Consider the following 72,089-nt stretch of genomic DNA (forward strand, 5'->3'; position numbering starts at 1 on the left):
AATTATCTGATTCAAGTGATTAGTGCAACCAGAATGGAATTAAAAGCTTTTTTTTTCCCCTCTCTTTACTTTCGAAATACTTACCAACACCATCTTTTCTGTAAGGAAAATTACATTTGATGGTGACATTAGTATGATTGAAAGTGAAAGAAGTGTTTAGAGTAGGCCAGTTCATTCACCTCGTAACTTTGGGCCTTCTATTTTATCTTATAGTATGATTGAAAGTGAAAGAAGTGATTAGTTCTTAGTTCTTTTTTTTGAAAACTTGGTATCCGGCCTTAGGACCGACTAATCCAAGGGGACCAATCCCACCGCCCACTTGCGGGGCCCCATTTAAAGCCAGAGTTTTTTTTTGCTCTGTATGGACTTAGCCCACCGAAATTGGCACCAGTGGGAATCGAACCTGAGACCTTGAGAGGAGCATACTCCAAGGGCCCAAGTCAACACCACTCGACCAACCCCAAGTGGTCGAGAGATGAGAAATTCATGCTTTTAATTATTGGTTGGGAGAAAGATGAGAACACACCATATTTTAATTAGTGGAGAGACTATGAGAATCTCGTGACATTTTTTATTAGTAGATACGTTAAAATGTGTAATTTTTTAGAAGAATTTTAAGATTATGCGTCAGTGTAAATTAATTTTACATTGACATTAAATAAGAATCATCTAATCTTCCATATTATTGCAAGCAGAGCGAAATGGGATGGTGTGATAGAATACATGATTGTTATTGGTTGATAGTATAAAATTATTTTACACCGTCAATGCATATTCCTTTTTCTCTTTTTAGAATTTATGTAATGTAATTTTTTTTTGAGAAAAAAGAATATGCACTGACAGTGTAAAATAATGTCAACTAATACCAATCATGTTTTCTGCCACACCACCCCACTAAACCCCGCTTTCTTAATATGACGTGGAAGAATGCTTCATTCTTATTGGTTGTCAGTGTAAAATTAATTTACACTGACTGTGCGTAGTCTTTAAACTCTTTTTTTTTTTAAGATGATTTTCAATGGTGTAATGTCAACAATTTCTTCTGTATAACTACAAAATTCCCTTCCTAAAGAAAAGATGATAATCAAGGTATTCGTTCTTTTAGAAAGGTAAGCACAACCAAATGACAGATGCAAGGGATAGGGAGAGCACGGAACCGAGAGAGAGAGAGCACCATTTCTTACCAAAGAGTACCGACATCGGAGAGTTTGCATTGAGCAACAACAATTTTCTAAAACGGACTGATTTAATAGTGGAGGAGTTAGAATGGCGAAACCAAAAACCTTTGGAACTACTGCACATCAGTGTTTCAAAATCCACAGGTGATCGACTTAGTAAAGACATCGCGACATCGATCTAATCAGTTGGTAATTAGTTGAATTGTACGACTATTAACATTGTTTATATTAACATGAAAGAAGAGAATACATGTTCTCCAAGACCTGACAATGCCCACAATAGAGTTACATCAATTGGAGGGAATTTATGGAAAACAAAAAGAAAGGGACTTATTAGTTTGTTATCTTGACAATATAAAATGGTATGAGTAGTTTACAAGAAGTCTTGGTGAGACTTGAGAGAGACTTAGCAGAATTGCAGTTGATTGAAAACTCAATCGTGTCCAGCTGCAATTAACTTTATATGAAATTTGAAAATCAGTACGGACTTCACGTTTTATACGTTTTCAAAATATTAGGAAATTATGCTTAAAAGGCTATAAAATAATTTGAATTTGACATGCATATGAAATCACAGCAATACCACAATTCAGTAGTTAATTAGTAAATTTACATTCTACAAATACTAGTTTTAACTTGTTTTTGTAAAGTGACTTTGCCATTATAACAACTTTGTTGCATTCATCTTCAACCCCAGTAAAACCAACAAACCACAGTGCATACTGCATTATGCATAGCCTTCTTTCTTCTAACAGCAAAATTCCTAAACTAAAGAGGACACAACACCTTAGAGGACAAACAAAAGAAATATTACAATGAAGAATTGTTTGTACATTTGGGTTGGTGGAGGAAAACCAAAGGCAGATTATAAGCATGCTTTGCCAAACAACCAGTACTTTTGTTGCCAGTCGACGGGTGTGGAATATTTGTTGGCCCCAGCTAGTTTTGATGAATTTTAGAACTGACCGCGACCACAAGTGTGTGCTCTGTAGTAGAACCCGCGCCTGCAGATTTGGCCCGAGGTGAGTAACCGTGAACCCTTCAAACAAGTTTCATCGGGCACTTCTGGTTTCACTGACAGCATATGCCAGTAACAAGGGGATTGAAAGACCATAACCCAGTAAATGGAGTACTGGGTTCATATCATAGGCTTTTACAAGAGCTCTGCAGTTCTGCAATGGAACAGTGAAGTATATATGATAAAATGAAAAAACAAGAAAATAATAGAAAAGGTTAAGGCAAAAGGACAACTGAAAAACTGCCTATTCTATTTGTCAAAAGATGCAACAAGTAATCCCCATCGTTCCTCTAAAAGAAAAGAAACTAGGTTCCTAGCTAATTTCAGACTGATAATAAAGGACTCCATTAAGCATATTTGATCCATTCTTTACACAACAAGAAAGAAATGAACAATCAGGATAAATTTCTATTAGAGTAAAGGAGAACCAAAGAAAGCTGTAAGCTAAACAGTTAAGATAAATTTAGAGTTAAATGGTCTATTTCCATATATGACTCATGATGCCGTTTGATCTATATAGCTAATCCCACCTAGCCAAAAAAAGGCTTTGATTTTTGCTGTATTTATTTAATTTTCTTAATGAACTAAACCTATAGATGCCTCTATTATAATGAATACACTATTTACCTACAATTTTGCATGGACCGAACTCTAAAGTATTAAAACATTACCATAAAATGCTTCCAACATATTGCCAAGCAAAACACACACAGAAGCTTCCGGATCCTTCGCTTGCCAAGGTGGGGATTAGATGTTGTGCTGCTATGGCTTCCATTTTTTAAAGGTCTTCTGGAGTTCAAATCAAGATCATCTTTTTTCTTCCCTGAAAATGCTAACACGCGTTCCCGGTAAATTGCTCTTTCAGCAGTAAGAGCACCAGTCACCAAAATTGCAGGCAAAACCACAAATAATATATGAGGAAGAACCAACACCAAAATATCCGGGGATCCAACAAACTCAAACTTCCCCTTTCCATTAGAAGTCTCTACAGCCCAACCCATATAGGTCATGTACACCATATTCGCCCCTTCAGTAAAAACTTGCCCAATAAACCAGGGGAACAATATAAGATAGAATAAGTATCCTATCCAACCAAACCATAATATATGAACCCTGCAGACCTCCTGGAGAATCCATAATACACCATTTACTATGCCTTTATTGGCGATAAAGTTCTTGTAAGTATACATATTCTTTTGAAAAACAAGGAGAGCTTTTGGAAGAAGAAGAAAGGAGAACATAAAGCACAAAGCAGACCATAATAATGGGTAATATAAGGAGGCCCATTGACATCCCATGACATAAAACTCTTTCCAGCTCCAAGAAAGCCTGAAGCTACGACCATTAATAGAAAATGGCCTTAATTCAGTCAAAGTGGATCTGCCCATGATGTCATTTGACTCAATTTGAAGCCAAAATCTATTAGGAGAAGTATCCTCAAAGGCTTTGAAATTCCACGGAGCAACATAGAGGTTCCCCCTAAAATTCTCACCAGCATGCTTGGTCATATGGGTTTCTATAACTAAAACAAGACTTCCATATCGTGAATCATAGACCCTTGCCACAACAGATTCAACTGGAGAAACAGAAAATACCAGAGCACGGATTGTCTCATAAGATGACGAGTCCACAGAATGACATTCATAGTTATGATGGCATGAAGATGTCTGCATGAAGCGAGAATCTAAAGGAAAAGTGGGCAATATAATTGCTTGTTCGGCCCCTGATTTGAAATCAAGATCAACATATGAAACATGACCTCTATCAATGGCTAAAACTCGAACGGCTCTACTCTTTCTCCAATCGCCTATCTCCCACTCCCAAAACTCTTGTGGAGGGGATTCTGAAGAGCAATTTACAGTGCTTTCAAAAGAATTTTGATGAACGTTAAACTGAAAAAATTTCTGCGGGGATAAAAAGTGATTGCTCAACTGATGGTGCCGCTTTAAGTTCTTGCCAAACCTAGAATGGAGATGCCCACACAGGTAGGCTGATATGGAATGCTTTAGGAAAACATCTTTCAAGGTTCTTCCAGAACTAGAGGGTGCAGAAAATGAGAGTGGAAAATGGCCAAAAGATATTTTGGTGACTGGTTTTTCCGACTGTGAATCCCAGTGTGAGAGTTCTGAGTCCAGATCCTTTAGTAATTGATCTGTCGGGTGCCCAAAAAGATTAGTTGGACCTCGTAAGCCAGTTGACATTGTGGTATCAATCCCAACAAAGAGATGTTTCCGCTCCTTAGTCTGTGTGATAGAATGCAGGTATGTGCAAATGAGAAAGGAGGTAACACAAGAAAATAATAATACCAAAATTCAAGCCTACGGTTATTGAGCTCCCCATTTTTTGGTCTTTTCAACACACACACACACACACACACACACACACACACACACACACACACATATATATGTATGCGCGCTTTCAAACTCAACTTTTCCAGCATTATCATTCAGAAGTTGAATAGTATCTTGACTGGCAAAAATGATTCAATGGTCAATCCTCAAAATGACAATTAGGAGAAATAATATTGCGAGGGTTCAAAATAATATATTGGTTGGTTCTTCAAGCATAAGTAATTTCAAACCAAAATCGCAAAAATCATATTCTGGTGTAAGAAAAGATGACAGCCCCTTCCCTCTATTGTATTAGAAATAATATGTAGTCTCTTGAGATTTGACTGCCCCAAGATAAGGCTTCACTATAAAATAAAAAGTGAGACGTTATAACCTCCCGGGCATTATTGAGAAAAGCAAAGAACCAGATTTCAACAAGCTCATAATTTATCGTGTACATGCATGCATTTTTTCACAATTTGAACTGTTGATTTCTCATCAATTATTATTAATTCCTTTACAAGTGAACCTCTCACTTTAAATGAGTCAAATCCAGTTTGTTACATGATCCATTTAAATTTCTGTTACAATTTGCTTATTGTAATGCTTTTAGAAAATATGCTAGCAACAAAATTTCATGTGAGTCACACTAAAAAAGATTGTAGACCCAGGATTTTCTAGTAGAACCTATATCAAATTCACCCAATAATATAGAATTTGTCAAAGGGATGCACCGAGTACGAGCTTAAATTGAGCTAGCTGATAATGTTATACATTGGTTTTGATTGGACATGGCCAAATGGACCAAGATTTTTTTTACCTTTGGTTGGTCTAGATTCATTAAGTAACACAAATTTAGTCTTCACTCTTGTGCTTCATTTTTTGTTTCGTATTGTCTTATAATCATTTTTACAATTCAACATGAAACAGAGGTGTTTTTTGTACTCTCTACTAGTCAGTCTTTCATGTTTTAGCAAATCAGATACACCTAAAGAGTAGGAGGTTGCTAGCATTGCTCTAGTTTAAAATTTGTTCTCAAGGGAATGTGACATATATGACAAATTTCATAGAATGAGAGCTAGTTAACACAGTAAAGGAAGGGTTGAGGTTGAGACTAACCTCAAGAGTGACACTACTGACACTCCCATTTCTGCCTAATTGCCCATTAATGCTGTATTTAGAAAAGAAATCAAAGGAACCGCCAATAACGGGAACACCAAAGCTATCATGGTTTCCTCTGAGGTCATAGAACAAACTCTTCTGAAGTCCACTTCTCTCAATAACATTATCCATCACATTCCGGTATTCCACCCATTCATCCTCATTCTGCTTCATTGTTAGCAAATCTTTGCTTTTACCATCTGTTAAACCAGTACCATCCACAAAATTACTACAACACATTACATACACATACATATCCCATAAGATTCAAATACCTGTACAATACTGAATCACCAATTGATTCCATCAAATTGTAGGATACTATTAATTAATTTGATCCATTAAAATAACAAAATTTAATTAATTGGATTGCATCATAGTTTTAGAAATGAAATAAATAAAAATGAAATGTGATACTGATACCTGTGAGGTCACCGGTGATGAGGACAAGGGAAGGATTGATGATGGAAAGAGAGGGAGCGACAAGGTCGTTGAAGTGTTGGGCTCTGTTTGGATGATGAACGCTGAAATGAAGATCGGAAAGCTGAACAACCCAAATCACTGAATCAGGATTTCCTTTTACATCAATCAGTCTTTCTCCATTGCAGCAGTAAATTCCGCACGCAATCACGATGGTAAAGACAAACAAATTCATCATTGTTCCTTCGTGCTTTTGTTTTCACTGCGATGTGATGTGATGTGATGTGATCAAGGCAATTCACATATTCTGTTCCTTAAATTTTCTTACATAAAAACAAACAATACATTTATTTCACACACGACACGACACGACACGAGCACTTCAAAAATGAAGCCAAAATTCATCCATTGTTTTTTATTAGGTTTTTTCTAATCAACTCTCTCATAAATCGAAGGCATATGTCTTACGCTGATGTGACACTAATAAAATTTATCCACATGTATTTAAGTCAAGTTTAATTAATTTTTTACCACAAATTAATTTTGACTACTTTTATTTTTAAATTAATTATATTTTAGGTATTATAATCTATGAATTTACATTTTGATCCTAATTGCTTCTAATTTGTTTGCTTCTTCTTCAAATTGTTTTACGGTCTCAAACACAACTTTCTTCTGCGCATAAATAAAAAATTGAAAATGAGCGAATTGATTCCGATTCAATTCTGGAACAAATAGAGAATAAAAAATAAGATCAATGTTACATAGACGAATCCGATTCTGGAACAAACGTAGCAGATGATGGAGAAGTGATTCCGGAAGAGGTGAATGGGCGTTTGAAGGTTGAAGGAAGAGCAAGAAGAAGCGGCAATTACAGAAGAGGAGAAACGGCGACGGCAATTGTAGAAGAGAAGAAGCGGCTACGACAAAGGAAGAATTTGGTTACCGATGATAAGAATGGAGAAAGAAGCAATGATGATCGTGTAAAAATTGGTGGCTGAAGCTTGTTGTGATGAAATTTGATGGTAAAGTGATGCGTTTACCCAAATAGCCTAAAATATAATTAAAGAAAATTAGTAACCTAAAATATAATTAATTGAAAATAAAAGTAGTCAAAATTACTTTGTTGTAAAATATTATTTATGTTTGACTTAGATACATGTGGATGAATTTCATTGGTGCCACATCATGCCACATCAACATAGGACATATGCCCTCAATTTATGTGAGGGTAGAGAAGTAGTCACATTTCATAACAAATACTAGATCTTTTAACTTTTCTAACTTTGATACACCCCTCTTTTAAGTGAAAGCCCGATTCAAGTCATCGATGAGCCCAATAGTGATGACGAGTCAGAAAGCCCGACACTTGGGAAGAGCACAAACTACTACTCATGTTTATCTTTTTGTCGTTATTTTACATTGCCGCAAATTACGCAAGTTTGTTATGCTACACTTGCATTATATAATCTGTACTTGAAACTCTTTTTTGATTATGATGAATGATAAGAAGATTCTATTTCTCTCTCAAATTCTTCTTTTTCTTCTTCCTAATTTCTCAAGGAGTTTACACTCACTATAAGAGTGCTTCTTTTCGATACCTCCATATTAAGCCGGTTGTATCAAAGTTACAAATAAAGAATAAATTTAAAGAGTTTTTCTTATAAAAAGGACCAATTTTTTCTTTTCTAAAGTATTCCTTATATATAGGACCGAAGAGAGTACTTAAAAAACTTAGAGGATATATATATGTTACAACCGTAAAACTTAAAGAACCTTTGAATGCATTTTGAAAAAAAATAAAATAATTGCTGGTTGATTTGGTTGCTTAATTGGACGAAAGAGTTCAAAATGAAATGCTAATCGTGGAGGGAGCAAAAATTTGTCTAGTATGTTTGTTGGTCTAAGATATCTTGTGAAGGGGAAGAGATCTATGCTGATTTATGGGTTTTTATTGAATTTCGTTAATTTTGATATGATCAATAATATATCAAATGATTTTTAATTTATTTAATTTTTTTTTATGAATGATCTATATGATATAAATTTTCAATCCAACAGTAAATTTTGTAAAATTCGTATTCGTTATAATATTATTTTTGACTTATGCATCATCCCCACTTTTTTTTTTGGTCGAAACATCATCCACCACTTGAACAACTCATGTTGGACATTCTCGATCAAATAACATAATTAAACCAAATTACATTTTCCCTACAAAATAGTTTGGTTTGGCCCATTGGACCTTAACACCGGAAGAAACAATGTTGATGTTTTCTCTTCCCCCTCCCATGAATCTTTTATACCCCAATATTTCAATTTTGCCCTTGCAGAAAAATTCGGTTCGCAGAAACCGAATTTTTTCTAGTGCAAATTCAGAGTAAATTTCGGTTTTTAGAAACCGAAATTTGTTTTCAAGGCAAAAAAAAACTTCAGTTTCTACGAACCGAAGTTTTTTCAAGGGCAAAATTAGAAATTCAGGGGGATAAAAGATTCATGGGGGTGGGGAGAGAAAATATCAACAATGTTTTCACCTCTCAACCCCATAAACCGCTTAGGTTAGAAGAAAATAATACTTGAACGTTCCTTCTGCCCCCAATCTTTCGAGCCTCGCACCCCTTGATTTTTCATAAATAACCCCCTCGAGTTTTAAAGCTCGAAGCATGTTTGTGGTCATGATTTTTAAAATTTGAATTGGGTTGGTGGCCTAGTGGTCAAACAGTCTTAACTTTTGAACAAGACCTCTTTATTGGCCTTTGTAGAGGCGATGTCTTTTATCTAACAAACCGATTGTCTTACTCTCGTATGAAAATATTATGCTTGATTCTAGGGGTGGACAGAACCCGAAGGCCCGGCCCAAACCGAAAGAAACCAGTCCAAAAAACCGAACCGGGTCGGGTGGAAGCTGGCCCGCGGGTTGACAGGTCAAAAAAGCGGGTTAATATGATCTGGGATGGTCGGGTTCGGGTGAAAAATTCTGATTCGCGGGTAACCGAACCGACCCGCTACTCTCAGTTTTTTTATTTTAATTAATATATATATTATTGTTAGTGTTATACGATGTCGTTTAGCATTTCACGAGACACTCATTCATTCTCTCTTCAACTCAAACCCTAGCGCAGCTGGAAAGAGAAGAGCGAAGAATCTGAAATCAACGCCGATCCACCACCGTCGTCGCACAACCACCATCTTCGAAGAAGGTATCATTCCCATCCTTTCATTCTTTGTGTTTTATTTATATATTCAATCGTTTTCTTCGCAAAAAGAGGTATGATTTCTTTTCTTTGCAAGAGAAATCTCTGTTGATTTCTTCAATCTTTTTCATTCTTCTCAAGCTTCTCTACAAAGTTTTAACTATTTTGGATTTGGTGAAGGAGTGGGTGATAATTAGGGATCCGGTATGAGCTTCGCTCAAATGACATCGGAATTTTCGTCGAAAGGATCGTCTCCCTCGTTGTTCCTAATGTTTCTGATTTGAATTTGGTTGTAAATGGTGGTGAAAAGTTGAAAGCTTAGGTTGATTGTTTTGTAAATTGAAAGAACCAAAATATGAAATAGCCTATAAAATAGGAAAACGTAATTGACTATGGCAAGAAGAAAACGTTTAACTATTTTCTAAACTACTTTTCCTATAAATTAGCCTATAAAATAGTTATTTATTAAAATAGTTACCATGTTAATTTGCTTTTTTTTAATTCATCAGATGCTTTTTTATTCCTCTGTTTACATGTATCTTGTTCATTATCATTAGTTGATTCTTAGTCATTTGATTAAGAAATTTTTAAAGAAAACACATTTAATTAGTTTCTTTTTTGTTTTGTTTTAGTTTTTATTGTAAGCATGTTTTGAAACATGTATTTTCTTTTCCCCCTATCTTATGGTCTCTTGGCAGGATTTTTGAGTTAGGATTTGTTATTCAAAGTTATTATTATTACTTTGTCTGTAATTTTTGTAGTTTTAGTTTTTGTAGTTTTTATTACTTTGTTTCCCTGAGAGTTTTGTTAACTTTGTTTCAATTTTATTTCAACTTGTTTTTGTTTTTCTTTTGTCTGCAGAGATGGAGCATGGTTGAAGGAGCATGTAGAGTAAGATCATTGTTTGTAAGTGTTAGTTTTTTCCTTTCAAGATAGTGTTTTAATGTTACTATTTTACTAATAATCTTGTTGATTTGGATTAGGGGTTTGTGAATTAAAAAAAATTCAAGCTGTGGTAAAAGTTGACACTTGAGAGGTATTAATAATGTTTATATGTGTATACTTTTTTAATTTTAGTTTTGTATTATATGTTTTGTATTTGTTCCTTATTTTATTTTTTTGTTGATTTGACTTAGAAAGATGGAACAAGGAGAAGGTAGTAGTAGTTTGCAACAAGCTGTTAATCAAGGAGGACGTAAGCGAGGAGCTGTAAATCAAGGAGGACGTAGGCGAGGAGCTGTAAATCAAGGAGGAGGTAGCCAAGAAGTGGAAGGGCAAGGAAGCGGTAACTTATCTATTTCTCATTATCTTGTGTGTGTTCAAGTATGTTTTATGTGTATTCAAGTATAATATTAAAACCGATTAATCTTTTAAAAACTGAAACCGAATTGTTTTTTTAAAACTGAATAATCTTTTAAAAAATGAAAGTAAATAATATTAACCAAAATTTTAATAACTTAAATTGAATAAAATAATTAAAACTGACACTAATTGTGATTTGGAATGTATACATTATTTCAGTGAGGGTCCAACCTACTCAAAACACACCTTCTATTTTAGATTTAACTCAACCACAAGCTACTGTACCAGCAACAACTCCAGCTGCTGAAACAGAAGCTAATAATGAAGTGACTAAAAAGAGGAAATCTAATGCAAATGGTCCTAGACAATCATCTAGAGCTTGGACCGTTTTTAATAGAATACCTGGAGGTGATCCAGAAAATGAAATGTCAGCTTGTAAGTGGTGTCACAAAAAGTATCGGTCGGGCTCTCAAAGTCATGGCACCACTAACATGTTAAATCACATAGATGTTTGCACTAGAAAACCAGTTGATGTGTTAGGTGATCCCAACCAAACAATCCTTACATTTCCAACTGTAGAGGGGTCTGGTATGGTTCCTGTGAGCACCAAATATATCTATGCCGCTTGTAGAAAGGCAGTGTCTATGTTTGTCATTTTAGATGAACAACCATTCAAGGCAGTGGAAGGTGAGGGATTTAAGTATTTGTGTCAAACGTTACAGCCCCAATTTGCTATCCCTTCTAGGCGTACAATAGCTAGAGATTGTTTTCAATTGTTCGTGGATGAAAAAAAAACCCTCAAAGCTTTCTTTAAGTCTGATTGCAATAGCGTGGCACTCACAACAGACTGTTGGACCTCAATCCAAAATTTGAACTACATAGTTATTACAGCACACTTTGTGGATAATGAGTGGAAGTATCAAAAAAGGATAATATCCTTCATTACAATTCCTGATCATAAGGGTGAAACTATAGCTCAAAAGATTGAAGAAGTTTTAAGGGACTGGGGGATTAGGAAGGTGTCAACAATAACCGTGGATAATGCATCAGCTAATGATGTAGCTGTAGGGTTGTTGAAGAGAAAGATTAAAACTATGAATGGGTTGATGGGGGATGGGTCGTATTTTCATATGAGGTGTAACGCACACATATTGAATTTGATTGTGAGTGATGGTTTGAAAGAGAAAGACTTGTCAATCTCTAGCATTAGGACCGCAGTTAGGTATATAAAATCTTCGTCTCATAGGGCTGGTAAATTCAAGGAATGTGTCGGGTTTGCTGGAATTACTTCTAAAAAGGGTGTCTCTCTTGATGTTTCAACTCGTTGGAACTCGACGTACTTGATGCTAGAATCTGCAGAGAAGTTTGAGTTGGCATTTGAAAAGCTTGATGAGTTAGAATCGAGTTATAGGGATTATTTTGGAGATGCTGGTCCTCCTATTAGTTATGATTGGGACATAGGTAGGGCTTTTGCAACTTTTTTGAAGTTATTTTATGACGCTACTTTGGTGTTTTCATCCTCACAAGAAGTGAGTATACATGCAGCATTTCATCAAATTGCTGATATACAATGTGAGTTGCAAGAGGCTTGTTTGGATTTAAACTCCGTTTTTGCAAGTGTGGGTAAGGAAATGGTGGAAAAGTTTAATAAGTATTGGGGTGATGTTGCAAACATGAACAAGTTGCTGTATTTTGGTGTTATTTTGGATCCACGGTTCAAGTCGAGAATTATTGGGTGGAAATTTAAGGAGATGTATGTAGGGAGAGCCCAATTCGGTACTGATTTACTTGCTTCTATTGAGGCTGCTATGACCAATTTGTACAATTGGTATAAGCAAGAGTATGATAGGAAACTTAACAAACCAAGTCCTATGGTTATTGATCCTGTTGTTGATACAATTGTATGTGCTGGCCGTTATTCACGTAAGGCAAAAGAAAAAGCTTTTGACGAACATTTGGAAGAGGAGAATGCAGTTATTCAAAAGAACGAGCTACAAGTGTATCTTACTAGTCCCTGTGAAAAAAAGAGTGATACCTTTGATCTTTTGAGTTGGTGAAAACTTAATGCCGCCACATACCCGGTCTTATCTATTATGGCCAGAGACATTCTTGCTATACCGGTGTCAACAGTGGCTTCTGAAAGTGCATTCAGCACGGGAGGTAGAGTTATTGAAACATTTAGGAGCTCTTTGAAGCCGCAAATGGCTGAGGCATTAATCTGTGCACAGCAATGGTTGAAGCCTACCATGACCTCATATAAAGATCTTAATCTTGTGGAAGAAGTTGAGCTTTCTGAAGAAATTATAACAGGTATATAATCACTCTTTAATTTCTTTTATTAATTGATTGTAGCAACAATGTGATTGTTTTACTTATTTCTCATGAATTGTGTATTTTGATATTCCACAGAATTTGAAAGATTAATTGTTGGGGAAGGAACCACAAATGCATCTGCAGGGGGTGCACAGCCATCTGGAGATGGTTGTGCTTGATGACATTAGAGGTATGCTGTTTTATTTTTCTACTTGTAGTATTTTATTTATACTTGTATTTTGATCTGTTCTGACTTCTTTTCCATTGGCTGTGTTGTGCTTTGCATTTTCAGGTGCATCTTTTTTGAATTTTTTGGGGTCATACATGACTCGTTCCAATCTGTTTGGAACTTTTTGAAATACCTACTATTATTTGACTCTATGAAATGTTTTGTAAAATATTGAATGAATGGAGAACATGTTGCTGCCAAGGATTCAGTTTCATAGGTCTTGTTGTTATTAAAGTTGCTCTTTTTGAAATGGGTAGATAATTATCACCAATGCCTCCATATACTCAATATGTTTCCACACAGTGGTGAGTTATGTTCTCTATTTCACCATTCTCATTCTTCACTCGATTTTTAGAGTTTTAGAGTTAGAGTTTGTTGCTTTTTTAATTGCAATTTACTACTATTTGTTTTCTATTTGTTCTTTTTTTTTTTATTTGGCTTAGAAAGATCAATGATTATGGATGGGACACTGCTGGATTATCTGCTGACCCAGAGGCATTTGCCAAGAACAGGGCTCTTGAGGTTAATTTTCATACTTAAAAATGCTCAAATACAAAAACAATTAAGGCTTAAACTTCAATTTTCTCTTTTAAAAAAATAATGTTTTTCCTTCATGATGAGGTTTTATAAGACCAATAAATAATGATACTAAACTATGTTGAATAATGAAGGTGATTCATGGAAGATGGGCTATGCTAGGAGCACTAGGATGCATCACACCAGAAGTACTTGAAAAATGGGTGAGAGTTGACTTCAAAGAACCAGTTTGGTTCAAAGCAGGATAACAAATATTCTCAGAAGGTGGACTTGACTACTTAGGAAACCCAAACCTTGTTCATGCACAAAGCATCTTAGCATGGTATGCTATTTAGAAATATGTATCCCCTAAAAATAGAATGCATCATTTCTTAATGATTACAAAGCATGGTATGCTATTTGGCATGTTTCTTCTCTGATGTGAACTGCATGGACCATGATCTAATTTTAGACGAAGGAAATTTTAAGATAGTTTAGGGACTAAATTATAACTATTGATTCCTTGATTAAAATACTTAAATTATTCATTGAGAATGTTATTTTATATTTGCTGATTGAATGCAATATTTAATGTCACAGTTTGTTGATTGAATGCAAGATGAAGATGAATCCCTGGGCATGTTGCTTCTTGAATTTGTGGCTTTGTAATATCTATTAGTAGGTGTTATTAAAAATGACTCCGATCTGAAGTCATAAACCATGCAGCCATTTATTGTAATATATTATATAATATAGTTAGTTGTAGAGTCAAATTAAACAATTAGTAGGTGTTTATTATCTAATTAGTTGTAACCAAAACTTAACAGGGTTATATGTTTATTATCTCAACAAGTGGTTTGTTGAGTATTTTATGTTACTTGTTATTTATATTGTATTTTACTTATAATTAATATTGGCCAAAAGTGTCAAATGAAAAAATGACAGCAAAAAAGATCATAAATAAAAATCTATCCAAGATATAAAAAGGCTCGATTTCGACTCATCTGGCCAAATAAGAGCAAAAAAAATAATTGGACTGTTATAAGAAGAAGAAAAAAACAAAAAAAGCCCAGTAAAACAAAAAACAAAAAAAAAGATCAATTGGGCTACAATTAGCTCAACCCGCAAAAATCCATCCGCCTTACCCGGTACCCGTCAAACCCGAACCCGTCTAACCTGATTTCCAGATTCAGTTTGATATGGGCTAGTAATCACCACCCGTGGATTGGGCCGGTTTGAGGTTTTCGGCCCAAACCGACCCAAACCGGCCCGTTGTCCACCCCTGCTTGATTCTTCCTTTTTATCATTCATCCTCCTTTCCTTTCTTCTATCACCTATCTTCTCCGGTTCTCCCCATCTTGCAACTATCTTCTTTTCGGTTCTTATGAAAAATTGTGGGTAAATGGTTGCATGAGCTATCGTTGTTTAGACATACTAAGTTCTTATCATTTTTTTTTTTAAATAATAATTGAGAACATTATGCTGATCAACAAGAAATTGGTGTACCATGATGATTGAGAATGTTATGAGTGATCAAACAAAAACGCTCTTAAATTATTTTAAAACTACAATACAAATGAGGTTGTCTCTTTGGTGGGTGATTATTCTTCCACCTTTACGGGTGTGAACAAGAGAGTTTCATCTGCCATCAAAAATGAAAAGTTGGGCCACTTCATATTTTATTCTTAGACGTAGATGTCAATGGCAGACCTAGCCAATCCCATTCCGCTGCAAATTCATTTTTTTAAAATCGATTTTGATGTAATTTTTCAGTTGATATTTGATATAATATTTTGGCTTAAATGCACTTTTGGTCCCCCTATTTTCAAAAAAATGAAGTTTTGGTCCCCCTATTTTAAAAACCAACTTTTTAGTCCCCCTATTTTCATTTTTTTTGAGTTTTGATCCCCCATCCTATTTTGGGGTTAATTTTGTTGATGTGGCCTTGTAACTAATGATGTGGCAACATTCATGTGGACAAATTTAATATCCATGTCATTATTATATATTTTTAAATTCAATAACATTTTATTTATAAAATATTTTAATTGTTAGAATTATATATTCAACTGAAATAATAATTGTTAAATCTTATAAAATATGAAATTTGAAACCCTAATTATCAAACCTTCAACTACTAGAATTTTATTCACCGTCGGAGAGAATCATTCGTTATGGATTTCACTAATCCTATGGTTTCCGTTCAAACTCAACAATTTTTGGATTTTTAAAAACGAAAAGAAATTAGAGATGATTTTGTGTTTCAATAGAAATTACTCATACTCTTTAAACTATCTATGACTTTTGATGAGTTTGAATGAAAACCCAAAAATTGTTTTAAGTTTGAAGTTTAATTCTAGATTGGTTTTATATAAAGTTGGATGATGATGAAAGTTGAAGGTTCTTGAAACACAAAACTTGCTTTCAATATGCAATTGTTTGATATGAATCAAAGAGGATCATGTCCATGTTGTGATTGTTTGTTTTTTCTTAGGTTTAATAAATTAGAGGTGGATTTTTTATTTTAATGAACTTTCTTAGGTTTAATTAAATTATTTTATAAAATAAGTTTTATTGAATTAAAAACAAATAATGACATGAAAATTAATTTTGTCCACGTGGACGCTGATATGCATTAGTGACAATGCCACATCAACAAAATTAGCCTTAAAATGGAATAGGGGATCAAAACTAAAAAAAATTAAAATTGGGGGACTAAAAAGTTGGTTTTTAAAATAGGGGGATCAAAACTTCATTTTTTTGAAAATAGGGGGATCAAAAGTGCATTTAAGCCTAATATTTTTTTCCTGTTGTAGAAAAAGTATTTAAATGGTAATTTTGCTTTTACTCAAGCGAAGGATTTTTAGAGAGGGAGGGAGGGAGGGAGGGGGGCTCAAGAGAATTAAGATGTTTAAACAAAAAACGTAATACTTCGGCAAGGTAATATTTGTTTTGGGCGTACCACTTGTTTCTCCGTGGGCCTGCTCCATGGCCATGTTCTTAGTACATGTTTATGTTCTTAATCCCAAAATATTTTAATTATGTACTACTATAGGGGTAAACCCGTGCAACGCACGGGTTTGATTAAAATATAAAATTAAAATATTTTAATAAATAAAAAATAATAATTGCGATAACTATAATCACATATAGTTAAATAATAGATATTATTTTAAAATATGATTATATTTAATATTAGTATATGAGTAAAAAAAAAGTTGTTTAGAAATATTAGATTTTTTATTAATTTATATCGTAGTTTGTTTACATTTTAATGTAATAGATCTCTTATAATATTTCATAAGTTTGAAAGGATGTATCATTTTTTATTTTATTAGTGTAATAATATAAGATTTTAGTTTTCTTTATATAAGTTGCAATTTTATAGTCAAATGTCACTTTGTTTTTTATTTTTGATGTATCCCTTATTTTATTATTTTCAATAAGAGTTGGAGGCATACCTAATTATACTTGTAGACAATATTGCTCATGAGAAATGTTAAAAAAAGTTTTGATTATAGAATATGATTCATATATGGTGGCTTTGACTATTTATTCCACGTGTTCTCATTTTTTGAAAATTATGTATCAAATAGCATATTTTGCTTACTACGTTCTATGCAATTTAAGGTTCCAAATAGCTTATCTACTTACTCATCTCTCGTTTTCTTGGAGTTTATTCTCACTTATTCACTTGGTGAAATTTTATTCCAACTTTATTAGTCCCAATTTTTTAGTCTATTGTTTGGTTCACTTTTTTTTTTTTGCTTGGTCCTTTTGTTTTTGGTTTGTTTTTCTTTTTCTTGGTGAGGTTTGTGTCTCTTCAAAATTATTGTTAGTTTTTGTCCCTCTTATTTAATATTTTCTTGAACATTTATTTTCTTATTATATTATATAAACTTGAATATTTATTGTTGTCAATATATAAGTTTGGACGAAGATTTTATATATTTGAATTTTGGTTAAGGTAAAGAAAGTCTTATAGATGAATTTAAGATTTAACATGCATGTGTCATCTTCTTATTTGCTTAAAAAAATGTCATCTTATTCTTATAAATATTCCACTATTTTCTTTTCAGCCGTAACGTAAACATTCTTTTAGAATATGTACTTAATTTATCCAAAAAGTTATATTGTTATGTAAATTAAATTAATAATTTTTGAATTGTTGGTGAATTTTAGTTGTGTGTAAATATGTTTAAATATATGTGTGATTATATTTTCTAAATATATGTAAATATATTTTAACATCTACGGTTTTAATAATTTCTAAAATTTATTTTGACAAATGAGCATCAACAATTTTTATTTAATAATTTTTGTCTTTTTTTAATTTAATTTAGAAAGTTTTTAGTACAATTCTAAGTGGGAGGAAAAAGTATTTAGCACAATTTCTAAACTAACATGTTTTTAGCACAATTCTTTTCATCGATTCATTTTATGGTTGTAAGAATAAGATGGCATGCGTAGATTAAAATAGGACCGTCCATTAAAATTCATATATACTCATATTGAACCATCCAGATTTAGGCAAGTGTTATACGATAAATGCATGAAGATTATATATTTGGACAACCTCTAAGTCAATTTGAATCAATATAACTTCTTGCATGTATTACAATTATAAAAACCGCAAGACTTGAGTGTCAACTACAAAAAAAAAATAAAAATTATTTTAATTTCTACTTTGTTTTTGTTTCTATATTTCTCTTGATCGAGATCAAGTAGATCACATACACATTGTAGACAATATAGTATTTAAAAATGAGACACATATTTATATTTCTAAATTATTTGGATTGTCCTCTTTTAATTGAATTCCTCCAACATCAATATACCCTCGATCTATATAAATTTTAAGGCACTTCAAAATCAATAAATAGAAGTCTCTTTTATCCTCTTCAACTTATTCACATAAAAATAATTAATTATATTTCCATTAATCAACAATTTTTTATACAAATCTTTTACCTTATATAAAATAATAAATGAAAAAGAAAATAAGAAACAAATAAGCTAAAACATTAGATTAATAAAATAATAAATGAAAAAGAAAAGTTGTCTAATTACAAACATTATATCAATAAAAAAAAATGATGGTTTACAAACTGCCATTAGAGTTAAATACACATCCTTACATGATGTGTCATTTCATAGGCTTTATAAGGAGCAAAGATGCAACGTAAGCAAAAATATAAGTATGTTTTATCCTGTTCTCCTCCTTCACATGAAAAAATAGTCATATTCATATTAATCGATTTAACTCAAAGTTTAATTAATCATCGAACAAAACACCGGTTGATATTTAAAAAAATATCCAACCTAAAAAAGAAATAAAAAAATGATTAGAGATGTTCTAAACTCAGAGTAATAGAAAAATTTCAATTTACAAACATATTAATAGGCAACTATCACATATATGTATATCAATTTATTAATCAATCACATGTAGAAATACCTGATATTCTAAGAGGTTAGACACCATCACATACCAAGGACAAAAACCAATATACTTATGATGTAACTATATATATGCACACAATAGCTTTTAAATCAATTCAAGACACTATAATGTGTAACTATAACATATGGAAGGTGAAGATGCATAACTTTTTCTCATGGAGATGTTAGACAAAGAAACCATAGAGTTTTTGCCATGAGATAGACAAATTAAAATTTTGTTAAAACATAGAAGGTAGACTTCCTGATATGGTGGTGGTGATAATTAGCTTTTGGGTTAACTTTATATAGAGCTTGTGTTTGATAATTAGCTAAATTTACATATTCAATATTAGTGTCTCCAAGAATTCTTTGTTTTCAATTGCATTAACAGGGAATTGTAACATACAATATATATTTTAATATATTATTATTATTAGAGTAACTCTATTATATGAAATATGAAAAGGTTTTAATAGAGATTATAAACTTTTCTTATAGAGTGTCACATCATCACAATGCATGCTTGTGAGCAACTCAACAACTAAAGTATTTTTTTTTTCATAAAATTTATTTTGTCAAGCATGAAATTTTTTTGAGGAGTAATTTTTTTATTTGGTTTATTTATTTAAAGTAAATTTTTGCAAATTGCAAATCATATTTACACATGCATGATTTATATTTTATGTTTGGTAGTGTAAAATATGAAAGAGCATATATCTTTTTTTTTTTTTTTTTTGGTTACATGAAAGAGCATATATCTATTCATTGTTCTTTTTGTAATTTGTCTTTTTTTTTTCTTTTCTTTCTTTCATTATTATTGGGAGCCATTATTATTGTAACATATAGATAATTACTTTAGAGGATGAATGGACACACAAAATAAATTGTGGGACAAATTTTAAATAGATATGAGAAGTTCTCTAAAGCATGCCACATCATCACAATGAAGGCCTATGAGCAATTCAACCTTCCTTTTACTAGTAAAAGATAAAAATGTGTTACACATGTAATTTATTTTAAATTTAAATAAATTCTAACAAGTGTTGGCGGGACACTAGATAAAAAATTAAATATAGATTTGAAGTTTTATATTTACACCTTAAAATTTTAATTCTTTTAAGACAACATTTTTTTAAAATCATTTTTGGTTCCTTATTATCTGGCCACATATAATGTCATTTTGCTATGTCAATTTTAAAATATCTCAAGATACAGTTGCATGTATACGTAAAATAATTTTTTATCATCACTTTGTATTATTAATTATTTATATTTTCTAAAAAAAACTATTTATATAAAAAGGAATAGATAGTATTAACATTCATCGTTTTTGGTTCTTTTTATTGACTTTTTTTTCCCAAGTAGTTTAATAGTTAGAAATTCACCATTGAGGTGAATAAGTGGGGAGAATTCTTTAGTAAAAAAGAAAGTGAAGAGAATTGCGAGTCAAATCTCAATCGTTATATATATAATACGAAGTCCCTGTCAATTGAGCTATATTTGCATAAATTTTATGGCTTTTCTTTTTTAGTATTTTGTTGTTGTTGTTCTCCTCCTCCTTCCTCCTCTTTGTTGGTTTTTCATATGGTACTTGTGATCTCATGTAAGAGGACAGTTATCCTTGTACCACCCTTTTAATATATTACATATTTAATTGGTTTGTAATTAAAAAAATTAGCACTACCTTTGATCTTAACTACAAGCGAAAACTAATGATTTTGATTAATGTAATCTACCAATTTGAATGAATGAATATTATTGTTTTTGTTTGTAAAAAAATAAAAATTCATTAGACCAATATCAGTGATTGAAAAATTAGATTGAACATATCCAAAACTTCAGTTAAGAATTAGATCAATTAGACCAATCAACATGCCTAATGATTTTTCAATTTTTTTTTGGGTACATATAATCCAAATTCGCAACTTACAAATACCCCTTCCAATATACAAATACCATTAAGGTAAAATTACTAAATAGAGGTCATTGAATTAAAAAAAGTTAAGACCCATCATTCGTGTTATGCATAGTATAGGTCTTGGACACTACAAGCTGTAGGTCAAAAGTAACTTTCTTTGTCAAATTAGGAGGGCTAATCTTCTTGTCGAGTGGGTATAATTAATTTTTTAAGTACTAGAACATCGACCCGTGCGGTGCACGAGTCTGATTAGCTGTAAGATATATAATGATTAAATAAGATATGATAATTCCAATAATGTAAGGTATATGAAAAAAGTTGAGTAACATTAAACGATAGTTCAACAATAATTTTGGATAAATATTCAAACAAAGAAAATTATGTTATATTACGGAAGACTTCCTTACGGACCACATTCGAAGTCTTAGTCGTATCTTAACCGTCGTCATCGATGATCAATATTTTTAATCTTTTTCTAGAAGTAACTCTTGAAATTGCAACATACAACTGACCATGTGAAAACACTGGCGACGGAAGATATATCCCAACATGCTTTAAAGATTGTCTCTGACTCGTATTAATAGTCATCGCAAAAGAAATCATTATAGGAAATTGTCTCCGTTGAAATTTAAAAGGAATTCTCACGTCAGATGGTGTCAGAGAAAATCTAGGTATGAAAACCTGATCACCAATATTACTTCATGAAATAATTTTTCCTTCAAGAGCACGTTTTCCCAATCTCGTAATAATAAGTCTTGTTTCATTGCATAATCCTAATTTTTTATTCAAATTCCTTAATAGCATAACTGAAACTCCAACTTTAAGTCTCAACTTGTGATTTGGAAGTCCCGACGTAGAAATCGTGTTAAAAAATTCGGGAGTATGAACATCATCCACGGTTTGACCGTCTACATTTTGTGTGAGTGGAGTATCATAACTCAAATTTGTTTTTTCTTCCCCAGGAATTAAATCCAACATATAATCATTTATGGTGTCGACTATTGAATTTTTAGGAGCTAGTATAACTCTATTTTGGAAATACGTTATATCGTTCATGTTTTGTAAAAGTTGGGGATAAGTGCTTTCAACGATAGAAGCAAGAGGATCACCTGAATTTGGAATCAATAAATCTGATGGAATGTCAAGTTCTAAATCATCGTCGTTATCATCTCCAATTTCTCCATCGCCAAAACCCATTCAGAAAACAATCTTCATTGTTCAACGTCTGCACTCGAAGCACCATCGAGAAGCCTCGTGTTTTTACTCGATGTTAAAACTTCACAAAAATTCCAAAGAACCGAAGAATTAATAGTAGCATGAACAACTTCTGGCCTTGTACCTTTGGGTATTACTGGTAGAATTTGTCTAAAATTGTCTAAAAACAACAACCTTGTACCTTTTCATCAACAGACTTGAGAATATCTTTTAATGTTCGATCAACAGCTTCGAAACAGTGTTTGTGCATCATTGGTGCTTCATCCCATATAATGAGCTTTGCTTTTTGTATTAATAGCGTCAAAGGGCTTTTAGGAACTATGATACATGTTGAAAACTCGTCAACATATAGAGGAATACAAAACCTTGAATGTGCTGTTCTACCGTCAGGTATAAGCAATGCAGCGATCCCACTTGAGACAACTGTTAAAACTATCTCACCTTTTGAGCGTAATGCGGCTGACATGACCCTCCAGATAAATATATTCCCTGTACCGCCATAACCATAAAGAAAAAACACATCAGGTTTGTTTTCGTTAACTCTTGTCATGATTGTGTCATATACTTTAAGTTGCTCTGAAGTCATAGTTGACATCAATCTAACATGTTCCTCAGCTAGTGATTGTCTGTTATAATTCAATTTGTCATGTATTAAACTATTTTGTATATCAGGAACTAATGATGTGTCTGCTCTAGGCATTAGAGGATAATCTTTTAAACTCTTCCCACAACTACGTAACATCATCTCAATATCTGCTAGTGCATGTATCAATTGATCATCGGTTAATATTAAATCTGCAATGTTAAAATCAAAATAATGAATGTGATTAGTAACATGACTATGGTTGTGTTTGGTTGTATTGCAAAAAAAATTGATTTAGGAGAATTGAGTTTGATAATAACTTTCCAAATCACACGTGAAAATAACTTTTCAAATCTCACACGATAATTATTCTATAAATTTATGATCCGGTAGAAAAAAAATCATTGATCAGGAAAGACATAAAAATATTTTGTGATCAATAATATTGTCAACAATAATTTTGATATGATATACTTTTAAAATTGATGGTGCTTATCAATTATTGCACATAATTTTAATCACAATTGGTATACTTGCCATAGTAGTTCGAAATATTGCCTTGCACTGAAGGGTTGCTGGTTCAAATCCTAGTCAAGACAAAATTGTATTAATTTTTAATAAAAATTGCAAGATAAAATGGAGGGAAAATAGGGAAAACAAATTAGGGTTTATGGTTTGCTTGTGTATACTGTTGGAACAAAATTGATTTAAAAATGTTTGCCCCTAAAATCTATTAAGGTTTTGATGATAACAAAGTATTAATGTACAATTGGAGATACTAAAAATTTATTTTAAGTGTGCAGAACTTGGATACAGACAAGCTCTGAAGAAGATTCAGAAGTTAAGCTCTCAGAGTTTCGCAAAAACTTAGAAGATAAGAATCTTCAGAAGTTATATGTGTCAGAGGATGAAGACATCAGAACTTGTTAAAGTCTGAAGTGAATCAAACTCTGATGTATATCTTGGATTGTGTGAAGATTCGTATTTGAAGGTCAACTCTCTTATCAATGAAGAAAAGGACATCTCAACCTTGATCAGAACAGCTACTTACATTTTGTCTGTCCACAAGGGAGAACGTGACTTGTCTGACTTCTTAGCTGAATAAGGAAAGTCATCTCTGCACATGGTCACAGTTGCTGAAACTCTTACTCAGTTTTAGAAACAACCAAACTGCATCAAGACAGATTCATGAAGACAAAAGGTTATCTTCAACAACGGTCATATTTTGCAACGACTCCTTCTCAGCTATATATACTAGAAGAATCAGATTGCAAACAACAAGAATTACAACACGCGCTCGAACAATTTCTCATTTGCGAATACAAGCTCTGAACCTCTGAACTATCGATTTTCACTCTTAGTCCAAATACTTTGTAGTTTTATATACTCACTGTATTTGATATTAAAGGTTCTCTTAAGAGCATTTGTATTACAATCAACGAACTTTATTTACTTTGTTAGATTGAGAAGTCTTTTGCTTGTGTGCTTGAGCATTGTGGTGAAGTCTCTTGCTTGTGTGCTTGAGCAATTGTAATCTTGTGTGATTATAGTGAAATCCCTTGGAAGTGCAAGAGGACTGGACTACTCTCGTTTTGTGAGAGGAACCAGTATAAATCTGTTGTGTGCTCTTCTCTCTCCTTGATCTTGTTTATTAATTGTGACTTTATCCGCTGCAAACTTAGTTAAGTTAAGAACTTTGAAATTTTTTTTAACTTGGCTAAAACACAATTCAACCCCCCCTTCTTGTGTGTTTCACACCTTCATATACAAGCTTATAATATAAAAGATATACACACAAGAGTAATTATATTATAATTACCACTAAATATATTCAATAGTAGTAACATTTTGGACGTATCAAAGAATACCAATGTTTTTTTTTAGATAAAAGAATACCTATGTTGAGTTTGTAGTATTTTATAACATTTTTAGAATGCGATTGATTTGCAAAACAGTAACTATCGAATAATACAAGACAAAACTTTATCGGAAAGAGATAGAGAAATAATATTTTTTATGTTTTTTTTAAGGAAAATAATATATTTTATGTTAAAAAATAAAATGAATATATTTATATTTTTATAATTGTATTATAGACAAAAAGTTGTTCTATTGTTCAGTCTCATAACCAATTTATGAATCAAACAATGTATAACAAAATTTATCCAATTCAATTCCCTATTTTTTAGCCGATGAAACACACCCTTAATGATGAAACCACACAATATGAAATTTTTTAATTCATATACGTAAACTACTATCTTCATACAATTATTATTACACAAAGATTATTTTTTGTGAATTTTTCTCTTTAAACCCCCCATGTTTCTTCTAGCTCCCTTGAAATTCTCATTTTGCCCTCATATTTTTTGGAAAACGTTTTCCAAAATTTATATTTTTTTGGAATATATTTTCCAAAATAGACTCAAATGTAGTTTTCATATCTATCTTTTTTCATTCACATTCGAGTGTTTCAGATTCTATTTTCCAAAAAGTTAACTATTTCGGAAAACGTTTTAAAAAAATTCAAATATTTCGAAACGCAGAATCCGAAATTGCTTCGCAAAACATTTTCCAAAGTTATTTTGGAAAACTTTTTTCTGAAATCATGTGTTATATGTGACTAGAACCGCAAATTTTCTATTATAACCTGATTTTTCTTCAATCTCAATCATTTTTTAACAAATCAAACGCACTCAATAATATAAAAAAATTTAAAAGATTGAAATACATAAAAAGTAGCATACAACAAAATGTATATAACTGGCTTGCTGTAAAACATCATGTTTGTCTACAAAAGTGTACATAACCAATAACTCACATCTATCAACACGATTATATTTGTGATTATGTTTGGAGATTGATTAGTGTGATGAAAAATCAGGTTAGACCAGCAAATTTGCGGTTCTGATAATAGATTACAGGATTTTGAAAAATTGTTTCCAAAATTACTTTGAAAAACATTTTCCAAAGCAATTTCGGAATTTACATTCCGAAATATTTGAATTTTCGGAAAATGATTTCCAAAATAGTTAACTTTTTGGAAAATAGAATCCAAAACACAAGAATTTGAGTGAAAAGATAGATTTGAAAACTACATTTTAGTCTATTTTGGAAAATAGCTTCCAAAAAAATATAAGTTTTGGAAAACATTTTCCAAAAATTATTTATGAGGGTAAAATTGGAATTTCAGGGGGTTGGAAGAAACATCGGGTGGAAAGAGAAAATTCGATTTTTTGTTTTGTTTTGTTTAGACAACAACTTTATGTTACATGAACGTAGTATATGGACTGGGTTAAGGTGTATAATATGATTAAAATTTTTCTCTCCATGTTTTCATTACTATGGAGGTGGCAATAGGATATGGCACCGGCAACAGCCTTTTAATTTAGCTGACAACTTGGCTACCCATTTCTTAAAAATGGGTCATCCAGCCCATCTTAGATGTCTTAAATGTAGTGGTCTACCAAAGTGTCATTTATAATATTATTAAAATATAGTTAATTCTAAATTGTGACAACACAACTTTAAATAATTGTAAACACACCCATGTTCTAATTCATATTTTCTAATTTTTCCATCATTCTCTTCCAGCTTTATTTTTTTTGGTACAAAGCTTTTTTTTTTTAGTGATATTTCATCCATTCTCTTCCATCTTCTTCCTCTTGATATGCATCATTAGTATTCTCAAAAATCTCTTTTACCTCTTTTCTCTAAATGCATCTCTTTCTTTTTACCCAAAATTCTCCTCTTGCATAATGGGTAACATAGTTTAGATATCAAATCTGAGTATTTTCTTCAACAAATCTGGGTATTTGTTCTTCATATTTTGATTTTAGTATTTGATTTAATAAATTTTTAATTGAAATTAAAATCAAAAACATATTAGAAATTATTTGTATGATGTTTCTGAGTTATTAATTGTGATTTTTTATGTTAAAATTGGATGGCAACGCGCGAGATCTACATCTGCAGCGAATGAGAAATCTGGTCAAATTCGGGTCACTTGCTGGAGGTTGAAGATGAACTTTTTTTTTTCTTTTCTGTTGTTGCGCGTAACGTATGTATATATTACGAAACGAAATTAAATCACACAAAGTGGTTACAAAGGTGCTCATTTAACCAATCCATAGGCTGTGGGTTCAAGCCTTCTTTGTGTCATATTTTTATGGGTATTTTTTTTTTTTGAAACTATTTGTTGTGAGATTATTTATTTGACAAAAATTAAAAAAAAATAATTGGACTAATAATTAATTATAAATTTGAATTTTAAATTAACGAGACTAAAATGTTTGACTGTTGAAATTTAAAAGTTTAATCGATTGTTAGTCCGTTTAGGTAATATATTAAATGGTTTGAATCATCAATGAAAAAATTTGATTTTTTTTATCATAGTATAGTTATTTTAGTCTATGCATTGCTTCAAACAAAAAAGTTTATTCTACGCATAAAATTAGAAAATAAAAAACAAAAACAAAAAAATTTAAAAAGTGTAGTCAATAAATAATTTTTTTTACAATAATCAATAAATTTTAAAAATTCGGACTGCTTATGATATCTCACAATTATCAAAATTTAATTTAATTAAGAGTGAAGATCCCTTTTGATCCAGCACAAATTTCAGACGGATCAATTTAGTCTCTAACATTTTCATACTAGGGATAAATTAATTTTTTATTTGTTATAACCAAGAGACTAGTTTGTCCCCGATATAAAAATGTCAGAGACTAATTTAAGTTTTATTTTTATTTTTATTTTTTAAATATTATTTTAAAAACAATAACATTGTTTGTTAGATATTGAATTGCTCATAAAATTTTTGTGAGAGATCAAATTGAGTCACCACTCTTTAATTAATTAGGGTATATTTTTAAATTCAAATCAAGCAATTAATTTGTTTTGCAACTTTCTAAGTCTGCCTATTAATTTTCTATTCAATTTCCAATTTCACCCCGATCTCTAGGCGGGTGTCTGTCAATGCAATTTTTTTTATTTTTGTATTTCATCATTATATGCCAATGTCAATGCAATTTAACATAATTCCTTAATAGTGAAAATCATATACTTTCTCCGGTCTTATTTATAAGCAAAAATTATTTTTTAGATTTATTGAAAAATCAATGTATCTGATCTATATATTATAGACTAGATACATTAGTTTTTCAAAGAATCTAAAAAGTAAATTTTGCTTATAAATAAGGTCGAAAAAATAGGTGATTAGTTTTTATAGTGAAAAAAAGTTACACTATTTTTCAAAAAAATACTACAATGAAATACAATGGTTGAGTTATTTTTATGAAATAATATGATGATTCGACATTTATATTTTTAATATAAAAAAATAGAAAAATAATTCGGGTAACCCACTACCCAACTCAATCCAACCCGGAAATTATTGGGATTACCCAACCCGGTCCAATGGTATAACAGGTGGTTATTTTACTAGACCCAATCCGGAGTACTTTATGTGGTTCAGATTTTGGTTTTGGCCAAATCCAACCCAATTCGGCCCACGTACACCCCTATATTCACGCACCTATACCTTTCGAGCATTGTTAGGCCAAGGCAGATCTTGATTCTTGAAGAATCAGGCCGTGAAGGTTTTCCAACAAAAACAGCACATAGAGATAGAACCACCAAAACTGATTTAAAATTAATGGCTAGGGCATCCAACAAAGCTTCTGGTTGATCCAGAAAATCCGTGCCTGTTCTGATCCAAACAAACCTTTCTCGGTTGAACCCGAACATCTCTCTTATTCTCATCGATCCAACTGCAACAACATGAATGAGGTCGCGTTATAGATCGTATTCCATTGACTGTCTCATCCCTGTGTTGTGATCTGCAACCGAGACGACAAAAGCAACCACCATCGTTTGTGGTAGCAGCCTTGACAACCCCATAAAAGGGTGTGGTGGCGTCGCAACAGTGATAGGGTTGATCGCACCACCAACTGTCTTGGTGACATGACAACGACCAATGTGATTCGCAGTTGTGAAAGTAAGGTTTTGGACGTAGTTGTGTGGCTTTGTGAGGTGGAGGAGTTGTGCTAATTAGGAATTGTACATACGGCGCTTGAGTTAGGTTTGTTGAAAAAATAAGCCTATCTAATTTTATTTTTATATCGACTAAACTTTCTATAATATTTTTTTTGTATAATATTTTTTTTTTGTTTTGTTTCTATTTTTAAGCACAAATTTATATATAATCTTATTATTGTTTTTGTTTTTTCCTTATTAATGATAAATATATTACCTAAACGGACTAACAATCGATTAAACTTTTAAATTTCGACAGTCAAACATTTTAGTCTCGTTAATTTAAAATTCAAATTTATAATTAATTGTTAGTCCAATTATTAATATTTTTTAAATTTTTGTCAAATAAATAATCTCACAACAAATAGTTTCAAAACAAAAAATACCCATAAAAATATGACACCAACAAGATTTGAACCCACAACTTATGGATTGGTTAAATGAGCACCTTTGTAACCACTGGGCCAGCAATGTTTGTGTGTTTTAATTTCGTTTCGTAATATATACATACGTTACGTGCAACAACAGAAAAGAAAAAAAAAAGTTCATCTTCAACCTCCAGCAAGTGACCTGAATTTGACCACATTTCTCATCCGCTGGAGATGTAGATCTCGCGCGTTGCCATCCAATTTTAACATAAAAAATCACAATTAATAACTCAGAAACATCATACAAATAATTTCTAATATGTTTTTGATTTTAATTTCAATTAAAAATGTATTAAATCAAATACTAAAATCAAAATATGAAGAACAAATACCTAGATTTGTTGAAGAAAATACTCAGATTTGATATCTAAACTATGTTACCCATTATGCAAGAGGAGAATTTTGGGTAAAAAGAAATAGATGCATTTAGAGAAAAGAAGTAAAAAGAGATTTTTGAGAATACTAATGATGCATATCAAGAGGAAGAAGATGGATGAAATATCAGTAAAAAAAAAAAAACCGGAAGAGAATGATGGAAAAATTAGAAAACATGAATTGGAACATGGGTGTGTTTACAATTATTTAAAGTTGTGTTGTCACAATTTAGAATTAACTATATTTTAATAAGGGAGATTCTATGGTACATTCCCTTTTAAGACTGTTTTGGTGCAGTCCTTTTTTTTAACCAATAGAATTCATTTTAATTTTCACATAAGCGCAAGTCTATGGTGAGTCCTTTTTTTTAACAAACTTTTATTTATTGCATATGAGTCCCCCATCAAGTAAATATTCATTTACAAATTACAAACAAAAAAACAAATTTTATTTCAATTAAAAAAAATCATCCCTAAAAAAAAACCATCAATATTTCAATTAAAAAAAACTCATGCGTAAATCCCTAAATAATATATGTGATAAGCCTCAACATCCATTTTCTTTCTAGCATCAATATTTGGCCAAATTAAAAACCCTAAATCTCAAATTGAAAAGAAGCTAACAGAATGTCAACAGAAGCAGCATAAGAGCAGCCTACAGACTCCAAAACCAACCAACAAGCTACATAAAAAGCAGCATAGCAGCCGCCAAACTCCTACAGACCAGGAACAACAGAAAAATAAATCAGGGGCACCTCACACCAAGCAACACAGAACATGAGCAACAATCACCCCATGCAACTTCACATAGGAAACAAAACACCACACAACTTGACCAACCACAAGAGCAGCTATCTATTTAACCATATTTCCGGCTCCTAATTGAAAATCAAATTTATATAAAGAAAACAAATTATATACAGAAAACAAATTAAAGCATAAACCCTAATTCCCAAATTGAAATCAAATTGATTCTTAATAAATAATTACACATAAATATAACTGTTGGGTTTTTGTATGTTGGCTACATTTTGCAAAAACATATTTTAGCCAAGTGTTGAGACATATGTGCTAACCCCAAGTGTTGTGACAAATGCGGGTACACTTTGAAACAACACCTGTCTGTGTATCTGTGCGCGCCAGCTAGCGGTTTTTAATTTCTACTCAATCTTTTGAAGATTTGATTGAAGAATTGTTTCAAGGTTTCTTACAGAGGAAGGCACACGTGTTTAATGTGTTTCAGGAGGCAGCCGAACCCTAGTTATATTTTCTAAAGGAATTATATTTTTGGAAAATATATTTTTGTGTTTCAAAAATAGAACTATTATTTTCAAAAATATATCAGCTGCTGCCGCAATTCTAGAAGCCCTAATTTTGTCTTGAAGCCCAAGTCGTTCTACTACTATAAATACGAAGGCAAACATATGGTTTCAAGCATCTAAAATCGTGTCTTACAAAGCGTGTGTTTTAGGGATTTTAGAGTGTTGATTGTGAGCCTTTCTTGTGTCTCATTGATGCAAGCTTAGGACCTGAGTTATTGAGTTGTAAGTGTGAACTTCTCCTAAGCTTTGAAGTACGGAGATTGTTCTAGTGTGTTGTGTGATTTGCTCGCAAGCTTTTAAGCAAGAGTGAATCCTAGTTTCTTAGGAGTGTGTCTCCACCGTTTGTAATCGTTGAATTTGATAACAACGCTGAGTGTGTTGTTAAGGTGGGAATTGGGACGGGGTCTCATATCTAGGAGTTCCTAGGTAGAAGTGTCATTGGGTAGTGATTAAGTGAGAAGTTGTAAACGGGTGAGTTTAGCTTCGAAGTAATACTGCTGATAGTGGACTTCATTCCTGGATTGGTATCCCCAGAGTAGGCTTTAGGCTGAACTGGGTTAACAACTCTTGTGTGTTATTTACTTTACTGTTTTTATTGTTTTATGTTAAGTGCTCTGTTTATAGACAAGTGTTGGGGCACCGGTAACAACATCTGTCTACAACAGACAAGTGTTGATACACCTTGATCAACACCTGTCCACTGTGTGCCAGGAATTTCAATTGGCATCAGAGCAGGCACCCTGTTCTGAATTTTAGGGTGAGCTCCAGGGAAACTTTTTCTGGCAAGGATGGACAAAGAAGGAGGGTTTGTTACCAGACCACCTCTTCTGGTTGGTGCTTCAAATTATGACTATTGGAAGTCCCGCATGATGGCCTTCCTAAAACAAATTGATAGCAAGACATGGAAGGAAGTTCTGAGAGGGTGGACTCCACCTGTGAAGATGGACAAAGATGGTAAACCAACTCTTGAGTTGAAATCTGCTGAAGAATGGTCCAAAGAAAAGGATGAGCTTGCTCTTGCAAACTCAAAAGCATTATATGCACTATATAATGGTGTTGACAAACACATATTTAGACTCATCAAAAAGTGTGTCTCTGCTAAGGAAGCTTGGACCATCCTTGAGACTGTTCATGAAGGTACCTCTAAAGTGAAGCTGTCAAAGCTACAACTCCTAACCACTAAGTTTGAGAATCTAAGAATGAATGATGATGAAACTATTCAGGATTTTCACATGACCATACTTGATTATGATAATCAATTTGATGCCTTGGGTGAAAAGATACCTGAAGAAAAGCTGGTAAGGAAAATGCTTAGGTCTTTACCTAAGAAGTTTGACATGAAAGTCACAGCTATAGAAGAAGCAAAGGATATCACAGAAATGAAGCTGGATGAACTGGTTGGTTCATTACAAACCTATGAGGTAGCTACAAATGAAAAGACGGATAAGAAAAACAAAAGCATTGCTTTTGTCTCGAATGCTGAGGAAGAAGATCAACAGAGTGACACAGAGTCTGAAAGTAGCATCTCTGATGCAATGGTTCTTTTGGGAAAACAATTTAATAAGGTGCTAAAGAGAATGGACAAACGCTCAAAGACAGGTGCAGCTGACACTGGTCGTAACACTTACAGGAATTTCAGAAAACCTGTAACAGATGAGAAATCAGCTTCAAATAAAGGTGTTCAATGTCATGAATGTGAGGGGTATGGTCACATTAGAAGTGAATGTGGAACCTTCCTGAAGAAACAGAAGAAGGGGTTAACTGTAACTTGGTCAGATGAAGATTCTGAAGGAGAAGCTGATGCTGCAAAGGCTATACATGCATTGACAAGTGTATGTACATCTGACACTGAATCATGTGAGGAAGAACTGACCTTTGATGAACTTGCTGAATCGTATAAAAAACTATGTCTGAAGAGTGAAGAAGTCTGCAGAGTCTCTGAAGAGCAAAAAGAAACAATTACTAAGTTGCAAACTGAGAAAACTGCCAATCTGTCAAAAATCTCTGAATTTAGTGCTAAATGTGAAGAAAGTTTGAAGACCATTGAGGAACAGAAGGCAATTATCACCAACTTAGAAGCAGACAAGGTCAAACAACTGACTGAGATAGCCCATCTGAATGAAGAGGTAACTGAATTAAACTCTCATCTTGAGAATTTCAAGAAGCATGTTCTTAGGCTATTCAAAGGAACTGATCTAGATGAAATCCTAGAAACATTACCTACTCCTAGTAGAGCCAAAACAGGCATTGGGTATGAATATAAAAATGTTAATAGGATTATGGATTACAACAAAGAAGGGAAATACATGCCTGAGATAAGTAAACAACCTTCTCCAAAAATGCATGACAGGATGTCGCCACACCTGACTCCTAGACAGCAGAGACAAGTGTTACCACATGTGGCACCACATCAGCAAAGATGGCAGAGACCTAGATTTATACCTAGACACAGAAGCAGGTACCACTCATGGAGATGTCATCACTGTGGAAGAAAGGGGCACATAAGGCCCTACTGCTACAAATTGTATGGGTATCCAAGTGAAATTCTTCAAGAGTCTGATCCATCCATTACTAAAACAAAGATGGAATGGAAGCAAAAGGATGATACAACCAATATCAAGGAGTATACAGCTGAAAGCAGTAAGAAAAGTTTGATTGCTCATACGTCTCTCAGAGCCTCATCAAAAGAAGATTGATACTTTGATAGTGGTTGTTCCAGACACATGACTGGTGTTGAAAAGTATTTAAAGGAGGTAAAATCTTATGCAACAAGTTTTGTGACATTTGGAGATGGAGCAAAGGGGGAAATTAAAGGTATTGGAAGACTGATTGACCATGGTCTGCCAAAACTTGAAAATGTTCTCCTTGTAAAAGGGCTAACTGTCAATCTAATCAGTATAAGCCAACTATGTGATCAAGGCATGCAAGTCAACTTTACAAAAAATGAATGTCTTGTCAGCAATAATGGAGGAGACATCCTTATGAAGGGTGTGAGATCAAAGGATAATTGCTACTTGTGGATCCCTCTTGAAGAAGCTAATGTATCTACATGTCTCTTAACTAAAAATGAAGAGGTTAAGCTGTGGCATCAAAAATTAGGACACCTTAACCTGAAGAGTATGAAGAGAGTCATATCTGAAGAAGCTATCAGAGGACTACCAAGTTTACAGATACAGGAAGGAAACATCTGTGGTGAATGTCAGATTGGGAAGCAAACCAAAGTGTCGCACCAGAAGTTGCAACACTTGTCCACTTCTAGAGTTCTTGAGTTACTACATATGGATCTGATGGGGCCCATACAAGTTGAGAGTCTTGGAGGTAAGAAATATGTTTTTGTTGTTGTTGATGACTTCTCTAGATATACTTGGGTCAATTTCATTAGGGAAAAATCTGAGACTTTTGAAGAATTCAAAAATCTTTGCTTACAACTTCAAAAGGAGAAAGATTGTAGTATTGTAAGAATCAGAAGTGACCATGGTAAGGAGTTTGAAAACTCTAAATTTGCTGAATTTTGTGCTGCTGAAGGGATAGCTCATGAATTTTCTTCACCAATTACACCTCAACAAAATGGTGTGGTTGAAAGAAAGAACAGAACTTTACAAGAATCTGCTAGAGTGATGTTGCATGCCAAAAATCTTCCTTACAAGTTCTGGGCTGAAGCCATGAATACAGCATGTTACTTTCACAATAGAGTAACATTAAGAAAAGGTACTGCTACAACACTGTATGAACTATGGAAGAATAGAAAGCCTATTGTGAAATATTTCCATGTGTTTGGATCAAAATGTTACATTTTGGCAGATAGAGAACCTAGGAGAAAATTGGATCCCAAAAGTGATGAGGGGATATTTTTAGGTTACTCAACCAACAACAGAGCCTACAGAGTTTTTAACTCCAGAACAAGAACTATGATGGAATCAATCAATGTTGTTATTGATGATATTGATACAACAAGTGCAGATCCAACTGAAGAGACAGATGTTATTACACCTGTCCCCACACCAGACGATGATCAAACTGAACCTGAACCTGATCAACATACTGAATCAGCCACAGAAAATGTCAGACCTAACAAAGGACCATCTACTAGAACACAGAAGAATCATCCTCTGGATCTTGTCATTGGAAATCCAAATCAAGGAATTGCAACAAGAAGATCAAAAGAAGCAATCTCTAACTCATGCTTCATATCCAAGATTGAACCAAAGAATGTTAAAGAAGCTTTGACTGATGAATACTGTATCAATGCTATGCAGGAGGAACTAACTCAGTTCAAAAGAAGTGAGGTATGTGATCTAGTACCTAGACCAGATGGTATAAATGTTATTGGTACAAAGTGGGTCTACAAGAACAAAACTGATGAAAATGATGATATTACTAGAAATAAAGCCAGACTTGTGGCACAAGGATACACCCAGATAGAAGGGGTAGATTTTGATGAAACTTTTGCTCCAGTTGCTCGTTTGGAGTCCATAAGATTGCTCTTGGCTGTGGCATGCATCTTAAAATTCAAATTATATCAGATGGATGTAAAGAGTGCATTCCTAAATGGCTATCTAAATGAAGAGGTATATGTTGAACAACCAAAAGGGTTTGTAGATCCAACCTTTCCTAACCATGTCTACAAACTAAAGAAAGCTCTCTATGGATTAAAACAAGCCCCTAGAGCATGGTATGAAAGATTGACTGAATTTCTTGTCAGCCATGGATACAAGAAATGTGGCAATGATAAAACCCTGTTCGTAAGAGAGGAGAAAGGGAAGCTAATGATAGCTTAGATATATGTGGATGATATTGTATTTGGTGGAATGTCACGACAAATGGTGGAACATTTTGTGCATCAAATGCAATCTGAATTTGAAATGAGTCTTGTAGGAGAACTAACTTATTTTTTAGGTCTTCAGGTCAAACAGATGGAAGACACCATATTTATCTCTCAGGAAAAATATGCAAGAAACATTGTGAAGAAGTTTGGAATGGAATGTGGTAGTCACAAAAGGACACCTGCACCTACACATTTGAAGCTTACCAAAGATGAGAAAGGAATTGATGTGGATCAAAGTCTCTACAGAAGTATGATTGGAAGCTTGTTATATCTGACAGCTAGCAGACCTGATATCATGTTTGCAGTAGGAGTTTGTGCTAGATATCAATCTGAACCTAAGATGAGTCATCTGACTCAAGTGAAGAGAATCTTCAAATATGTCAATAGGACATGTGTCTATGGAATATTATACTCTCATGGTAATAATTCTACCTTAGTTGGCTATTGTGATGTAGATTGGGCAGGAAGTGCTGATGATAGAAAGAGCACCTCTGGTGCATGTTTCTTCTTGGGAAGCAATCTAGTATCTTGGTTTAGTAAGAAGCAGAATAGTGTGTCTCTATCCACAGCTGAGGCAGAATATATAGCAGCTGGTAGTAGCTGCTCTCAATTGTTATGGATGAGACAAATGTTGAAGGAGTATAGTGTTGAGCAAGATGTCATGACACTTTACTGTGATAATCTGAGTGCTATAAATATTTCTAAAAATCCTATTCAGCATAGCAGGACAAAGCACATTGATATACGCCATCATTTTATAAGAGAGCTTGTGGAAGAAAAAATTATTACACTTGAGCACATTGCATCTGAAGAACAATTAGCAAACATTTTTACAAAGGCTTTGGACACAAGTCAATTTGAAAAATTAAGGGGCAAATTAGGAATTTGCCTATTTGAAAATCAATAGCAGTTATTGCAAGGAGAGTGTACAAGTTATTTTCTCTTCCCTCCTACACTCTCTGCACGCTTACATAGGGGAATCATTACAAAATTTATTTTATTTCCAAAATCACTCCATCTACACGCCTTCAACTGCTCAACTTCCTTCGCTCTCTCCAAACACCAACGAAACTTCATCTTCTGCATCCCTCTCTCATCGTCCAACTTCCACCATCACCAATTCATACTGTACTATGTCGAACTCTGCAAAATCCTCTCCAATCAAGGACGCCTCTACTCATTCAACAATGGGAGGAGATTCTCTTGTCATCAATGCCATTCCACTTTCAAGTATACCACCTATTAGTCCTGCTAAAAGGGTGAAGAAAGCGTCGAAGAAGGTGAAGCCATCGCAAGTGATTCTCAACTCTTCATCTCCCTCTGCTTCAATTAAGAAAACGAAGAAGAAAAGTAAGAAATCGAGAACTGAATCGGGGCGAAGCTTTACAATGTCTGAACTACATGTTGATCCACTGCCATCGAGTGATGTTGCTGCTCCTGTCGTTAATCCTGCAGAGGATAATGTTATCGCATCTGGTAAGAATTCTCTTAATCTAGGCCTTGATGTTCCCAATTCTGTTGAAACCCTAGATGTAGAGAACCCTACTGTGTCTGAAAATTTGGGGAAAAGTCTTCCTAACTCCCCTGTTGCTGTCGGTGCTAATATTGGTGCTTCTACTGAGACCAATGATGATGTTGCTGCTGAGTCTCTCAAGAAAACAGGTCCTGAGACTCATGTTGCGCCAAGTGTTGCAACACCTGGCGCTGCGCCAAATGTTGTGCCAGATGTTACCACATCTTTGGCACAGGAAAATCTTGTGGACTATTCTGAGTCTGATGAGAGTCCCCAACCTAAATCTACTGATCAAGAGACTGCTGCTGATAAAGTTGTCAATGAGAATCCTGAAGTTATAATTGTCAATGAAACAACTGTTAGTGATAAGTCCGTTCCTACATATTCTGAGGCTAGTGTGGCTAGGAGGACTAGAAGTAGGGCTGATAAAGGTGTAGAAACTGCTAACACACCTGTCCAAACACCCAAACCATCTAGGGCTGGAAAAGATACTGGTAAAAAGCCCCTATATGGACCTCCAAAACCTGTGAGTAAGGTGGTTCCTAGAACTGAGACTAAGAAAAGGAAAGCTCCACCAACCAGTGACTCTGAGTTTGAGCCAGAGACAGATGTTGTTGTATCTGGTAGCACATCTAGAAAGAGTATAGGAAGAAAGAAAGTTCCTCAATCTGTTCCCTATGCTCCTTTGGATAATGTTTCGTTCCATCTGGAAAATGGGTCTGCTAGATGGAAGTTTGTATATCACAGGAGGTTGGCTTTGGAAAGGAACCTAAAAGATGATATCCTTCAATGCCAAAGTGTTGTTGAAGCTATTGAGTATGCAGGTTTAATGAAGACTGTCTGTGGTTTGGACAAGTGCTATGACAGGCTTGTCAAAGAATTCTTGATTAATGTGGCTGACAATTGTAATGATCCAGCAAGTCATGAATATAGGCAAGTATTTGTTCGTGGGAAGTGTGTCAAATTCTCACCAACTGTGATCAACCGACATATGCAAAGAAATACTGATGAGGTGGCTGCTCTAAAAGTCACAGACAATGAGGTCTGCAAGGTCCTCACAGGTGGCAGGATAAAGGTATGGTCTACCAAGGCAAAGTTGGCTGCAACTTCTCTCTCTCCATTTTATGCTGTTTTGAATAAGATTGCTGCACACAATTGGGTGCCTACAACCCACTCAGGTGATGTGGTCAGAGGATTGGGAAAGTTCATTTATGCTGTGGGTACAAAGGCAAAAGTTGATTATGGGTCCTATTTCTTTCAAGAAACTTTAAGCCATGCTTTGACCTATGCTATTGAGAAACCAGTAGCTCTTCCCACTCTGTTATGCAATATCATCCTTGAGCAACATCAAGATATTCTGAGAAGCACTGATGTTCCTTGTAAAAGGAAAGGGATGTTGGCCATTGAGCAAAGACTGCTTGAAGGGACAAATGTTGCAGCAGGTGTTGGCACATTTGTCCAGGCTGGTGTACTCTCTAGGAAGCAGATGATTGCTGATCTGACTGAGGCTAGCAGAGCCCTTGAGGCAAGAAAATTGAAAATTGATCGTGTGATAGAGGCCCTCAAGGCTGAGGAAGCTGCTGAGACTGCTGAGGGTGAGTCTGCTGGACAAGAAGGAGTGGAAACCAGTGGGTCTGATGATGATACTGATGAAAGCTCTTCTATCTGATTTCTGATGGTTCTCTTATGTTTTTTTCTCGATGTACTTCTGGTATTTCTCTTTTGTTCCTTTTATGGGCAAGGCCCTGGATTTCTAGCACCTGTGTGTGCATTATGGTCTGTAATAATTGCACCATGATACTTCTATTGTCTGCTACTCTGTGTTTAGATATGCATCTTGTTTGTCAAAATTATGGCTAAAAAGGGGGAGTAGTGTGTGTGTGTGACAAGTGTGTGGACAGATGTTCTTACATCTGGTGACTATTTCTGCGCTAATGATCTATGCTCGTATTGAGGGGGAGTGTGAGTAATATGCATGTGTTGAGGGGGAGTAGTGACTTATTCTTTCTCTATCTAATGATAAGTATGTATGAATTCAGGGGGAGTGTGAGTGATAGTATCTCTTGATCGCCTGAATGTATTTGATGACGCATGTTGTGCCAAGTGTTATGGCACCTGACTAATGAGTCCACTATCCACTATGACTGAGAATTTATTTTTCTCAGATATTTATGGGAATTTATTTTCCCCTGATGTTCTTATGATGAATGGATGCGCTTTGACTATTGGGAGTTTGTTTCTCCCTTTGTGTTGTTCCATGAGGCTAGTTGTTTTTATTCCGCTGTTGCATTGTCTCTGATGCTACTTACCTCTCTTGGAAGTAGTTTTATTATGTGTTACTTTCTTTCCTAGTTGTGTGATCATGTTGACTCGAAGGAAAGGTAATACTGTATCTCTCTTAATACTGGTCTAATATTGTTTTAGCCAAAATTTGCCAAAGGGGGAGATTGTTGGGTTTTTGTATGTTGGCTACATTTTGCAAAAACATATTTTAGCCAAGTGTTGAGACATATGTGCTAACCCCAAGTGTTGTGACAAATGCGAGTACACTTTGGAACAACACCTGTCTGTGTATCTGTGCGCGCCAGCTAGCGGTTTTTAATTTCTACTCAATCTTTTGAAGATTTGATTGAAGAATTGTTTCAAGGTTTCTTACAGAGGAAGGTGCACGTGTTTAATGTGTTTCAGGAGACAGCCGAACCCTAGTTATATTTTCTAAAGGAATTATATTTTTGGAAAATATATTTTTGTGTTTCAAAAATAGAACTATTATTTTCAAAAATATATCAGCTGCTGCCGCAATTCTAGAAGCCCTAATTTTGTCTTGAAGCCCAAGTCGTTCTACTACTATAAATACGAAGGCAAGCATATGATTTCAAGCATCTAAAATCGTGTCTTACAAAGCGTGTGTTTTAGGGATTTTAGAGTGTTGATTGTGAGCCTTTCTTGTGTCTCATTGATGCAAGCTTAGAACCTGAGTTTATTGAGTTGTAAGTGTGAACTTCTCCTAAGCTTTGAAGTACGGAGATTGTTCTAGTGTGTTGTGTGATTTGCTCGCAAGCTTTTAAGCAAGAGTGAATCCTAGTTTCTTAGGAGTGTGTCTCCACCGTTTGTAATCGTTGAAATTGATAACAACGCTGAGTGTGTTGTTAAGGTGGGAATTGGGACGAGGTCTCATATCTAGGAGTTCCTAGGTAGAAGTGTCATTGGGTAGTGATTAAGTGAGAAGTTGTAAACGGGTGAGTTTAGCTTCGAAGTAATACTGCTGATAGTGGACTTCATTCCTGGATTGGTATCCCCCAGAGTAGGCTTTAGGCTGAACTGGGTTAACAACTCTTGTGTGTTATTTACTTTACTGTTTTTATTGTTTTATGTTAAGTGCTCTGTTTATAGACAAGTGTTGGGGCACCGGTAACAACATCTGTCTACAACAGACAAGTGTTGATACACCTTAATCAACACTTGTCCACTATGTGCCAGGAATTTCAATAACAAACATTTCAGTTTCGTATTTACCTTAGCAATTGTCTTTTCGATAGACCACACACAAACTTCTTTTCCAATCTCGCCGTCGAATGAAATTCCGTTCGCGAAAACAATGATAAACGCAGATGATGAACAAAGAAGTTTCAATTTTAGTGATGATGAGCGCAGGTGATGAACAGAGAAGTTTCAATTTCAGTGATTTTGAGACTTAGAGATGAAAGCAGGTGATGATGAACAGAGAAGTTTCAATTTCTTTTCCTTTTTTTTATATTTTAGAAAGCTATGAAACTTCAAAAGAAGAAAATGACTTTTTTTTTTTTTACAATCACAATTAAAATAAAAAACAATTTAGATATTAGGGTAGTTTTATAACTTTTAATATGATAGAGACTTAGTTGAAATATTATTTGATATAAAGATACATGATAGGTACCATATAAGTGGTTTGTACCATATAAGACACTTAGGATGAGCTGGATCGATGACCCATTTTTAAGGATTGGGTAGTTAAGAATTTGCCTTTAATTTAATATAATTAAATTTTACGATGAAAGCGGTTACTGTACCATACATATAGTCTCTGATTCCTTTATTTATGGTCAAAGTTACAGTATTGAATTGCACCATTCGAGATAAATCTTTATCAATCCTCTCACGTCTCACCCCAACTCTCTACTAAACAATTCACCTCTCTTCCTAACTCATGTTTCCCTCTATGCATTGTTTTTATTTATTTTTTTTACTTATTTCTATTCTATGTTTTAACCTTGCTTACATGTACATATATATATCTTCAGTATGAAATGAGCTCGTTCTGTATGACCTAAACAAAATCTACAAAGGTCAATTAAGTGTTTATAAGTTAAAATAGGACTCTTTTATTAAGTTTAGTCAACAATTTGGTATCAGATGATTCTTTATTTTTTATTTTATCTATTTCTAATTACCAAGTTGAAATCTAAACACAAATGAAATTAAAGAAACTAAAAATGATTAACCCAATAAACTATTGTGAGAGATCTAGTGTAAGTTTCAAGTGGGTTTTTGTTTTATTTTTAAAACTATGAAGTTACAAGGTGATATAATAAATTATTGTACATATGTAAAATGTATTTATATAATAAATTATTAGTTGTCTGGGTGGTGTAGTTGGTTATCACGCTAGTCTCACACACTAGAGGTCACCGGTTCGAATCTGGGCTCAGACATTCAAATATTATAATTATTTTATTAATAACATAAAAAAGATAACATAGTTCTACTACTTAAATAGCAAGTAGTGGAACACCCTAAATTTCTCATTTTTATAACGTCCGCTAATTAAATAACGAAAGGGTAAAATGAAAAAGGCGTAGGGTGTGTGCGAAATTGATAGGGTTTCAGAAGTAAATCTCATATAATTATGGGTCAATTTTTTTTGGCACATTTAAAGGTCCGTTTTTGTATGGGCCAAAAATGTTTTGAGGTGGATGTTTTTAGTAAACTATTGTATTTTGTAAAAATAAAAAGGGGACAAGAATTTAAAAAATGGTGGATGTTCACTTATATACTATTTTCTTTTTATACATTAAAGAAGGTTGAAGTTAAAAATAAAAACTACACAACAATAATTTCAGGAAGACTCGTCCCTACATTATCATCAACAAGTAAATGACCGATATAAACATTTTGTAGTGCTGCTGCTAAGGCATCAACAGAGGTATGTGAAAAACTCGTTTTTAATAAATTCTTTAAAATGTTCATGCATGTGTGTGTATACATATATTATCTAGTAATTCTTTATTTATTTTTCAATTAAACATGAATGCAACTGTACATAATTATATTAATCTATGCATATCTGAGATGCTATTCGATATTGGAAGCATAGGAGTTAGATTTAGCTCCAATTTGTCTCTTCACAAACTTTTGAGAATGAAATATATAACCCGCAAGACAAGGGTTGTTGTCCTCTTATAAGGGTACAAGGTGCAAAACCCGTGCATCTCTATTTTCCTATTTATTTACTCACCACTAGTACTACAATAAATTACTACTACTAATTAATAAATTAATTCTTTAATAGTTCCCCTATTTTTCTTTAATAATTAATTAAGCCCTCCTCATTATTTTCTTTAATTAGACCATACTGTATATTAGTTCCAAGTTAATTAGTACTAAAATCTAAAAACAATCTACTAGTATTTCCTGATAGAAAAATTAGTGTCCAAATGTAGCACACGAGAAAATATCTACCATATAATAATGATAATAATAATAATAAAATATTAGTTGTGATCATAGTATGGTATCACTACAAATACAAATACAACAGCACTTGAAAGCATATACTAGTAGTTTAAAACGAAAAAAAAAGGTTGTCTGTCATGCATGAATTATTATAGTGTTGTGGGTTTGTGCATGGAAGAGAGAGAAAAGAAAAAGAGAATATATATCTTAGTTTAGTGAGAGAAACGAAAAGTACAAAAAGAGGGAGACTCCCGTCTGTACCGGGGGAGCAGATCCATGATTAGATTTAGGACCAACCAGAAGATACTAGTACTACTAATACAGTTTACGTTACAAAATGTTACTTCCCGAGTAGTTTAAAGGATAAAAATCTCGAAATTATTAGTAGCTCATATGATTATGGTTTGACTTTACTTACGTGTGAATTACAATAACTTTGTCATTTTGTCTATCAACTAATTCAAGAAATTTTTTATATAATTGGTGGTTTAACTTTGTTTCTAGTACTTCCTAACTTGTGTTCTATACATTTGTTCCCTAACCATTTTTTTTAAAGGAGTTAATATTTTAGTAAACATGAATCACATAAAATTGTGTTATTTGAACACTATAATTTAGTTACAAGTAAAAATATTAGTAATTGAATGTAATTTTTATTCGTTTGTTTGCTGTTTTGTCTAAAAATAAAAAACATTCTTTATAATTTGATAATCAAAATATACACATATCGTGTATTATAGAAGAATAATCACGTTTCTTATTTTTTTGTCTCAATTGAAAATATTTGAAGTGACAAAGTGAGTAGTATAAAAATTATAAAAATAAATTAAATAAAGTACTAGGTCATTATAGCCTAAATACTGACCCGGCCTTATAATTTTTTTTATCTTCTTAACAAAAACCTTAATATGACCCTTATATTAATAACACTTAATTTGTGCTTCATTTTTGTTGTTGTAAATATCGCATACTAGTATTTATATTGAGATGATATGATGGAGTAGTAGTTGAATAATGTGTGTGATATGATACGATGGTATATGGGATAGAAAGAGGGAATGTGAGAAAGTTATGGGTGTTTGGTCGTTCATGTAAGAAAAGAAAGAAATTATCGAAACGCAAAATTGCCAAATTCTGACTTCTGATAATAGGTCTGACATTGAGGTGACTAATGTCCATCCAAGTGGTTATGAATAAATGGGTGTGGAGAGGGGCTGCCTGCGTGTGCTATTTTGTCAGAAATTATTATTTCCCTTATACAGGTGTTTACAGCAAATTAAAGAAAGAGACTTTTTCTTCTCGCGTCTAGTCTCGTTTGTCTCTGGAAATTTCAAAAATAGATATTTACTACTTAAGTAGTGAATTCAAGAGGTGAACAATCTAGAAAAACAATTTGCATTTTAAGATGTCAACTATTCATTCTCAGTATCTCACATCCTACATTATAAGAGGGTAAGATTAGAATGCCGGGAGATACATGTAAGACACATGAGAGCCCGAAAAGAATGAATCATAGAAAGAAAGAAAGAGTCTTGGATTGAAAATACATAGTAAATCACAATTGATATGCATTTACCAACTTATCGGCTCTAAAATTTGACTTCTTTATATTTGACCAGTTAAAAACTAAAGATTCAAATAAGATAATTTTTGTTATATTTTATTTGATTTTAAAATTGTTTTTTTTTATTTGGCCAAGAAATTCGTGTTATCAAGCCTAATTCATGGTCTAGACCAAGGTAGGAATTATCTTAGCTCTAACATCATATTCCCCATGCTTTATTACTTGATCTTTAGAGCATTTGTAGGTACACCCCTCATTTTTAAGAGTTACCGATCAACGATTTGTCTTCAACGATCTTTGTAGTAATTATTTCTAGCCAGAGATCCCAAATTCAGAACGATCATTTTCCAAAAATCTTAAGACATTAAATTGACAAGTCATTTCATTTTATATCAGTATATGTTGCTCAACATCCGTTTTCTAATCAACGTGTGACTTCTATTTCACACTTCTTATACCAACAATCTCTACCTCAAGTATGGGTATATTTATTTGGGATATGCTCCCCTATTTCACCCACTTACATCGATGTTGCATCCAATGAGACATATTCCTGACTATACTATTGTCAAAAAGACTTTCGACACAAAGAGTCAGTCACATCTTTTACTTGAGCCATACTCTTATACCATTGTTGGATCATGAGTGAAGCTCCATGACACTACAAGAAAACAGGTATATATTGGCGGCCAAAAGCCCACAGGAAGAGGCAAAAACCGCCAATAATTGAATAATTAGTGGCGGCCAATTGGCGGCCACGTTGCGCCAGTAAATAAGGTGTCGGTAACGTTGTTGGCGGCCAAAGCCGTCGGAAAGTGGCATGACGAAATATACTGGCGGCCCAGACCGCCACAAGCCAACAACGGTCATTTCATGTTCCAATGCCATTACTGGCGGCCTAGACCGCCGCAAATAATAATGTCAGAAGCTGCAGAACTACTGGCGGCCTAGACCGCCACTACCAATTGCCAGATTTGACCATTTTGCGACGGCTTGAACAGCCACTATGGCTTAATCGAATTTTTTTTAAAAAAAACGTTTTTAATTATTTTGTTTTAAGTTGTCAAAAAAAAATTATTTTGTTTTAAAAAAACGTTTTTTTAAATATTAATTGCTTTAAAAAAACATTTTATTTTATTTAAATATAAAATTTAATATTTTTAATTATTTTGTTTATATTTATTTTAAAAAACTTTTTTTATTTAATTTAAAAATAAGACAGAATTATTTAAAATATAAATAATTAAACATAAATTAAAAATTCAATAATAAACGATGAAATACGATAATTGTCATACAACACAAACAAAATACCCGATCATTTGTCTTAAGTTACAAATCAAATACGATAATTGTCTTAAAGTACTTTCACAAATAAAACTACCAAAATAATTAATACGACAACACAAACGGAGGTTATGCATTTTGACCGTTTCCCCTTCCTTTTCTTCCGGCACTTGTTCTTCCACCGCTTCCCCTTCCCACGATTGCCCTTCCGGCGCTTGCCCTACCGCTGCCCATAGAAATTTCAGTTGAAGAACCTACCCCTCTGCCTTGACTATTTCCACCACTTTGGGCAAGTGGACTTCTGCCACCTTGATTCAGAGAAGTGGAATCATGACTAATTGTAAAACCGGGAATTTCCAAGTCTCCAAGCATCGCCTGCCCCTGCGGCCCAAGCATCCCTTGCAATAAAGTTTCATGTTGGAGACCAGTAAAGAAATTGTCATCCGGGTCAGAGGATAGATTCAAATCAACTTCACCGGGTCGATACCCCTCCTCTTCCGTCGGGTCCTCATGAAGACTTACCGGTTGGTAGGACGACTGTGAGTTCCTTCCAACGCTCTGAATCTGTTGAACTGCATAGTTCACACCTGTCATATAATTGAAATGGTTGGAATTTTGCTGACGTTGTGATTGATTAGGACGCTGATACTGCTGCTGAAATGGTTGCTGCTGAAACTGTTGCTGGTTTGATTGTCCTGGTATCCCCCTAGAGAATTCTGCCCTGAGCTGTGTCATCAACTCTTCTCTCATAGAAGCAATTGATTGTTGTTGTTCAGCTCTCAATCGTTGTTCCACTTCTTCAATACTTTCCACACGTTGAGATCGACCAGTAGGCATGGTGGCAGTACTGTCATAAGAGTCGCTCATAGTATCCATCATATATCCTCTTGTCGTCCTCTGAATGAGCGAAGACGTACTACCCTGACCTTAGATACGACCTTTATACTTTCCCCTGGAAAACTCCACAAATTTGTCTAATATCATATTCTGTAGCTCTTCATCAGTTTTCCGCAAAGCAAGTGGAAGGGCAGCCTCAGTAGCTTTGAGTTCTTCGATATATCCCTTAATCAAATCCTTCAAAAATAAAATTATACCAATTAATTAAATTATACAAAATAACCAATTTTTTATTAATTAAAAAAATATATATACTCACATTTGCCCTTTGAGCTTTTACAGTATCCCAAGAACCATCTGGTTTTTGATGCAGCATTACATTCATTTGGCATAAAGTCGGTGGATGACCATATTTCTGAGTGAACCTTATGCGCAAGGTAGAAGCAGATGTAGAACCACCAGTGTGTACACTCAAATTAGACGCAACTCTGTTTTGTTTGTTTTTGTTGCACTTCGCAATATAACCTGGAGTACTCCATCTACGTGTCAACTCTGTCCATACATCCCCTGGGCCAATCCAAGCTGGAGGGTCCTTGTTCTGATGAAACAATGTTCGTGCATCTCCAAGCAAGGTGGACAAGCGCTTTGAGCACTTGTGATAGAAAATATCGATAATCGTCGACTCATTATAATCCTTAAACCAAGTGCATTTCATCTACATATATATGAAACAAAATTGATTAGTCCATTTCATATAAAAAAATTTAGTTATAACTATTGTTATGATAAAAATATAATATTACTTTGAAAGCCTTCCAAAATCTGTCCCACACTCTCTCGGTTCCAATTTTAGCCTTCTTAATCTCTCCCCACGTGAACCATGGTTCCTGGTAGTTTCCTTGAAGTATGAAACTAATAGCGGCTGCAGTTGCTTTTTGTGGTTGAAAACTGCAAAAAATATATTGTCATTATAAATGCCCGTGTATTATAAATATTGTCATTATAAACTGCATAAAAAAATACTTACTCAGATCTGTGTGGTATAATAATGATTCGGTCATGCCGATCAACAAAAATACGATCTTTCGGATCCATAAGGTCTTCCACATTGATCTTGTCATCCTCATGGTCAATTCCATCGTCCACCTGTTCTTCTTGTTGGATCCCTTCTCCAGGAACGGTAGTTGGCACTGGTACAAGATTCGAGTGATAAACAACTTTGCGGACAAGATCACGGTTGGAACGATTGTTTCGTGCAAGGCTCCTTAGTTCCTCAACAGAGATTCCGTCTAAATCATCCATGTGGTGGTAAAGAACTAAAGGCAATTGGAATTAAAGATTGCAAAAAAAACATGACAATCATGACTCTTCATACCACGCATTTTTCCATTCTCAACATCTGCACATCTTGCCAAATTTGATGAATAACCATCTGGCATCTTGAGTTCTTTTACCCATCGACAAACTGATTTTGCTTCCTCAACAGATAAAGTGTAGTTCGCACGGGGTTTTAGGAATTTTCTATTGGATGTCTCTATCAACAACAGGTCATCACGTTTGCAATACAACACAACGTCTCTTCTAGCTTTATCATTAGCTTTATCATAGTGTTGAAAATATTTTCAAATTTTTTTTTTCAACATGCATAACATCAAGGTTGTGACGTAGAAGGTTGTCTTTCCAATACGGAAGATCCCAAAAAATACTCTTTTTTGTCCAATGGTGAGTTTGTCTGTAACCTCTCGGTTTTGAAGTAACACCACCTACTATTTGTACGTTTGGCTTATCTTTCACTTTGTCCCAAACTTGCTCTGATGTTAAATATCGAGGTGGGAGTCGAGTTTCGATTTGATCCTTAAGAAATGCATTTTTATTTTTTCGAAATGGATGATCAAGAGGAAGGAATCTCCTATGACAATCAAACCACGTAGCTTTCCCACCATTATGTAACGTAAAAGCTTTGGTGTCCATCATGCAAATAGGACATGCCAATTTACCATGTATCCCCCATCCAGACAACATCCCATAAGCGGGAAAATCATTGATGGTCCACATCAAAGCTGCTTTCATGGTGAAATTTTGTTTTCGACTGATATCATATGTCACAACACCTTCCCACAACCTCTTCAAATCATCAATCAAAGGCTGCAAATAGATATCAATATCAACATTTGGACTAGATGGCCCAGGTATTACAGCAGCTAAAAACATGTAAGGTTTTGACAAACACATTTCGGGTGAAAGATTGTACGGGGTAACAATAACAGGCGAACATGAATATGGAGTAGCTGATACTTGAGTATACGGAGTAAATCCATCAGAACATAATCCTAATCGTACATTTCGTGGCTCTGAAGCAAAATCAGGATTAACTTGATCAAAATGCTTCCATGCTAGACCATCAGAAGGATGTCGCAACTCACCCGACCTTTTTCTTTGTTCATAATTTTCAGAGTGCCATGTCATTTTTGTGGCAGTTTGCAATGATGCATACAACCTCTGCAACCTTGATACTATGGGTAAATAGAACATTGTCTTTCTTGGTACCGGTTTTCTACTACTTGACCTCGAATTTTTTGTTTGACGGTATCTTGGTTCTTCACAAAATTTACATTCAAGTAAATCACCGTCACTAACACCAAATTCATTGGTATAAAATATCATACAACCATTAACACAACAGTCAATTCTCTTCACTCCTAGTCCTAGCTTTGACACTAGCTGTTTTGCCTCATAATAACTTCGCGGCAAATCACCGCGAGCGAAGATGGGTGTCGTATCCAGCACCAGTTTCGCAATCAAGTCCGTGGCCAATTCTGGAACTAGATATTGAGACTTCAGACCCAAAAGTCTAACACAAACTGTTAACTTCGAGTCTGTAGAACCTTCAAACAACGGTACATTGGTCTCTTTTAAAAGATCAAAAAATCTCCGAGCTTCGGCATTCGGCTCTTCATCGCCTTCATATTCATCTTCAAACTCATTCGGGTAATTATGTTGATAATTTTGTGAAGGTAATACAGTATTGCTTGATGAAGCACCTTGCTCCGATGTAAAGGATTCACCATGACTTGTCCAAACCCAATAATTCGGCTGAAATCCTTTAGTATGTAAATGAAACTTAATTTCATCTATGCTGCGAATACGTCTACATTGACAGACCACACAAGGACACCTAATTCCCCCTTCCCAAATAACAACGGGCTTTTGTTTAACTACATCAATAAACAACTGAACCCCAAGTTTAAAAACTTCTTTAACTTGCCATCTTTTTCCATCTTCATAACGATCATACATCCACCTACGATCCATGTCTGGATAAATATACAATATCAACACGACTATTATATTATAGATCTATTTCATATTAGATCTACAATTAGGGGTATCGACTTCCATGTATAATCATTTATTTATATAATCATTTATTATTTTAAAAAACCATGTAACATTTATTTATTAAAATAAAAAATGAAACAGAATTATTATATGACTTTAAAAAAAAATCAATTAATAAGAACATTAATTATATGACATGTTTATTTTATTATTTTATGAAACATAATTATTTATTATTTTAAAAACGTTTTTTATTTAAATAAAAAATTAAATTGTTAGTATTTCGTTTATTAATATATAAAACATAATTTTTTATTTTTTTTTTAAAAATGTAACATTTTCCACTTAAACAAAAATTAAAACAAAATTATTATTTGACTTTAAAAAAACTAAATTAAAAAGTACATTAACTATGACATGTATTTATTTTATTAATATATAAAACATATTTATTTATTTTAATTAAATTACGTTTTTTTTATTTAAATGAAGAATTCAATTGTTTTAAGTATTTTGTTTATCAATTAAAAAGTACATTAACTATATGACATGTATTTATTTTATTAATATATAAAACATATTTATTTATTTATTTTAAATTACGTTTTTTTTATTTAAATGAAAAATTTAATTGTTTTAAGTATTTTGTTTATCAATTAAAAAGTACATTAACTATATGACATGTATTTATTTTATTAATATATAAAACATAATTATTTATTTATTTTAAAACGTTTTTTATTTAAAAAATATTAAATTTTTAGTATTTCGTTTATTAATATATAAAACATAATTGTTGTTTTTTTTTTAAAAAAAAATGTAACATTTTCCACTTAAACAAAAATTAAAACAGAATTATTATTTGACTTTAAAAAAATTCAATTAAAAAGTACATTAACTATATGACATGTATTTATTTTATTAATATATAAAACATAATTATTTATTTTAAATTACGTTTTTTTTTATTTAAATGAATTTTTTTATTGTTTTAAGTATTTTGTTTATTAATTAATAAAACATTATTATTTATTATTTTTAAAAATATTTAACACTTTTTTTTAAATAAAAATTAAAACATAATTAGTGTCTGACTTGAAGTTATTTAAACTAAGCTCCCAACCACGACAACCGACGAACCAACCATGAATCTCTAAATAAAAAACAGAAAAACATCTATTAATAAAAATATATATAACATTAAAAAACAACTCATAAAGTTTTTTTTTAAAAAAAAAAAAAATTTAACTTACATTATTATGCCGAGGAAGAGTGGTGTCTACATTATACTCCTATGTACAAATCGCCAAAGAAAATAACACTTGCTACATTAAAATTTAAAAAATAACTATTAGCATAAACACAATTTATCATATCAATATAAACATCAAATATTAAACTTGCATAAATATTAGAGAAATAATTACCAAAATGAAGAAAAACAACAGTGAAATGATAAAGAGTTGGAGAATTTTTAGAGAGATGTTGGAGAAATTTTAGATAGAGAATGGATTGTGGGAAATGAGAGTTGTGAAGTGAAGGGAGATATATATAGAAGGGGGAAAATTTCGGTCAAATTTGGTCTTGAAGCTTATTGGCGGTCAAAGCCGCCACAAAGCTCCCAACGGTCATTTTTTTTTTTAAAATCCCAACAACTTTGCGGCGGCCCAGGCCGACAGTAATGACTGGGCAAAGTTCAAGAAGATTATTGGCGGTCAAAGCCGCCACAAAGTCCAAGGACGACAGGCCAACGACTATTTTTTTAAATTTCCAACATGTTTGCGGCGGCCAAGGCCGCCAGTAATGTCTGGACGATTTTCAAGGCGTGTCAGCTATTTTTTTTTTTTGACTTCTTGAATAATTAGTGGCGGCCTGGACCGCCGGTAATTGAAAAGACAATTACAGACGGCCAGGACCGCCAATAAATGACTCGCTCGCACACTTTAACGGCGGCCTGGACCGCCACTAACAGAAAACCCAGTTTCTGGCGGCCAGGTCCGCCAGTAAGTTTAATTTTTGTTGTTTAAATAATATTTGTTTAGTTTGTGGCGGTTTTTTATACTTATTGGGGGCTTAGGCCGCCAGTAAGCTACAGAGGGCCAAAACCGCCAGTAATTTTCGCCGGTAAATGAATGTTTTCTTATAGTGTGAATCATCGCCTTAAGTCATGAGGAACCATACAAGTGAGTTTGTCATCACATATTAATATTAATTTATCCAAAATGCTTTAATGACTTCTAACTCACACTTGGTATACCAACAAGAGCGTCTAATATTGGACCTAGTCCAAATATGAATCTTACTCCCTCCGGTCATTTTTATAAGAAATACTTAGGACAAAAAATTTGGTCCTTTTTATAAGAAACTTTGACAAATTTTCAAATGTTTTAAATGTTCAATTTCACTTATGCCCTTATTTATTATGAGAGAGAATTTAAAAATAAGTAAGTTAGTTGAATAAAGAGTAATTAAATAAGGGTATACATGGAATAAATTTAAATTTATAAGAGTATTAAATGAAAATAACTATGTTAAATGTGCTTCATTGGTCTGTGTGATTTTTTCAAAGTGTTCCTTATAAAAAGGACCGGAAGGAGTACTAATTTTTAATAAAATACATTTATTCTGTATATAAGTTACAGTACTGTTAACAAGTGTTCCTGAGACTCTATTTAAGCATTCTATTTAAATAAATTATTTATTTAAAAAGTAAAACATTCTAATTTTCAATATATTGACTTCTCACATTTCCATAATTTTTTTTCAAAAACTTACTACTAGTATTTAAGATGTTTAACACCAGAGACACTCATTAGCATTTCCTATATAAGAGTCTATCATTTAGATAAAAAATTTCCTCAATATTTGCGAAATGGCCCATCAATGTCTTTTTGATTAAACCATATGAAGCATCGTTTTGTGATTAAAAGATCCCAAGTGACCTAGAATATACTGTAGTTTAAGTAAGAGGTGTCATCTTGTGCGTGTGTATGTATCCGTTCAGATGATATAGTACATGTACTATGTATAATGTATGTGCCTTAATATACCACTATAAATTGTTGTCTCTTTTCCACTATAAATGTTTTTCCAATTTTTGAGCTCTTCAAGAATTTGACCTTTCTTCTTCTCCTTCTTTCTTTCATTCTCTCACACAATCTATATCACAAATCAGTGTTATATATATTTTCTCTAAACACTTTAACTTGAGTTCTCACCGATCTCTCTCTTTATTTTCTCACAAAAATCATATACATATATATGGCTTCTATGAACTTGTTGGGTTTCTCTTTGTCACCACAAGAACAACACCCTTCAACCCATCAAGATCAAACGGTGGCTTCTCGTTTTGGTTTCAACCCTCATGATGGTTCTGATGTTCAACAAGGCTTTGATCTCTCTTCTCACTCAACTTCTCATCATCATTCACTTAACAACCTTTCTCACCCTTTTTCCATTTATGAAGCTTTTCATACCAATAACAACATTCAAACCACTCAAGGTTAATTTTACTCATTCTTTCACTAATACATAAATATCCTCAACAACAACAAAAAAATATTAATTTTTTTTTCTACTTCTTATCCATTTACTTACTATTAAGGGTTCACTTTGGTTAGCACTTTATGAGAAATATATCATAAGATGCTTCTAATCAACTAATCAAAGTGAAATCTTTTATTTATTTTTTATTTTTTTTATTTTTATGCATATATTTTTTTAATTAAACTCAAAAATTTAGGTGAGTTGAGTTTCGGTAATGAATAATAACAGGTCTTAGATGATTTTAAACTATGCTAATAATTTTTTTGTTTTTGTTTTTGTGTAGATTGGAAGGAGAACTACAACCAAAACCTACTAATGGGAACATCATGCATTAACCAAAATGTGAATCAACAAGTACAACCAAAGCTAGAAAACTTCCTCGGCGGAAACTCTTTTACCGATCATCACGAATACGGTGGTAACAACTCATACTCTTCATTGCACCTTTCGGCTACTCAGCCAGAAGGTTCAATTTGCGGTGCTAGTACCGGCGGTGGTGGTGATGGTAGGACAAGTAACAACAATAATAACTCAATAGGTTTATCAATGATAAAAACATGGCTCAGAAACCAACCACCACCAGAAAACAACAACAATAATAATAATAATAATAATAATAATAATAATAATAATAATAATAATAATAATAATAATAATAATGAAAGTGGAGCAGCACGTGTGCAAACACTATCACTATCTATGAGTACTGGCTCACAATCAAGTTCATCAGTTCCACTTCTCACTTCAAATGTGATAAGTGGTGAGATTTCCTCATCGGAAAACAAACAACTACTGCCTACAACTGCTGTAGTACTTGATAACAACCAATCTAGTGGTGCTGTTGTTGAAAGTACTGTTCCTAGAAAATCCATTGATACATTTGGACAAAGAACTTCCATTTACCGTGGTGTAACAAGGTTTTTTTTATTTATTTTCCTCTATTAATTTCTTTGCCAAGAACATTTTATTTATTTTTATAAATAAAAACTCCAACCAACATGAGTTTTTTCAGTACTGAAAAAGTTTATTGTTTAACCATGTATATGATTTTTAATGGGTTGGAATAACGCTTATGCATACTGATTTTACTTTATTTTTTTATATAAAAAAAAGACAGTAAGCTTTTTATTTAATTTTTTTTTTTTTTGAGATGTGATGATGAGTTTAGGGTTTTGAATTGATTGAAGGCATAGATGGACAGGAAGATATGAAGCTCATCTTTGGGATAATAGTTGTAGAAGAGAGGGACAAACTCGCAAAGGAAGACAAGGTAAGATCTACAAATTTATCTTCCATTTTTTATTTTTTTCTTGTAATTTTTTTTTACTATATAACATCAATTAATAAATAAAATGATATTTAACATGTGATTTTTCATCTTTGCATGTCCTTTTCCTCTATGGTCTTCATATGGTTTTACAGTTTATTTGGGTGAGTATAAAATTATTCTTTTTTATAATTATTTTTTTTATGGCCAAGATAAAAAAAAATAGTGTTAAAATTTGTTGATGTTTTGGTTATGTATTTGTAGGAGGTTATGACAAAGAAGAAAAGGCAGCTAGAGCCTATGATTTGGCAGCACTAAAATACTGGGGAACAACTACAACAACAAATTTTCCCGTGAGTTAATTTCCTTTTCTTGATTAATTTTTTATATGTTTATCCTCAATAAATTAAGGCTTATGTTGTTCTTTGGCATTAACAGTGGTGATTCATATATTGATGAAAAAGTTAATTAATTTCCTCATTTGATGGAATGTGTCTCTCTTTTTTTCTTAATTGCTAATGTGTTGATGGAATGTGTCTGTTTAAAAAAAAATTGTCTTATGATACAAAATATAGTTAATTTTTGTTTGTACTAATGATCAAAGTTTAACTTTTTTTTAATATTTTATAATAGTGACTGAAGAGTGTACTATATTAATGCGAGTAGTATTTTTATGTGTTGGTGAACGATGAAACTAATTTTAGATTTTTTTTTTGTGGATTGAATTTTAGATTAGCCATTATGAAAAAGAATTGGAAGAAATGAAGAACATGACAAGGCAAGAGTACGTTGCGTCATTGAGAAGGTACTCAATATATATTTTCACATAACACATGCACTATTAATATTAATATTAATACTAGTAATTTGATTCATACTAAACCTTAGTTTATTGAGAATGGATTCTTCATTGATACATTAATTAATTAATTGAAATTATTGTGACAGGAAAAGTAGTGGTTTTTCTCGCGGTGCATCCATTTACCGAGGAGTAACGAGGTACATTTGACTAATAAAGTTTCTATGTTTATGAAGTTTTAAAATTAATTCTCATGAATGTCCACTTAAATAATAATTCAGTCAATAGAATAATACTTAATTACTCTTGAAATAACTTCGGATTCAAGTCTTAAAACATAGCAAAATCAATTATGCTAAGCTAAATAATAATTTGATATATATAGTTCATCGATATATATATATATATATATATATATATATAGACACACTAAAGCAGAAACACTGTTTTCATCTGCCCGATCATAATTAACGGTTGAGATTATTTAAGGTTATTTTTTTATTTGTGATTTAAATTGTTTGATCTTCAATAAACGGTCAATATTGATTACTACGTACTACTCCGTCATTCTCTTACGATAGAATCTTGATCCACTATTTCTTGTTAACTAGTTGAATGTAATGTAAACTGCAGACATCATCAACATGGTAGATGGCAAGCTAGGATTGGAAGAGTTGCAGGCAACAAAGATCTCTATCTAGGAACTTTCAGTAAGCTACCTACCTTATTATACACTAGCATGATACATTTAGATATATATTATAGTCTCACCTACTTTAGTTCATATTTTAACATAGATAAATAATCTTCTAAATTAAAAACTCAAGCTATGATAGTTGATAAAAAAAATTATGATCAAATCCAACAGTTTATATATATGCATGTTAACTTAACATTTTTATACACACATGCAAATTTGCTCTAATACCTATATGCATGTAAATTTTCTTATATTATACTCCCTCCCACCTTAATTATAAAAAAAAATATTTATACATCAATTAATTCAATAAATTTAAAAAAAGGATATTTACTAATTACGGTTGGAGAGAGTACCAAAACATTATACTCCCTTTGGTCCTTTCTATATATAAGAAACAATTCACGTTTTAGATACATTAAATAACTGATGTATTTGATCTATAACATAATCCAGATACATTAAAATGTCAATTGTTTCTGATAAAAAAGACTAGAGAAGACTAGAGATAGAGATAGTATTGATAAAGCAAACAATATGATTGATAATATAGTATTTGACTATATGATTAATCATTAATGAAATTAAATTTGCAGGCACTCAAGAAGAGGCAGCAGAGGCATATGATGTAGCAGCAATAAAATTCAGAGGACTAAGTGCAGTTACAAATTTTGACATGAGTAGATATGATGTCAAAACCATACTTGATAGTAGCACATTACCAATAGGTGGTGCTGCAAAGCGTTTAAAAGACATGGAACAAGTTGAATCATTGAATAATGTGAATCATGTCAATGTTGATCAAGATCATCATCATCATAGCCTCATCATCAACAACACTTCTCATAATTTAACTGATCATCAAACCATCAACAATTATGCAGCTACAAATGCAGCAGCAGCAGCAGCAGCAGCAGCTAATTGGCATGGTCTTTCATTCCAACAACATCCTTACAATACCAACATGCAATTACAGAATTACCCTTTTGGTGGAGCTCAAACTCAAAAGCTTTGGTGCAAACAAGAACAAGATTCTGATGATCATAATGCTTATACTACTAGTGATATTCATCATCAACAGCTACAGTTAGGGAATAATGCTATTGCTAACAACACTCACAATTTCTTTGGTTTGCAAAATATCATGAGTATGGATTCTGCTTCAATGGATAATAATAGTTCTGGTTCAAATTCTGTTGTTTATGGTGGTGGAGATCATGGTGGATATATGATTCCAATGGCTATTGGAAATGATGCTAATGAGAGTGAGATAAAAGGATTTGGTTATGAAAATGTGTTTGGAAATACTGATCCTTATGCAGCAAGGAATTTGTACTATCATCATCAGCAACAACAATTATCTTTTGATGAAGGATCAAATTGCAATAACAATAATAATTGGGTTCCAACTGCAATTCCAACACTTGCACCAAGGACTAGTAATGTGTCTCTTTGTCCACCTTTCACTCTGTTGCATGAATAGCTAATTGGAGAATGCATTAGGAAGGGAATTCTAACTTGAAGTTGAAGGATAATTTAATTATTGTAGTCTTGATTATGTTTAGTCATGGTAGAAGCATATCTTACTGTGAATTTTGGGGATAATTTAACTGATCTAGAGAATGTAGGATTTTCATTTTCATTGGCAAGTTTTTATTTATTAATTATCAGTACTAGACTCTGTAATTTTTGGAATAATTATTACAGGATCATACAAAGGATGAAGTTTTTGTCTGCTATTTTAGTAATTTTTCCTAATCAAATTTTTTGTCAAGGCTATTAATTAGTGTGCTTTTTTTATTTATTTGGAATTAACCCTCTAGTTCTCAGGAAAATGGGTCCGATAATCCAGAATTGGGCCTTGAATTAAATAAAGTTTGGAAAAAAATTGGCACTTCTTTTATTCTTTCTTCTTAGTGTTTGAAAAGTTGAGTAGAATATGCGGGATGATCATTTCCATTATGCAATATGTCGATGATACTTTGTTCATATATATATATAAGACATGAATGTTGAAAATCTATGGACAATCAAGACAGTCCTTTGATGTTTTGAGCATACATTCGAGTTTTGAGCTTACATTCGAGTTTTGAGTTAATTTTTCTTAGTGTAGTGTTATGGGGTGAATGTGGAGGAGTCATTTTAGCCGATGGCAGTGCGTTTCTTTAAATTATAAAGTTGGCCCTATTCCTGGCAGTGTTAGTTCTGGGTCCAATTCTCTCCAATATCATTCTGATACCATTCTGATACTATGTTTAATGAGTTTGAATTTTACACTAAAAAACTAATTCATAAGATGAGAATGTCCAATAACATTATTATTATATATACATCCAATAACCTGAAAAAATTTAAAATGCTGCGCTGGACTCTAATACAAACTTCATTACGAAAATGTCATGTAATTTAATAGCTCATTCAAATCATAGAACTAAATGAGCATGCTCCCAGAACATTGTTTTTTTTCTCTGGTTGATAAGGGAAAGGGGTCCTAGTAGTCAAGAGTTCGGCCGCGAGGTAAGTAAAGTCTGACCAAGAAATTGTTCCACTTGAACCCAGGTTCTCCAGAACATTGATCTTTTAATATTATATTTTATTATCCATTTAACTATAGGACTCCTTTGTTGGTCTTCAATGTCCTTTGTCTTTTGATTCATTCATTGAATAAGAAAACAACAAAGTAAAATCTCTCTTTTTTAATTCCTCATGGTCTTTTGTTTGTCATTCCTATATACTAGTAGTATACTATAGTCATGTATACTATATATGAATACAAGAGTTTTTTTTTTTTTTTTTGAATGGCAATATATGAATACAAGCTAGAGTAATAATTATTTTATTTGTTTGTCAAATAACCTAGTGGCTAGAAATTTAACTCTTAAGGTGTATAAGTGAGATAACCTGAATTCGAATTTCGGCCCTCTGCATATAAAATGCAATGTCCTGTCAACTTAGCTAAGTTCACGGGACTACAAGAGTAGTAATTAATTAATAGTAATTGATAAAAATGAAGAAATAAATCCAAATGACTAGCTAAGCTAACATGAAAATCGATGATGGAAGGACACAACTCGATAATTTTATGGGAGAAATCAGCGGGGTGCCCGTGCCTCCTTGGAAACAATACCTTATTATTATTTTTATTATTATTTATTTTATCAAATATTTACTCTTTCTTTCTTACTCTGCACCTGCTTGCTTGCAGGATTATATTTTTCACTCTTATCCATGCATAAAATTTCGAACTTCTCCTAGAATAGTTTCCGGTGCGAAATGAAATCCCTCCTCTTACCAAAGATATTTCCAAGAAAAGTAACCTTTGTTTAAAGTTTACTAACGTGTAGTGGCTCACAATATCCTTTACCTTTGCTCACTTTTCGTTCCCATGCTCAATTTCTAGTACTACTATTTATAACCATACTTATGCTAATCAATTTCTGGTACTACTATTTTTTATTTCCTTTTTAGGCATGTTTAACAAGTGTCTCGGGGGCACTGTTTAACATGACCCTATAGATATTACCTAATTGACATCACATCTTAACCTAAAATCTTAAGATATTAGATTTATAAGTTATCTTACTTATAAAGTGTTCAACCTTCACTTTTCTAAATAATATGAGACTTAACTCACGTCACATTTGCCACAACGCGGGGGTGTACTAAGAATGTGTGTGAAGTAAGGTGCATTTTAAGAGTTAGAGTTTAGATACTTGACCCCTTTGCATCCACAGCCATTGACGTGAAGGAGGATATGTGACGGCCTCGACGTTAATGATCATCGGAATAACGACTTGGATACCCTGAATAGCAATTAAACATCAATTTAGTTTATTCAAAAAAATAATAATCTTGATGTCGGCCATTATAGAAGTGGAGACTTTTGTGGCCGTTGGGCAGAATGCGTGGTCTTGGACCAGCATGTAATTGGGTCGAGCACTACACTGAGCACAACGCCGAGTTGGGTTCAGGCTCAATCTAGAACACCAACACTTATCAATTTTATCCCAACTAATTCACCACTTTAGTATACATTAATCATATAAAAATATTTTGCGTATGTTTGGATCTTTTTGCCGTCACCGTACGTTTGCGGGTTTATTGAGATAAAATTGTCGTGATTTGCAGAAGCTACAAAACGGAGCTTCTACTTTGCCGTGGTTTTTCGCTGTGTGTTTTACATTCAAGCTTACACTTAATGACTATTATTTATATATTACATGTAAATAAATATTTATAGGGTCATGCTAACCAGTGCACCCGGGGCACTAGTTAAGGATACTAAAAGGAGTAATTTTTGCATTGAAAAGAGCATTTTTTATACTTATAAAAAGTAGATTACACAATTTTCAATACATTCATACTTTATTTAGCTCCTTAACCAGTGCCCCAGGGGCACTAGTTAGCATTTTCCATATTTATATAGATATTCTATGAATTAATATAACAAAATGATACTACTAATTTAATGAGATATTATTATAGGTATGTGTAAAACTTCTTTACACATAATCTTTAAACACTTTTGACTGCACTTACTAGTGCTTGTGAATGATGGAGCCACGAAATTACGGGCCTAGATGTTCCAAACCTCTGTCAGAGAGAGTTGAAAGTCACTTTATTTATATGATACTAGGTGTTTTCAATTCAAAATGTATATAATTTTTTTTTAAAATTATAAATTTATGAGTCTAAGATTTTCATTTAGAACTTTACTTGGATGACAAAATTTTAAGGACATGAACTTGTGTCTTATTCAAACATATTTGATTTATGATTGAATAATAAAGTGAGATATTTTGTTTGTTTGTTTGTATTATAAGTTAGTGTTGGGACATAACATAGGTAATGAGGGAGAGAAAAGATGGGATTTGGGTTGGAATAGTCGAATATTAAAAAATTGCATGCTTCATGTGCAACTGTGTGTGTTCTCTCAGATAGAATCCTATCATAAGCTAACAAGCACTTAGGAATACTCATTTCTGTCTTATTTATCGAGCCTTATATATATATTTACCAAATCCAATGTCCTTGCTTTGTGCTTGCTTGTGGAAACTCTGTTTGGGATCGATTTCAACATTTTTTTGACTTTGACTACACATTCATCTAATCTAATCTTATTAATAGTAATATATTAACTTTTTAACCACAACGGTATTATTTAAAAAATATTCAAACTCTTGATAATATACAAATATAAAATACTACTACATTAATCTAACTTATTCACAGCAGAAAAGAACATCCAAGACAACATGTCAACAACTAGTAGAAAACAAAATTGTGCTAGGATCTTATAGACTAACAACACTGCTCCTGCAGCATCTCAATGACTAGGACAGAAACAGAAGTAAAATCTGTGATGGAAAAAACAATATTCCTGTTAAATATGCTTGGATCTCATCCCCAAAAATTAACTCAAAGGGTAAGGTTGTCCTCACATATTTATACACTTCACATCCCGAGAACCTAAGCAATGTGGGATTTCAAACAATTTCCAACAACACAACAACATATTCAACAATTCCAACATAATAGAATGTAATTCATAGACACATAAAAGCGGCGAGGGTGCTAAAGCAAGCGTAGCGAGTAGTAATCTGAACCGTAGTATTATTTTGTATATATAATTTGTAATACTTGACATCTTAAATTATTCAAGTTAGACACACTTTGACGAACTGTGTGAACAAACAATTGTGCTCTACTGTCTTGATCGTTATGACACATTACAACAAATATTAGTGTCGTCATTCTTTATAAACTACTAGGGATAAACCCGTGCGTTGCACAGGTTTGGTTAAAATATATAATTAAAATATTTTTATAAATGAAAAATAATAATTGTGATAAGTATAATTACATATAGTTAAAAGATAGATACTAACTTTTAAAATATGATTATGTTTCTATATATATATAAAAAAATGATTATGTTTAATATTAGTATATGTATAAAAAATAAAAATAGGTTGTTTAGAAATATGAGATTTTTTATTGATTTATATCGTAATTTTGTTAATATTTTAATGTAATAGATCTCTTATAATATTTTATAAATTTGAAAGGATACATCATATTTTAGTTTAATAGTGTGATTGTATAAGATCTTAGTTTTCTTTATATAAGTTGCAATTGTATAGTCACATGTCACTTTGCTTTTTATTTTTGACGTATCCATTATTTTATTTTCAATAAGAGTTGGAGGCATGCATACATACATACATACTTTTTTATCACGTGATCTCATTTTTTGAAAATTACATATAAAATAGCGTAATAGCTTACTTCCTTCTATGAAATTTAAAGTACCAAATAACTTTTCTACTTACTTATTATTTTTTGTTGATATAAGTTTGGATACTAATTTCATATATTTGAATTTAGGTTTAGTTATTTGGCTAAGGTAAAGAAAGTTTAGTATTTTAGAAGAATTTAACATGTCAACTTATTATTTGGTTAAAAAAGTGATATTATTCTTATAAATATCTCACTATTTTTTTTCGAGCCGTAACTTACATATTTTTTTAATACTTTAGAATATGTACTTATTTTATTTAAATAGTTAAATTATTATTATTTAAATCAAATTAATAATTTTGGAAATTTCAGTAAATTTCAGAGCACATACACACACACACACACTATATTTTGACGCATGAGCATTGATAATTGATGATTTTCATTTTTTTTCTTGAAAAATTATAACTATTTACTCTACTCCTTCATACAATTGAAAGTCTCTCATATTTATAAAAAAGATGATTCTTGTTCTAATAATAAATTGATTTCTATTGAAGTTTCTTCTCAAACATTTACTTGGTAAAATTATATCTCATATTTATTGGTCAAAAATTTAGAATATTTTTAGCCAGCGATTTTTTTTTTCTTGGTTACAATTATTTATTTTCTTTTTACTAAGCTTAATTCATTTTTTTTATATATTTCTCATTTTTTTATGAGTTTTGTCCCCTCATTTTTGTCTTTTTTTTATTTAATAATTTTTATTTGGATTTCCAGTTTAGTTTAGTAGTGCTTGTTAGAATGCAATTTGTTTAGAAGTTTTTTTTTAGAGTTGTCACATTATTACAATTAAGTATTTTATAAAGAGCAGTTCAAAGCCATTTTTTTATACAATCGACACTTTTTCATTATGTACCCATTTCCTTATACAATTCTCTATGTATTCTTATACAATCGACATTTTTTTATACAATTCTCTATATTGTCAAAAAAAAAGAGTATCGAATTCTAATAAGGCAATTTCTTGAAAATATAAACATTTTCAAGAAATTTAAATCAATAAAACCAATATCATTCAGAAATTCATACACAAACCCATGCATGTTTTTGTGTTTTATCATCCTATCATTGTCATACATATTCATTTTTTTTATCCATCAAAAACGTGTGTGGAATTAATTTCCACACTAACTAAACTAAAGATCACAATGAGCATAACTTGTTTTCAAATTGATTGCAGGTACCATTGCAGTCCCGACATATTTTTTCTTGGCAAAATACTAATTAGAGTACACAATATACATGAAGTGATACATCATTCACTTCAAAATTGCTCAATCAATATATAGAGCAGACAATATATAAAATATGTACTAATTACACCACACATACGTAAAAGATGGTAAAAGAGAAGTAAAGTTTTTGCATCAAACACAAATTGTTAGTGCTAGTTATTGCTAGAAATAAATGTATAAAATATGCTTGCAACATTAACAATAATATCTCACTCGTTGGATACAAAGAAAAAGAAAAAATACAATGAGATCACAAAAGTTTCAGAAAACTACCATTCTTCTAAAATACTAATAACCCTTTGAAATAGAAACTTCACATGCCCATATATGTATGAGGAGGGGTTGTATATAATATATATAATAATTAATTCACACAACCGTTTTTTATTAGTATGAGATTGAAAAGTTAAGAAGAATGAAAGACTTAGTACCTACCCAAAAAATCAACATTAAAAGAGGTGATTGTTTCATCTTTCATAACAATTTATTTAATTTCATTATTTTATTAATCTTTCATAACATTTTTCTTATAGGGGGTGCACGCATATACTTATTATTCAATTATTAATTAATATTAGTAGGTGAAGGAAACAAAAGGATGCAGACAACATGCTTTGGAGATAATTGGACAAAGACACTAAATTGTGGTTACAAATACTATTAATTAATTGAGAGTTACATAATAAAGTAGATGAGGGAAATGCAAAGGCAAAAGATGTTATAGACCATTGACTATCAACAAAAAAATAACAAAAATGAATCATTGATTTGGAGTATGAATTATAACCAACAAATAAATTTCGATCCATTGGCCTGCTCTATAAAAATAATTTTTTAGTAATTATAACTTTTTTGAAGACACTTAGTAATTATAACTTGAAAAGATAAAAAATAATCAGAAAAGTGAATAAATAAAATAGTTGGAAATAAATTTATAAAATATTATAATTTCAAACAATAAATAAATATAAAATAATTCAACAAATAAAAGAAATTACTTTTATTTATCTCCAATATTAACTACTATACAAAACACTCATTAAAATTATTTTAAAAAAGAATAGGATAATACAAAATTAATAAAAATTGTTAAATGTCAAATTATTAATTTAGATTTTGCATTAGTACAATCTTTTTAAAAAAGTAGTATAAATTTTTTATCAGTGAAGCAAAGAAATTACTTTTGGATTTGGTAACCATAATTTGTAAGAAGTTTTTTTATTTTTACGATAATTGTATATAGTGATAATTTAAAATGATTTAGAAAAAAGTTGATGAAAATGTTTTAATAGAGATTGTAAACTTTTCTTATAGAGTGCCACATCATCACAATGCTTGCTTATGAGCAATTCAACATTCCTTTTATTAGTAAAAGATTTTCAGCATTTTGCAATGTGGGACCTGGTTTCATCCCAAGTCCTAACTAGCGAAAATACAGGTCATTTACTCCTTTTCTATTGTGGTCGATAATTGCCCGTTTTAATTTAATAATAGTTATATTATATGAACTTATCTAAATTTGATTTTTTTTTTTTCTGATGCCAGATAACCGCAAATGATCCTGATCCTCAAGGTAGCATCCATCACTCCATCTAAACACTTGAACGGCCAGAACATTCTTCAGGTCGGAACCACAGGGATGACAAAAATCAGTGTTTTCAAACTCTGCAGGTAGCCTGCTGTCTTGACTGTCCTCTCAAAATAATAAAGCTTATGTTATAAAACCAACAGTTGCTAGATTTAGAAGCTTCATTCATAGTATATTCATTCTTCAAAGAAATTATGTAATAACACATTTTACGCCCACATATATAACACCTTATTTAGCATCAGAGTCGGCCTGCACACATGTGCGGAAGTGCGACGGCATCGGGCCTCATAATTTTGAGGGCCTCAACTCAAAATTTTGAGGTCCTATAATATTACTTATATATTATTTATACTCATAAAATATCATATGTATATTAATAGGTTAAATTTTAGGTCCTAAAATAATAGTTATATATTATTAATATTCATAAAATATCATATGAGTATCAATAGATTAGTTATCTATACTCGGAAATATAGTTCTAGTCCATTTTAATCTTTGCATAAAATTTAATCTTAGATTAAGATGTTCTTTTTTGACGTTATATACAAAAATAATTATTTTGTATTTCTTGTTCTATTTGATCTAATGCAATTGGTTTAATATTGATAATTTATATGATTACAAGAATAAAAATGATTTTTTTTATATTATATACAATTTAAATATAATTTTTTAAAAAAAAAAATTATATTTTTTTTTATTAAGGGGCCACTTTTAAATTTTGCACAGAGTCTCCTAAAACTCAGAGACGCCCCTGTTTAGCATCAGTACATAAATAAATACCCTATGGTCATCATCAGGGTCTATTTAGTCCCTACATTTTTTCATATAGTCAAGAATAGTTCATACTTTTTTTTATAGTTAAAAAAAATTCTACATTTTTTTCCGTTATCAAAATTGGTTCCAGCCGTTAATTGTTTTTAACAGTGTGTGAGTGATGTAAATCTCAAAAGTATCGAGTTCAATTCGTAATAATGAAAAAAAACATAGAATACCTAATGTCTTGTTGCTTTGTATATAACGCCATATTTGCATTAGACAAGATGGTACATGAACATCTAATGCTTAGACAACTGCAAGATTTATCTCTATATTGGTGAACACCACAGTTACCAACTTATCATTGCTGTTACTAACATTTTCTTTATGTCCTACTTACTAAATTTGAATTTCAAAATTCATTTTAGGGTTAAATATATTTTTAGTCCATACATTTTTTCATATAGTCCAGAATAGTTCCTATATTTTTTTCCATTATCAAAATTGGTCCCTACCGTTAATTTTTTTTTAACAGAATGCAGATGTGGTGTAACTGGCCAATAACATGATGACATGTGTCTTTTTCTACAAGAGTTATTGTGCACCTTTTCACACCAAATCATCTTTTCTTTGTATTTGCATTTCCTGATCTACTCCCTTCGGACACAAATATAAGACAAAAAACACTTCAAATTTTGGACACAAATATAAGCAAAAGTCAACTACTTTTAAACTAATTAATACTTTTATTCCTAATATACCCTTATTTAATCATTTCACTTTTCAAAAGTTTACGTGATTTCCAAGGCATAAATCACTTTTCAAAGGGTAATATAGTAAACTTAACTCATGTTTTGCATTAAATCAAGAAAATTAACTACACTTAACTAAATTTCTTAAACATCGCATAAACGATTATTTTTTCTTATATTTGTGTCCGGAGTTACAGAGAAATGCAAATACAAAGAAAAGATGATTTGGTGTGAAAAGGTGCACAATAACTCTTGTAGAAAAAGACATGTGTCATCATGTTTTTGGCCAATTGCGCCACATCTGCATTATGTTAAAAAAGATTAATGGTAGGGACCAATTTTGATAAAGGAAAAAAGTGCAGGATTTTTTTTAACCATAAAAAAAATGTAAGGACTATTCTTGACTATAGAGCAAAATGTAGGGACTAAAAACATATTTAATCCTTTATTTTATGCTTTAAATTAATTTATAAAAGAAAATTAGGTTTGTCAAGGACAAATTTGTACAATATCCAACTAAAAGAGATACTCCTCGTACACTCTCACACCCAACACTATTATTGAACTTAGTGCATGGATGGGTGGGCAAAAAAACCATAAAACCAAACCGAACTGGAAAACTAAATTGAACTGAACCATTTTTAACCAAAAAATAAAATAAAAAAATCCAAACTGAACTGTTGCTTTTAGAAACAGTTTGTTAACTGAACCATATGTTTAAGTTTACCGGTTCACCGAACTGAACCATCCATGGTCAAAATATCATTGTTCTATTCCATTAGTTTCAACGCCATCACCACTCACCAGATCCACCGCCATGGAGAATCACCAGATTCACCTCCATCATCAACGACAAGATTAGGACAACCACCGTCGACGCTGTCGTGAGCTATGTTGTTGATAGCGTGACCATTTGTCACTCCGTTGGATCTAGAGAACTAGCTCGAGCAGCAAGAGTTACGGCGGCGGCGGCGGCGGCGGCGTGAGAATTTTTCATGAAGCAAAAAAACTCTTACACCACCAACATCTTGCAAAATTCCATTGTTAATCTGTGTATCTCTGAAACAAGCATCGATTCTTCTTTGTATTCTTTGAGATTGCAACTTTTAAGCAGCTATGGAAGCATCAATTTTGAGATTTTACAGTGAGGATTGAAACATTTTTGTGAAGAATGTGTGATAAATTCATTTCTCCCTTTTATGAAATTGGTGATTAGATTGTTTAGTTTTTTATTGTTCCAGTTAACTGAACCTTCCGGTTAACTGAACCTTAAAACAATTTTGGTTTGGTTTAAGATAAAACACAAGCAGTTTGGTTCAGTTCAAGCCAACTGTGTGTTTGGTTTGGTTCAGTTCGGTTTTCTCCATTAACCAAACCATGACCATCCCTAATAATATGGTTACTGGTTAGTGCCTGAGTGGTCTAATGGATGAGTTATGATATCATCTTATGTATATTGGATTTAATCTAACTTATCTTTATAAAATGACAAATGTCATTCTTAATGAAACATTATATATTTTCATGGAGACTTGGATTTATTTCAATACTGTTGTCATCTTTACGAGGATCAGTAGTTACTCCTATAAACTGTCTACTAGAAATCAACAAAACTAGCAGAGAACACAGACTAGCATAAACTCAAAACAAGGAAAGACAGATGACATCATAACTTAAGCTGCAAAACTTGCACACAACAAGCTATAAATCCATTGCAACCTTCATAGCTACAAAAACTGTCACTTGCAGCACATCAAAACAATTACATACCTCTGCTAAATTACATGAAATACAATTAAGGAAAATAATACTCCTATCAAGATGCAGTAAGAGAATAATATAATAATAATATCAAGATTTTAAGGACTCGTGTGATGTAATGACTCATCATATTAACATGAATGGGTATGACCAACATTCATAGTGACTCATTTTCAAATTAGCTTTTATCCATGACCAATCATTAATCCTAATAGTTTCCAACACCTCACAATTTAGATTTGAGGACTTAAGCAAATAGGGTTTTGATGTAACCATATAGACCAAGTTGCCAAATGTTAATATGTTATGGTACTGATAGCGGTCAAACCAATAAAAAACAATGATGAGTTTTTCCATAACAAAGGAGAACGGAGTTCAAATTTCCTAGCCATGTTAAACAACATTACCAGATAATCCAATATAGGACAAGTGAAGAATAGATTATTTTGTTGTTTCTAATTCACAATATGCAGAAGACACAAACATGTGAATATTTTCCCAAACATCCACTCTAAAGAAAATCCCTTTGAATTTTCCGAGAGAATTACCTTTTTTGCTGCTATGTAGAGGGAAAAGCTTTTCAACGACTCATTGAGTTGGAACGTGGAAGGTCGTAATATAAGAAATTTATGAAAAATGTTTTAAATAAGAAATGTAAAAAGACTACCATAATTTAGTGCTCATTTGAGTTTTTGAATTTCTTACTGTGAAAGTAGAGTTTACATTTGAACATGTTGAATCAAAGCAGATTGATAATAATGCTCAGATAAATTATCATAACAGTACATGCTGAGAACTAAGTCACCCAGCAGGTTTTCAAGATGTGAGAATAGATACATCTTGCCCCATGATCACCAAATATAGTACCCCCAATATTGAATTCTACAATACACAATGTATAATAAAATTACACGGTAACTGGTTGCACCAAACCATTTAATGCATATGCAGCTTAGGTGTTTCAATGTTTCTTGTATGTTTTCTAAAAAAGGATACCGTGGTAAAACACTTTCCTTTCATCAACGTGGAATACAAGCACATGGATATGACCCTCATTTTCAGAAATAAACAAATTTAGAGAACCATAGGGTTGATTGCATTCACATCTGCCACTTTTGATGTCATAGATTGCTTGCTAACAATTGGCTCGACACCCAACCACTTTTGAATAAGTTGAAATACAGTTTTATCTCGTAATAATCCACGGTGCTCAGCAGCAACTCCTACCCTTTCAATGGCGTCGAGTCCATCAGCCTGTGACATGAAAAGACAAAAGAACTCCTAAAATTAATATTATAAATTTGATATTGATATTGATCAAACGATACAGTGATAACATAAGGAATTATTATCATAAGATAAGTTTGGAACTACAAGATTAAGAAAACATTAGGTAGTTGAATTGAAACAATATCCATCTATCCGGCCTATATCCACAGGGCTGCAGAAAGCATCAATATTAAAAAGACAGCAAATAATTGCCTTGAAAAGCTTAACAACTCTTATAATCACATGATTACTTACTTTTAACATTATAATTTGGCATTATACCAAGTGCTAAGCAATTATGATAATATCAGCATGGATACAGTTAAGTATATGTACATGAAAAAGGATAGATATGCAAATAGTTGCAACTAAACTTCAGGTAGTTTTATCTAGTTGGTTAGTTAGTTAGTTTACAACTACTCTGTAACCGTCAAAACTGAACCTATAACTTATTTGACAATTCCTTGCCTTTCCTTTAACTAACTTAGAACTACTATATAAGCATTGATCCTCTTCAGATTTTGTAACTGATTTCATTTCAATCAAAGTCAGAAACTGAACTCAGTCAGAGTTCAGAAAATTCACTCAACGCTTTCTCTATGAAACATTCAAACTCAGTAGCTTAGAAATTCTAATAGGGTATCAGAAGTGCAGATCAGTCCTGCGGCCTCAACTGCAAACTCAACGCCACAAGCTAGGTAGCGCAACAGGCTACGCCTCCGCTCACCTCGCTTTCGTCGTCTTTTCCGGCAAACACAAACTCGTTTTCCACCATCTCTGAGAAATTAGATTCTGAAAACTAACAAACCGGTGATCAGAGCTCATAAACCACATCAATACCTTGTCAATCCAACATTCCTACCAAATTCGCTACACTTGAGGACGCAAGTCTGAATCGTGTTAGCGATGCATAAGACACATTGGAACTACGAGATCAAATTCTTCTAGCATGGCTTCAATATATGAAGCGTGACATGCTAACTCGCATTATTGGCTGCAAAACTGCGTGGTTACTCTGGGGTAAGATCCATGCTTATTTCCAGAGAGACACGCATGTGAAGCTTTGTCTGCTTCGCTCGGATCTAAGCAATACGCGCCTTGACAAATGCAAGAGCTTAGTTTCTGAGTTTCTTGTAAAAATCAACTCTCTGGTTGGTTAGATCAACGGTGAACCTATCTCTGCTCAAGAGCATCTAGATGTTATTCTTGAAGACCTTATTCAAGATTTCGAGTCAACAATCTCCATAATCAGTGATAAATTTGGATTTATAATTTGCCTACTCCAGCTCAGTCCAAATTTGATAGTCAACCTCAAGCTAACTACACTCACTCGAGTTCAGGTGCTTCTGTTTTTCTGGGTGCTAACCTTATTTCCTAGCGGGCTAAAAAGCAACCAGTCATTTTCAGATCAAGCACAAAAGCAGAATATCTGGCTACATCAGAACTACTCTGGATTTAATCCTTACCATCTGAATTGGGCACTAAGTTCACTACTCCCCTAGTCCACTGTGACAACATGAGCACTATTGCTCTAGCCCATAATCTTGAACTTCATGCTCGCACCAAGCATATGGTCTAAGACTTGTTCTTTGTACGGGAAAAGGTGCTCCAGAAGCAACTCTGAGTAGTGCACTTCTCTTCCTCCTTCCAAATTTGAGGAATGCCAAGTTCACTGTGAGGTCAGTTGATTCACCCACAGATGAGCTTGTGGAGGCATGAAAAAGGATAGATATGCAAATAGCTGCAACTAACCTTTAGTTAGTTGGTATCTAGTTACAGAAAGCTTAGAAATTCTAATAGTAAAATATACAGAAAGGTAAAAGTGAGCACCTTGGCCGATTCAACAGGAACTGATCCATCTCCATCAACATAAGAATATTGTGGCTGAAACCATAGAGAATATGTTTTATTCAATAACTAAAAAGCACCAAAGTTATTCAATAACTTTATTGTGGTCTTTATCATTGAAATATACTGTAAGAGATTTAAGTGGCTCACCAATGTCTGGCATATTTCAGATAAGTCGTCTATTGGAGATTTTT

General features: G+C 32.7%; 4 protein-coding genes and 1 non-coding gene across 6 annotated transcripts in view; 3 read left to right on the forward strand and 2 right to left on the reverse strand.

Moving 5' to 3' along the window:
• Positions 1-1,744: 1,744 nt before the first annotated feature.
• On the reverse strand, positions 1,745-6,541 carry LOC123888506 (putative metallophosphoesterase At3g03305). Its single transcript, XM_045937590.1, has 4 exons — positions 6,114-6,541; positions 5,649-5,890; positions 2,868-4,439; positions 1,745-2,350 (listed from the first exon to the last, which is right to left on the reverse strand). The coding sequence occupies exons 1-4, from the start codon at positions 6,346-6,348 to the stop codon at positions 2,231-2,233; spliced, it is 2,169 nt and encodes a 722-aa protein (XP_045793546.1). The 5' UTR covers positions 6,349-6,541; the 3' UTR covers positions 1,745-2,230.
• A 30,399-nt stretch (positions 6,542-36,940) lies between these two features.
• LOC123892291 lies at positions 36,941-38,989 on the forward strand. The gene is made up of 4 exons (XM_045942089.1): positions 36,941-37,376; positions 37,617-38,144; positions 38,238-38,715; positions 38,800-38,989. The coding sequence occupies exons 1-4, from the start codon at positions 36,941-36,943 to the stop codon at positions 38,987-38,989; spliced, it is 1,632 nt and encodes a 543-aa protein (XP_045798045.1).
• Positions 38,990-41,940: 2,951 nt separating this feature from the next.
• On the forward strand, positions 41,941-42,014 carry TRNAV-CAC. Its single transcript has one exon. It is a non-coding gene; the product is annotated as a tRNA-Val (tRNA).
• Positions 42,015-53,169: 11,155 nt separating this feature from the next.
• Positions 53,170-58,105, forward strand: LOC123888507 (AP2-like ethylene-responsive transcription factor AIL1). Its single transcript, XM_045937592.1, has 9 exons — positions 53,170-53,564; positions 53,892-54,525; positions 54,796-54,878; positions 55,031-55,039; positions 55,140-55,228; positions 55,607-55,680; positions 55,824-55,874; positions 56,308-56,384; positions 56,971-58,105. The coding sequence occupies exons 1-9, from the start codon at positions 53,324-53,326 to the stop codon at positions 57,855-57,857; spliced, it is 2,145 nt and encodes a 714-aa protein (XP_045793548.1). The 5' UTR covers positions 53,170-53,323; the 3' UTR covers positions 57,858-58,105.
• An 11,342-nt stretch (positions 58,106-69,447) lies between these two features.
• LOC123888508 (phospholipase A(1) LCAT3) overlaps positions 69,448-72,089 on the reverse strand; it is a 13,471-nt gene continuing 10,829 nt past the window's right edge. The window contains exons 9-12 of one of the 2 annotated variants that reach the window (XR_006802140.1): positions 72,046-72,089; positions 71,878-71,931; positions 71,514-71,788; positions 69,946-70,032 (exon numbers count right to left, since the gene is read on the reverse strand). The exon at positions 72,046-72,089 is cut by the window's right edge and continues 11 nt beyond it. Coding sequence is in view for 1 of the 2 variants with exons in the window: in XM_045937593.1 (XP_045793549.1) it covers positions 69,853-70,032; positions 71,878-71,931; positions 72,046-72,089 (278 nt within the window). In the remaining variant the exon portion in view is untranslated. Of the gene's footprint in view, positions 70,033-71,513; positions 71,789-71,877; positions 71,932-72,045 lie in introns of both variants that reach the window. The other variant, XM_045937593.1, reaches the window with a different exon arrangement.

The sequence above is a fragment of the Trifolium pratense genome, linkage group LG6, assembly GCF_020283565.1.
Source record: "Trifolium pratense cultivar HEN17-A07 linkage group LG6, ARS_RC_1.1, whole genome shotgun sequence".
Classification (NCBI taxonomy): domain Eukaryota; kingdom Viridiplantae; phylum Streptophyta; class Magnoliopsida; order Fabales; family Fabaceae; genus Trifolium; species Trifolium pratense.

Coding starts and splice junctions, on each gene's coding strand:
- LOC123888507 (XM_045937592.1), top strand. CDS start 53,324: ATGGCTTCTATGAACTTGTTGGGTTTCTCTTTGTCACCACAAGAACAA. Junction 55,681..55,823: donor TACGTTGCGTCATTGAGAAG/GTACTCAATATA, acceptor TTATTGTGACAG/GAAAAGTAGTGGTTTTTCTC. Junction 55,875..56,307: donor ATTTACCGAGGAGTAACGAG/GTACATTTGACT, acceptor TGTAAACTGCAG/ACATCATCAACATGGTAGAT.
- LOC123892291 (XM_045942089.1), top strand. CDS start 36,941: ATGTCGAACTCTGCAAAATCCTCTCCAATCAAGGACGCCTCTACTCAT. Junction 37,377..37,616: donor GTCTGAAAATTTGGGGAAAA/GTCTTCCTAACT, acceptor CTACTGATCAAG/AGACTGCTGCTGATAAAGTT. Junction 38,145..38,237: donor TGAAGCTATTGAGTATGCAG/GTTTAATGAAGA, acceptor GTAATGATCCAG/CAAGTCATGAATATAGGCAA.
- LOC123888506 (XM_045937590.1), bottom strand. CDS start 6,348: ATGATGAATTTGTTTGTCTTTACCATCGTGATTGCGTGCGGAATTTAC. Junction 5,891..6,113: donor CATCACCGGTGACCTCACAG/GTATCAGTATCA, acceptor CTGGTTTAACAG/ATGGTAAAAGCAAAGATTTG. Junction 4,440..5,648: donor TCAGTAGTGTCACTCTTGAG/GTTAGTCTCAAC, acceptor TCTATCACACAG/ACTAAGGAGCGGAAACATCT.